The following is a 62828-nucleotide window of genomic DNA, read 5'->3' as shown; positions in this document are numbered from 1 at the left end:
GACTTAAAAAACATTAAATATTATGAATTTTAAAAGTAGCTTTTCATCATCCCAGTGATTTTCTTTTTCAGCATAAATGTTCCATTTCCTATTTTCTGATTGTCCTCCACTCATCACATCTCTATATATATCCCCTTCATGCAATCTCTGTGCTCAAGACTGAAGAACATGCACCTGCATGGGGGTAATACCTTTCTGTATGCCAGGATATGCTGTTTTAAAAGTGTTGAGTCTTGCTTGGCATATCAGAAGAGGTGGAAAGGACTGTGGGGGAGAGGTAGCTGGAAAAGGGGTAGGTGGTCTCCTCTGGTCTTGCCCTTCCCCGAGCTTACCCTCACACAAATGCCGTACAAGAACCTTAGAGATAAGTATATATGTACATACAATATATGTATATGCATATGCATGTGTTTGCACACATATTTATGTATATATGTATGCATTGTGTATACGTGTCATCATCATCATCATCATCATCATCATCATGGCTAGGCTTTGTGAACAAAGATTTGGGAAGGGCACTACCCACGCTTGCTGAAAGCCTGCGGATGGCTAAAAAAGCCAATGTGGTCTGGGCAAGTCCGGTTGCAAAAGGCACAGCGGAAAGTCTCCTTAGGCGATATTGTCAAGGAATGGTTCTTTCTGCGGTGTCTTTTCTCCTCAAGACTGACTCTGCGTGTGTTCTCAAAGGAAGAAGCAAAGTCATGAACGGTGTGTCTCCATGAATCCCGACCGGAGGCCAGAGTGGACCATTGATGGCAGTCAATATGGCCAAGGCCAAGGTGCTGTTTCAGGGAGTCTTTGTATTTCCCCTTTGGGGCTCCTCTCTTGTGGCAGCCAGTGGCTCAGGATATAGGGTTGGTTAGAGTATCCTTCTCTTAGATGGATAGCTTTACAGGGCTAACTGAGCTCCATCTGCCCGGGTTTTGGACTTAGAGTTGTCCTTCTCCTAGGGTGGTTGCCAGAGGGCTAGCAAGCCCATCCTGCCCATGAACACACTTTGTCTGACCCTTCAGTTGAGAACTGTCTGGCATGGGAGACTCTACTGGAGGCATAGACCACTGCCAGCATAGCACACAACCTCATGAGGGCACACAAGCTTCTCCCCCAGGACAAGGGGGTGTCCAAAGAGAAATATATGTATACATATACTTTGTATATACATGTACACGCGTATGTATATCCTGGTATAGCTATGGGCATGAAATCCTCGGTTACCCCTCGAGAGGAGTTTCCAGCCCGGAAACCCGGTCTCTGCCCGGTTGGAGTGAAGTGCCCTCCCCCACTCCCGCCACGAAGGCACTGTCGGGGCTGAGGCAAAACGCAAGAGTATCCTCCGACCTGCCAGCTACTGCAGGAGGAGCGAGAAGGACCCCAACCCGATCACTGCTCCCTCTGAGCATATTCTTAACTGGTCTTCACACAGGCACACAGACACAGGTGGGTCCGGCACACTCCCACGCACAGCCATCGGATGACAAGGGTCCCTCCTCGGAGAGCGGGGAGGGAAGAGGAAGGAAAGCAAGCCTTTTGTCTGCTTTTCGAAGAACTTCAAGCGTAAAGTCTTAAGAGCCCTCTGAGGTGCTTCAGAGCAAAGGTAAATTCACCTCATGGTAGAGCAAAGAAGTAAAACAGATGACAGCCTCTGGGGTTTGCCGCGACACGAGCAAAGGGTCAGTGGCCCGTTAGTCCCTGTGTTCAGGCCGATAAATAACCCCGTGGAATTATCTCCATCAGAGAGGGGGCTGCCTTTGTCTCTACCCTTCCCAGTGGCAGCGGGCTCCTGCCGAAGGGGCGCAGGAGAGGGCGGCGAACAAAGGAAAGCAAGCCCTGTCACGGTCCCGCTGCTGGTATTGAAAGCGTCCGGCACCCCTGTCCGGCCGGAGCAGGCTCCCCTGAAGGGGACGCTAAGTAATTTATCAGAATCGATTGTCTGCATGCGTTGGGAAGGGAAAGCGGACGCATGTCTTGCGTGCAGCCTGCTCCTTCCCCCATTTGCGCTGTAATCCTATTCCACCATGTGCAGATAGAAGAGGGGACGTAACTCAGCCTTCAGGCCTGGGCGGGGTTCTCGCCGTTTAATCTCTTCCTTTCTCTTCCCTTCGCTGCTTTCCTCCCTCCCCCACTTTCCGTCTCCCAGGCCCAGTGAGGTCAGCTCATGAATATTGCTTCATTTTCCTGAGAGGCTCTGGCAGCGGCGCGTACCTCGTGTGCGGTGCCCAGCTCCCCGTGTATGCATTTCGCCAGCCGGGCAGCAGACAAAGTGGTGGTGAGTAATGCGGCTGCTTTATATCCAAGCCTTTCCCCCCACCCTTGTTTTTTTTTTCCTTCTTCCCCAAAAGCAATGTTACTCGGGATCCAAATGCAACAAACCCGTCAGGTATGAAGGGGACCTTCGGAAACTCCCCCGCGCTTTTAAACCAGGACAAAAGGTAGAAGCACTCCCAAAGCTTAAGCCGCGTTTGAGAATCCTTGGGGGGGGGGGGGGGAGAGGGGGGGAACGACACACGACAGAGCCGGGCCTCCGGCGGAGAAAAGGGGCCAGGGCCGAGGGGGATGTCCTGCCCGAAGCCCCGTGCAGGGGAGAGCTCCGCGCCGGCGCGTAGAGCCACCGGACTGCTCCCTTTTGTTGCTCCCATTTATTTACCCGTTTTTCCGCCTGGACAGAAAAACCTGCGGAGACGCCGCGCCCCGGCGCCACGTGGGTTTGCCTCTGGAGAGAAGGTTGTGCCGCGGAGTTTTTTGAGGACGGAGATTTCGGACTTGAGCTCAAACAGGGCTTTCGTTGTGCCAGTTTAAAAAAAAAAGTATATATGTGTCTAAAAGCAGCCAACTTAACCGTAGGCGGTAGCCGATCCTGGAATTCGGGGTGTGCAGGGTGCTGGTTGTGTTCTGGCAGGTCGCGGGTGAGCCTGATGGCTTAGTTGCAGTGAAAGTTCCCAAAAAGATTCAGATATAGCATAGGGTTCCCGATTTTTAATTTGAATTTCATTTTATACATATCATACTTATATAGGTCCAAATAACTGTAATGTGGAAATTCTGCTTGTAGTGGTTAATAGAAATGCAAACCAAATCTTTTATAAAGTGTTGTGATACAAGTTTTGATAGGTCTACACTCCCATGCTCTCTTTTTACTAATTAATGCCTGGCAAGTTGATGCCTAATTGTGTCATTTTGAGAATTAATTTCCAGAATATTGGTTTAAATCAGGTTGATAATGACAGTGCATTTGAGAGGAAATGCTGTGGTCCTGCTAATGAGAGCAAAGAATACACAGCCTCATTGTCTAGTATGTTCCAGAGAGTAAACCAGTTGTCAGTGTACGGTATACATTGACTATGCCCAGTCGTGCTTCTTTCTTTATTCTCTGTTCTAGCAGGGATCGTTTTAAATCATGTGCTGGGAGGGAACTGGTAGGCCGTGTTAGGAATGCTGTCATTCCTGCTGTTGTCACATTGTCCCTTTAAGGACAGTTGAATAAAGGCTGTGTGTGTGAAAGCAGTTTGTGGATTACAGTAATTTTTTCAGAATATATTGAGGGACATTAGCAGCTTTTAACAGTCCTTTTTCATAATGTGTTACGGCCACGAAAACTGTGGTTGTGTCACTCTAAGGCACATTGCCAAATGAGCACCCTTCAGAGAATACCACATAACATTTTGTTCTGGTTGAAGGTGTATTCCTTGCTTTCTCTGTGTTGAAAATCCGCTGGAGTGATTATGTCTTAGTCCTATACAAGCTACTGATCTGCATAACCAGTAACCTATATGAATCGGTCTTAAAACCTGACAACGCCTCGGGATAACAAACTGGGACAAATCTGTGTTTAGAAGCTGATTGAAGAAACCGTTTCCTTTATGACCCTCAACTGTCGAGTCACCTTGCCCTGAAAGAGTCCCTGTCAAAGCTGAAGGGAAATCTGTAGTTGCTTCCACGTGTGCAGCCCTTTGTAGAGCAGCCTTTCCCCACTCGGCTGTAACAGACACCTGGAGGAGACTTTGTAGCAGGTAGACAGGTCCATTAGCTCGTGAGGACCAGGGAGAGGAAAGTTTGCATGTGGAGGGAAATTTATCCCTGATGTGGCGGCCCGTCGGGGGAAGGTTCGGCATCGTGGGTGGGGAAACGCCCCGAGGTGTGGACGGAGTGGGAACAGAGCCGCTCCGGTTGGCGCTGGGCTGCAGCCTGGGCCGGCTCGGCCGGCGGGTGGGAGCGGGGCAGGGCTGGGGGAGGCACGGAGAGGGCGCGCCGGCCGCCGCCGTTGCTGCAGAGCCAGTCTCCCTGTCGTCCCGTTCCGAGCCCGACCGTCTTCTCCGGTTCTCTTCCCCCAGCTCGCGGGGCGGCGGCGGAGGAGGAGGACACCAGCGATGATGGACGCGTCCCCGAGATAGCCGCCGCCATGAGCCAGCCGCCTGCAGGGGGCGCCGCCGCCGAGCCGCGCCTGCATCCCGAGGGCAGCAGTGGCAGGAAGCAGCCGCGAGCATCCTCGCCGGCTCGGGCCCGGGACACCGCCCCGCGCCCGCCGCCCGCCGCCGCGGCCCGCGCCCCGCCCGCCGCCGTCGCTGCCAAAGCCGCCTCGGCGCGGCCGCCACCGGGCCAGGCTCCCCGAGCCGCCCGCGGCCGCGGCGCCGAGAAGCCTGCGCGGGGAGCTGTCCAGCCCGGCGCCGGTGCTGAAGCCCCGCCTGGCCCCGCCGCCGCCGGGAGAGGCGCCGCCGAGGAGCCGCCGCTCCCGCCGGGCACCGCCGAGGAGGCGCCCCCTGCAGGGGCCGGCGGGGGCGAGCGGGAGGGGGCGGCCGTGCCGCCGCCCAAGCAGTGGCGGGGGAAAGCGGGGCGGTCCCCGCTGAAGGGCGCGGGGGAGGCGGCCCCGGCGCCTCCATCTTCCTCGGTCGCGGGGAAGGGCCGCGGTGCGTCGGCGGGCGGCGGCGGGTACTGGAAGGAGGGATGCCTGCAAAGTGAGCTTATACAGTTCCACCTCAGGAAAGGGCTGGCGGCGGCCGCCCAGATGCAAACCAAGGGCAGCAACCACAGCAGCAGCAGCGGCAGCGCTTCCTCCGCCACCTCCGCGGCCGCCGCCCCGACCGAGCCTCCCCCGGCCGCCTCCGCCTCTTCGCCCGCTGCCATGGCGGCGGCAGGGGCGGAGGGGCTGCGACAGAGCGAGGCGGGAGGCGACGGCAGGAGCGGCGGTCCCGAAGGTGCCCTGAGCCCACACCTGCAGGAGGAGATGCAGGAAGAGATGGAGAAGCTGCGGGAGGAGAACGAGAGCCTCAAGGTGAGAAGCTGGGGCGCTGGCGAGGGTGGGAGAGAACCGGGGCCGTGCGGGGGCCGGGCCGCCTCCCACGCCCGCGCCGGGAGGGACCTTCCCGGCCGCCCGCTCTCCCGGTAGGAACGCTAGAGGCAGCGCTAAGATGGCTCTGTCATGGGGCGTGCGGGCAGTGCTGCTTCCCTGCTCCGTTGCGGTGCTTTATAATGAGCTGTGTTGTATTTACCTGCTGTCCCTGCGGGGCGGAGCTCCATTTTGGCAGCCTTCCCCTTTACGTGCTGACATTTGTGGTTTTGACCCACCTGTTGCATCCCTGTCCCCTTCTTGCCCCAATGCCAGAACGAGATAGATGAGCTGAGGACAGAGATGGACGAGATGAGGGACAGTTTCTTTGAGGAGGATGCTTGTCAGCTTCAAGAAATGCGCCATGAACTGGAGCGAGCCAACAAGAACTGCCGGATCCTTCAGTACCGGCTGCGCAAGGCTGAGCGCAAGAGGCTCCGCTATGCCCAGACCGGCGAGATCGATGGCGAGCTCATACGCAGCATGGAGCAGGACCTCAAGGTACAGACGTGAGCAGGTGTCAAGGGGAGGGAGCTCCTCAGGCAGAGACACAACTGTGCTCTTGGTCCTCATGACTCAGGCATTTCTATCCATTCCACTGTGCACCCAGTGCACCTCGTAGAATAGCAATGGCTAAGCCATTCTTTGTAATAGAAGCCCTTACAGTATGTAGATAGACTGTTTTCAGCTTCAGTGTAACCATTTTTTTTGTAAAGATAATGTGCAAGAAATGACTGAAACCCAATTTAGGAATTAAAGGTTTTGGACCTCTTATGATGAACACAAAACATACTCTTCCACTGCAAAATTAAACCAACCTTGTCAAATAGCACCATGGACTTTGATGTGATTATGTTACTCTTTTGTATCAGATTTCAGGGACCAGCAGATTAAACACTTGCAGAGTCGCAACACAAAACCCTGACTCTGTGACTGTCAGTAAAAAACTGCTGTTATGTTCAGTGAATCCTGGATTTTCCACATCCACCTGAAACCTTAGACAAAATCTGTCACATTTCAACTGCATTTCATCCATAAAGCCTGAATGAACCACAACCCATGGCTGAGCAAAAGTTTCAGTCCTTGTTTGAAGATTGTCATTGGTAAAACATCCATCATCGCCAGTCTAGATTGGTCCAATTACATGAAAAAAGCTTTCTTGAGGTAGTTGCAAGTTTAATTTCTGCTTCCATCTACTAGATTTTGAAAGGCTGAACCACGACTTCTAAATTTTATTCAGCTGACTGGTCTTCCACCTTTTCTCATGGAAGTGTAGACCTCTGTATAGCAAATGTAAGCTCATTGGCCACACTTCTGCCTAGGACTTATAGTTACCTGTGGTGCACTGGATTCTGTGGACTGCAGTTGAAAATGCAAATTTAGTACATGATTAGGAATAAAGTAATTTTTAAACTTCTTTCTGGTAAGTGTAATGAATTGAGAGTATGTCATTCCCAGGCCTGGTTTGGATCATCTTTTCTGAAAGTTTTCCAGCTTGTCATCAATCTTATTAAAATTTCTATTTGATATTCCTTTTCTGTGCTTATTCAAAACCCACATTTTCTGTTGTGGTTATGACAGTTCTATAAATACAACTGCCCATGTGACTCCTAACAAAATACAGTTCCTAGCCTGAAGCAAACCCATACCTTTGTCACAGGGATCAAGCTCAAATCAGGAGATGTTTTGCACACTCAGAGTGATGCTCAGGTGATTAGTTGAGATATACACCTTTGCAGGCAGAATTTGAATGTGAGCCTTCATGTCCTAAGTGAATATTGTGATTCCAGCTTGTAGAGTTGATTTCTTTGTATTAGCAAGGCATACATGTGCAGGCAGGGGAGGGAAGTGGTGAGGGCACCTCTGCTGAGGTTCTTGCCTGCCAATATAGGAAATAGCAGCTCAGGCCTTAGGTTGAGCTGGACAAACAGCTCACTTTAATTAGCATTTCTCCCATGTGTTTATATAAATATATGCCTGACTCTTTGGAAAGGAACAGGTTTTTGCAGTGTTCCCACAGATCATGAGTGTGTTCTGCTTTGGAGTAGGGATGAATGTCTAATGCCAAATTTCTGGCTAATAGCATTCCAGGTGCTGGCTAACCATAATTATAATTCATGTGCCGTTTTCTATAGTGTTCCTAAGTCCTCTGAAGAAGAACTATCCAAAGTAACATTCTTCATTTTGCATGGGCAATATATTAGAGGACTTGGTCCTTCATAGATACAGTCTTGCATATAGCTGTATTGAAACATATCTTGCATAAGTGAGTCCCGTTTCCCATATGATCTAGAACACTCTGTAGGATTTCCCTGCATTTATAGCTACTCCACCAAATTTTACATTAAAAAATGTTGCTACCAGCAATAATATTTTTATTTGGTTTTATTTACTGCTCTAGGTTCTGTCTATGGACTGAAGACAGATTTTGATAGGATGTTTGAAATATCTCCCATGCTTTTCCACTTACTTTGATGGGACAATCAGAGGAGCAGTTTAACACTACATGTAGGAAAAGACATCATCTAAAGCCCTGTGGTGTGATTCTCAGCTCATTCTGCAGTCTCTTTGGAGTATGGTTATAATTGAAATTCCCCTCCACTCGCTCTTTCTGTTGGGCATTATGTGCCTTGGGTGCATGTGCAGTGGGGGAGGTTAGTGTTGTATCTGTAATTCACACACACTGAGTTTCTTGTCAGGGGAGGCTGAGTCACTGGCTGCTGCTGTTTTCTGATAGATTGGATTCTTCTAGACTGCATGCTTACAATTATTTTTCTTTAATGTTTTAGTGTGTCAAAGAACTCTCTGACATACTAACATGCTAAGATCATTCAAGTGAAAGCCATGAAGGATAGTGTTCTGAGCTCCCCTAGCTAATGCTAAGTAGGATTAATTATACTTTCCAATGTTCTAAAAAAAGCAGGAAATTAGGCTTTTCAAATCATATGCCTGTGTGTCTAAATCACCATCATAACAGTGATTAGTGTATATTTAAATATTTTGGTGTGTGATTATAGTTTCTGGTGATTTCACAAAATACAGTGCAAATGGCTCGAAGGGCAAGATTCTCATTACTTTATATGAAGAAGAGGAATTAGATCTTGTCATATGCTTTTTAACTCTATTCCTGTGAAAATGCATTAAAAAACCCCCAAACAACCAAAGAAACTTAAATGATCATTTCCACTGAAAATATTGGACATCATTTGGGTGAGCATAAGGTCAGTAAAAATGGGGTTGTTCATATTTTAGTCTTAAAATAAACCAGTTGTAGTAAATATTTAGATTAATTGTCCATGAAGGAGAGAAAAACTAGCAAGGTTGTTCATTTGTGATCCTATGCAAGGTACAGGTAAGGAAGGCCTGGGGAAGATGGGCTCTGCTCTTAGATGCTGTTGCATGTCAAGTATTTGAAGGACATATGTTCAGTGCATTAAAAAGCATAAGCTAGCTGTGGTTAAGATAAATGATCATTGTCTTCAGGAATATTGATGGTCCTATTTAACTGTTGAGGTAACAGAACCTCAGAAGGGAGTTGCATTTTAGTGTGTAATGTGGTTCCCACTGAAGTCCACAGGAACAATACACTATTTTTTGGAAGGAATTAGCTTGAATTTGGAATAATTTAGAATTCTGTCTATGGATGTCCTTGTCTACATTTTCCCTTGCATACCACTTCCATCAAAACAACCAGAATTGACCTCTAAATGGTTGTTTAGGCATTAAACACCGCAGCAGTAATTGTTTTTTTGGTTTGTTTTTTTTTTAACCTTTCTTTTGATACACAATTTCATTTAGGTTGCAAAAGATGTATCGGTGAGACTTCATCATGAGTTAGAAAATGTGGAAGAAAAACGTACTATAACAGAAGATGAAAATGAAAAATTAAGACAGCAGCTTATAGAAGTTGAAATTGCCAAACAAGCATTACAGAATGAACTGGAAAAAATGAAAGAGGTTAGTGTTGTTATTTACTTCTACACCAATAATTTGAAGATCTCAAATTCTTATTGCTGAACTGTTTTTCTTCTATAATTTGTTTTAGAGTTAAAAAATACGGCAGACAAAAATTGAAAGTTGCAAAGAGTGTTTAAATACAACTTGATGGTTGAGAAGCTAAACCCAAAATATTTGGTGTTTTCTAGGCAAAACAGAAACCAAATTGTGGCTCTGTTTTAGCTCTGCAAGGGGGGAAATGTGAATGATAGTAACAAGAGTTCAGAGGCTTTGATACATTGTACCTACATATAGATTCATGCTGGAAGAGTGCTGAAGTGTGTCAAAGGCATGTAACTTTACAGATGAAGTTCCCCACATGTTTTTACAAAGACCAGTAGTTTTTCCCTTGCTAACCACTAATAAGGACTAGCAGGCACATCGAGACTGAGGATTTATCCACTTCTCCATCTTGTTCAGTTATGCTCTTTGGAGTTATTTGGAAGCAATAGACTCTACCTGGCCTTTCAATCTAAGCATAATTTTACATTGTATCTAATTAATGTTCAAAATTACGCAATGTGCTATTATATAGATGCAAGATACTATGCCATTAAGTAAGCAGAAAATTGCATTACAGCAGTAATAGCTAGGCCAACAGAGATAACAAAGCAGGCAGTAAAAGGAGAAACTGTTGATTAAGAATGAATTCCCAGAACAGATTTTAGAAACAGCTCTCCAGTTCAATGTTTAAAATTCAATGGATGCCACTGATTTTCACTTTAAGGAATATACCCCAGTAGGGACTCCAGAGTCTTCTTTGATCTTGTATGAAGAAGAAGAGATGTATTGCAGTTGCTAAAAAGACAGGAAATTTTCAGTTCTATCATAAGTTAGGGTATTTTTAGGAACTGCAATTGCTTCCTTTAAGCGACGTAGTATTAAAAATATTCATGTGTTTTCTTTACAGAAATTGAATTTCAAGCATGTTAGTACAGAATAAACAGGTGGTTTGTTCCACCTTCTGCTGCTTTCCCAGATAATTGCAGATTTTAAAAGGGCATGAATTCTGAGTCTTACTCAGTGTTATCTCCCTGAGACTTTCTTCTTCTGTCTTCACTGTAGTTTCTGCCATCAAATACAACTTGGTTTCCTGGAGTATCTTCCTTATGAGAACATGATCTTTCTGCAATTATCCTTGCAACTTGTGCTTAAGATTGAGTTTACTCCAAATTTTTAATTATTCTCATCCACTCAGATTCTACTTTCTATTCTCACCTTTGGATCCTCCTGCCCTCTAATAGGTTGTACTGCTGTAAATTTCCTTTGCTTTGTTTCTTCTTGTGCATCTTCAGATAACAATGAAGTTTAGTGGCAACTTAATAGCTTATGTTCTTTGATATTAACCAATAAATAGACCTCTTCATCCCTGGCATCACTAGTCATTTTCTCCTCATCTTGATTCTTCCCTCTGGCCTACTATGTGGAACTATGGTGCTGTTACTCTTATACTGTTCTCCACTTCTTTCTTTGGCTTAGGTGTTTAGCCCTTTCTGTTATTGCTGTTGGTATCAATGAAAGGATACTGGATATAACAGAACAGAGAGTGTCATGTGTAAACTAGGGACTCTGCTACACAATAGTGTTTTTTATGAAGTGAAATGGATGGATGATTCCTGGTGGCACAGAATGGGGGCACTGAGCCAGAAGGAAAAAAAGAAGACTTGACACCATAGTAAGATGGAGTGGACAAAGAGACAGAAATACATCCTTATAGTGAACTGGGGAGAACTGTCATGCAGAGTCACTTTGTCATTATAATTGGGCAAGAGTTTTCACTTATGTATTTCAATCAAACTGCTGAGTCCCTTTCAGTAGGAGAAGGCTGCTTTTCAGGCTAGGACTTTCAGTACAACATGGGGGATGGGATGTTGGAGGATAGTTGAGAAGGTACAACTCCGAGAAAAGCAAGTTTGAAGCAAACCTAAATTATTATGCACTTTGCAAATGTGTCATGACAAGGGACCATGGAAGCATGCTGGTGAAAAATACTAGTTCTTACAGGACTCAAATTTAGAATCTGTGAAGAAGCTATGAAAATGTTAACATGGAACAACCATAAAAACAACCCAAAGCAGTCTGAAGTGCAGTAGAATTCTGTGACAAATAAGTTTTCTTCTTCTGTTGCAGTCAAAGATTTCATGCATCTTAAATGTCATTGTCAGATTATCATAATGTTAACTTTCAGTTTGGTTGTGAGTTATTTCCTCTAATTTCACAAGTTACAACCCTTTCTCCTTTCAATACAGCCATTACAACCAGTGGAACCGCCTACCTAAGGAAGTTCTCAGCATAGACAGAAATGCATAGGAGACCTTCTGTTTGGATTGTGATCTTCACTTTTTTGAGCTTACAATTAATGGGAAAATTAATCTCTAAAGACCATGAACCAGGTTTTTTTTTACAGCACAGTAACAGTTCTCAGAATATGTAATGACTGATTTCTGCACTTTTATGTCATCAAACGTACTGCAGAAGCACAAACATTTCCATTCTTCTTAAAATCTATTGGCATATAACTGCCATGGGAAATTTGTTCTCCTTTTATAATGAACAGTATTAGATAGCAGAGAATGGTTAAAATAAGTCTTAATAGAAAATGTAAGAAGCAGAAGTATAATTTTTTTTAAGAGTCTCTAGGGCAGGACCAAAGCCAAATTCTCTCTGTGTGGATTCTTTCTTATTTTAAAAAGCATGGAGACTTGACTGGAAACTTGTATAAAAGATAAATGGTAGCAAATGTGTTTGTGTAGAGTCAAATAAGACAGACATGTGAATGTATTTGTCCATTAATATAGAGAAGTAATTGCTGTTGGCTTTCTTGATTTGGAGTTTTATTTTTATTTATGGCAAATTCCATGACAAATTTGAAATTGTTGTTGATGGCAGCAGAAGCTTGCAAGCATCCAGGATTTGGAAAGTGTTCCAGCAATACATGCATTTTGTATCAGTAATTTTACTTTCAGTCCCCCAACTTTCAGCTATTTGATTTAATGTTATTCCTGCATATGTCCACAGAGATGCACAAGAGTATTAATCTGTGATGGTTTTCTTTGTAGCAGCAGCTTCTGATTTCCTCTTTATTATTGGTTACTGTTAATTGTAATACTTTTTGGGAAGCTGAAAACAAAGTGGAAAAATTGTCACCTACAAGAAAGAGAAACGAATAGTAGCCAGGTATACCTTTGCAGATGTATAAAAAATGTTAACGTGTTGTTAATGAATTAATGTTCATTAATTTGTTGTTAACTGTTTGGTAAAGCCTGTCTAACTCTTACAGAGCTTTTTGTTTTCACAGTGCAAGCTAAACATGCATTTGCTGTAGCTGTGTAGGAGGCACCCAGTTAGCTGTGCTTTAGGTGGCTTGTGAGACAAATGAAGTAGCGGGAAAGTATGACAGATTTACTGGACCCTGGTCTTTACAAATCCTCATTGCAATGCAGACGTAATTGCAAGAAGCACAGTGTTTTTCAGGAACTTACACTTTTCTGGATAGAAATAGATTGCTCTGGTAGTGCTCCAGGCTGGGCAGATGCAAGGCAGCACAGTTCTTACAGTCACTTGAGGGTAATGTTGTCAAGCCACCATTTTCTTCATAGAGTATTAGATCAGATACAGAGCTTGTGAAAACCACAGCTGCATGGCCCGTGAACCAGAGATATCTTTTGTCCCTTCAGTTCAGACTGCAGGCAGAGGAGTTTATGGCTCCCTACATGGGTCTGCATTTTGCTGGAGTGGTGCCTGTTTTGTCAGTCAGTCTGGTTTGTACAGTGCATGAAAATGGAAGAAGGCAACAGGGTCTGGTGAACTGGGCAGTGGAGCTGGGAGGAAGAGCCTGAATTCTCCACATAATTTTGATACTAACCTGCTATGGGACTACAGGAAAGCAATTACACTTTTCTGCTTACTCTTGCAACATTTGTCTGCCCTGTTTAAGCACAGATTAGCTCTCTATACATCTCTGAGTGTTCAGGCTGGACAAGAATCAAGAGGATAGCTATAGCTGGAAGTTTCACCACAAAAGCTGCTGTTATAAAAACACCAAACAAACACAAATTCTGCTCTGCACCCCCTCGCCCTCTCCAAACAAACAAACAAAAAAAAACCCCAAAGAATCAAACCACCAAACCCACAAACCTCCAAAAACTAGAAAGCTGTGAAAAAACTGGTAAGGGATGATCCCATCCCAGTCCCCTGGATCACCAACAGCAGCTTGCCCAGCTTGACTCTGATAAAAATTCAGTATCTCTTCTTTTTCACAGCCCTTTCTCTAAGCACCTTCTCCTGCTGTTTAACCACAAGCACTTATTTCCAGTCTTTCTTCTACAACTCACAAAATCTCAGATTCTCGAGGTTCTCTCACACGGTCTTGATCTTGTGTCTTGTTTTTTGGGTTTTTTTATATGTCTGGTAGTGGCTGTTTTGCTGTCTTCTGGTTCTTAAGTCCCACTGTTGTCCTCCCCCACCATTCCCTCCTTGCCTGCGTCCTTCCAACTCCTCATGAGTGCCCAGTCTTTCTGGATTTCAAGTATTTTCCAGTTAATTTTTCTCTTATTCTACTCCAGATAATTCCCATTTCTTAGTTACAGCTTCTCTTTGCTGCAAAATTTCTCCTTTCCCCCTGATTCTTCCACCCCCTCATAGAAATCTGTCAGCTTTCTTAGTTTGTTCTGTTCCTTTCCTTGTTTCCAAGCCAAGCCTCATTTTTGCATCTGGACTGAGAGCAGTGGAGGATCACTCACTGTGCTAGGAGACAGCAACTATATCACTGTGAGCACTGGAGGAACGGTTTCTAATTCTAATGCCAAGCCTCAGCTTTGTCTAGACCATTATGGAATGACAGTCACAGGATTAGTTAGACCTTGCCTTCTGGCCTGGAGTTGGAACATAATCTGTTGGCTGGAGAAAATGCGCAGATTGATACCTGGGGTGTGAGAGTGTGTGATGGTTCAGAAATACATATCTTTTAGCAATTTAAACTGGTAAGCTCCAACTAGTAATTGCCTAGTAATGTATAGGAATGGAAGATTTCCAAAAGGTTATGTCATGATTTTGATAGATTAGAAAAGTATGAGGTATACATTGTGTATAAACACAGAAATGTTCTGAAACACACAGACCTACTGAAACTTCTCAAAAGAACAATTGCTAGAATAATTTATATTAAACAAACAAGGATATTCTCATCTTAAAAAAAGCTGAATATTTTAGCTGAAATTTTCCAAAATATTAACAATGTTGGTAACATCCCAGAACAGATGCTTGGTGTGGAAAATCTGCAACATCTAAAATGTAATGAGGTTGCAAAAAACTGGGAACAAGTCTCATAAGGAGTGGTGGTTTGCAGCATTTCCAGTAGGCAAGGCAACCATATTCAACAGCAGCATTACATTTTTGGATCCTTTCAGAACTTTCTCGTCTGGTACTTGTCCCTTCTCTGAGGACCTTAAACTTCACCACCTTACAGTCAGGGCAGCCAATGCTGCCTTTGGCCATCAAACCCTTGACAAATGCTTCCTTATTTATAACAGGTAATTCTCACAGCTGACTTATTAATCACCTGTGGTAAAAATTGCCTTCAATCCATTGCAAAAAATCACATGACTTCTAGCTGACTGAAAAATGGTTCATCTATTTTCTCTTATGCATCAGATGTTCAGTAGAAGCTACCCCAAATGATGCCACTCATGCTTCTCTGTCCTCTAATTCTTGCCCATAGCTCTCAGCTGGGCCATCATCCATTACAAGACAGCCCCAAATGCAATTGAACTGCTCTTTTCTGTAGAGCACAACCCTTTTTCCTCAGCTTTAGAGGTTTCGTCAATCCATTGCTGCATTCCAGGCACGTGACCTATCCTAACAGGTTTCTGTGATTCCAGTGTGGTCATAACTGTACAGATGTTCATGACTTTTAGCTACTGTTTGTTGCACATGCTGCGTGCATACGAGTCACTGGAGATGGATACTTGGTTGTGCTGCTTTGAAAGGGAAAGTTTGAATCTCCTCCATCATAGTCTCCCAACCACATTGTAATTGCACCTCACCTTTTCATTTTTCCTCAGAGTTAGAGCTTCATTTTTAACAGCTGGTAATGGAGGGAGCAAGGTCAAGGCAGAGAGAGATGAGATGCTAGTACACCTGCTCATGTAGGTGCTTAGCCTCCCAGGTTCAGTGCAGTAAGCAGTACTCTTTGGACAGTTACAGTAATTTACTTGCTCCTGGCACCAGAGGGCAGCAAGGGAGGATTTAATAGAGCTTTCACAAGACTGGTTCCTTCCTGCGTCTTTTGGAGTATCCAAATACTAAGTGTATTTTTACTAACAGTACCTTTAAGCAGAGGGTTTCTGTGATCTGGAATTTCAGTTCGTTGCCTCATGAAAACTCAGTCTGCTTTGGTGAAGAGAACAACTGGATAATGAGGAGATTTTTAAAAAAGAGATTAGAAACAAATGTCTGCCTGAGTTTGTATAGGAAAAAGAAAAAAATAGTTCTCTATCTCCAAGCACAGCTCAGTGATTTCTGAGCAACACATCCCAGCAGATGCATAACTAACCCCTGGTTACTTTTCAGACTTGCTTGTGTGATATTCTGTTACTCTTGGTATCTTGCCCAAATATTTTGTTCCTTTAAAAGCAGTGCTCTGCAGGGATGTTACTCATAATCTGTGAGGGTGTGATTCTGACATACTTGCTCAGAGCACACTGCATTTTCACAAGGAGTGAGACAAGCACAGTTTGCTTAGTTTAGTTCTTTGAATATGAGAAAAGAATCATAATGGAGAAAGAAATTAACCTCTGTTATAAAATCTGTTGTAGTAATCCTGTGAAAATGTCATACCATAAATAGGGAAAAAATACACTTACACTTCATAAAATTATATTTTAATTATGTATCAGCTGTCACAATTCACATGAGCCATTTGCTACAAGAGAGTTGCTCAAAACTGATAAAAACCAGCCTGATGGTCAATAATAATATACTCCAAGACATATGTAATAAATAGTGAATGATTTCAAAAGAACAAAGCTCCATAAATATCTTACTGTGAAGAGATTTTGTGAGTAAAGATGCCTAGAGGTGATATTTTTCAGAGTCATTGAAGCTGGTGTGCTGCTTTGTGAATTCCTATTGAATTGTCTGAAAATTTGCAAGGATGTGAAAAGGGAGTGGCAGAATTGATGGCTAATTGGGAAGTAATAATGAAAGACTGCCAGCGGCACTGAAAAAGAGTTTCTCTGGAATAGATTTAAATCAGAAACTAACTTAACCTTCACAAAATAAAGTATGATCTATTATTTTGAATCTGTAAACATAATGCTGCTACTCTGGTTTCATGGGGACATGGAAGTTCCTTCCTTGTGTCACAGTCTTACATTGTTTTCCTTTGTTTCTGTGATAGTTATCAGCAGCCTTAGATTTGCAAATTATCTTGTCAAAGGTGTTACTGATATTACATACAGGCCAGGTAAAATCAGAGTCTCTCTGCAGTAAGGTGTATTTTAATAAAGGGAAAAAAAAGTAATGACCATCTTGAAAAAAAAAGTTATGAGAATGGAAACATATAATAAGAGCTGAGCTTCCAAACACATTGAAACTGTGCTTTAGAGGAAGGACAGGAGTCCCAACATCCTGATCTTGAGTATCTGAGACCTCCTTTTTTTCCTTGGATCATTCTTCTCAAAGTTGTTCTTTGCTACAGAATCAGCTACCACTGTTTCAGTGCTTGGGCATGATTTGGGGTCTATCCTGGGTCACAGCTTATTACATATTGGCAGTTTGGATGTGGTCCTGTTTGTTTGAAAGGAAGCTGTAGAGAATTTAGCTGTATTGTCATCATAGCTGAAAGGAGACTGAATTACGAAATGCCAGTTGGCATCAGATCATGAGAACTGTCCCTGACCATTTAATTTACAAGTGTAAGAACTAGTCAAAGGTTCTCTGACTTGGTGTGGAGCCAGATGAGATGGCAAATGACATGAAGAACAGTAAGTCCAGTTGTTGCTGCCATGTGAGTTCCTACTGCTGAGAATTCCTTGGCAACGGTCAATCACCAGCAGTGACAAAGCATGCCCAGTTGTCTGTGGGAGTAATGGGTAACTGTGTGGTAGCTGTAGTATAGGTGGTAGATGGTAACTGGTTAACAGAGAAAATGATTTGTGATCATGAACTCAACCTTGGGGCAGGCTGTAAAAGAGTATTTCTCTTGCTATAGACTTTAGGGTATTACTTCCTTGAGATCTAAAGGAGAAAGAAAGCCTTTTATGTCTCTTAGCAGAAGTAGGTGATCTTGCTACTGACTTCACCAAGGCTGTCAAAATGCTCTACCACATTAAAAAATGGAGGAAATTTTGGGAAATCCGGTACTGCAGGGCTTTGTAATGGTTTTTGGCCACAGAGGACAAGTGTTTGTTTTTGTGCTTCCCACTTTCAGTATTTCTTTACTCAAATGATATTCAAGTGTCCATATATGTAATTTAGACATAGAGGTACCAACTTGATTGCTCAAAAGAAAGAAAAAGTTGCCAGGTAACTTAGAAGTGTAAAAATTATCTCCCTGAGTTAACTGGCTTTTCAATAGCTATCACATTACCTTTAACAGCTGTATCCATAGACAGTACATAATTCACACTTGTTCTTTTGTTGTTGTTTTGCTTGCATTTATTTTTAATAATTTATTATGCTTTTCAAATTCCAACTACCATTTTATTTTTGCCCATTTTGTCATTTTTGTAAGGTCTTTGGAAATTTTTTGTAAGATACTGTGTATGATTTCCTCAGTTACTTAAAGAAAGAGATTGCATGATAGGGAGGACAAATTCAACTTCTTTGTACTGCTAGAAAAGCATGAGAAAGTAGGGGTAGGGGTAGGCCAGGATTCTCTGGGTTTAGAGGAAGTCCATAATGACTTGCAAAATTGCTTTCTATCACTTGGAACACTTTATGAAGGAAGAACAAAGACATCTTCAAAGTGCTGAACAAGAGGTCTAGATACCTATTTTTGCATGGAATCATATACCAAATGTCATCATCTTACTGGAAGCGTCACCAAGGCTTTGATGAATAATAGCTATATGTGCTTTTTGTCCATTATACCACTGTATTTAGTCCTGTTTAAGTGCACCTGTCCCTTCAAAGAAACACCTGAAATAACAGAGCATTTGCAATATGCTGATAACAGGTCAAAGCTGAGCATGTTTCAAATTGAAACATTACATTCTCTGTTGCTGCTAGTGAATCTACAGTTAGAAAAAAGCAAAAGAGGACCCTCTGTAGCCTGGTAGATTTTTCAGTTGTTCTGCACATGGAATTTCACAATACATCTTTCAGGTACCTGTGTTCCTGATAGAAGTTTGGCAGAGCCTTACAAGCCTAGGTAGTTTGTTCTGGCTTTAGGAGAGTAAGCAGGAAGTAGCACCATGGAGTTAAGTGCTGCCCTGCATTTTGGCTGAATTCAGCTGTTCAGTGTGAGAAAGGAAAACCTTGTCATGTCATAGTACGGATGGCTGTTCTGGAACATGTTATAGGCCCTCGGGGAGTAACCTCAGTGCAGTTTCCAGCGTAAAAACAGGTAAAACAGACTGGCAAGATGTCAAATGGAACATAGGAAACAGAGACATACACAACAGAACTATCACAGAAATTTCTGTATTTACTATTCAAGATAGTACTAATTACTTTTTTCAGAATGAGCCTTGTGAGAACTGAGGTGGCGTACATAAAGTGCCCAGTACTTAGACAATAAGAAAAGCCAAGGGAAGCATGTATAGCTTCTTTATGTGCTGCTGTACATGATTAATAAGTAGGTCCTGAAGGAGAGATGATATGGTTTGTTAACTAGTATCCTAATGGCACACAAGATGCAAAAAACCAGTGTGATACTCTGGGCTTTTGATTGGGCTTGTTCCTTCTCTTTCAAATTCATCTTCTCCCCCCATCCTCCTTCTGAAAAACAAACATAAAGCCAACCAACACCCCCCAAAAAAAAAAACAAACAACAAAAAAAAGGCAACGGAACCTAATGTTTTGTTGCAACTGCTTTATAATATCACTTGTGTTTGTATCCAGTGCACTTAAGAATAAAAGGTAATGCAGTGTGGTGAGGCTATTGCTTGCAACTTTGTGAATTTTTGAATGGTCCATCCCAGTGTGCAGCAAATCAGGTGAAGGTGATTCTAAAAGAATATAGAGACACTGTCAGAACATATGGGGATGGGGTTAGAGAAGCCAAAAGCCACTGGATTGGAATCTGGTAAGGGATGTCAAAGGGCAACAAGAAGGGCTTCTACAGGTATATCAGCAGGAATGTGAAGATGAGGGAAAATGTATGCACCCTAATGGCATAGGGAACCTCTTCCACAGCATTCTCACAGACAAGCTAATAAGAGTATGGGCTAAACAACTGACAGTGAGGTTGACTGAAAACTGTGTGATGAACTACCAGGTTCAAACAATTGTGATCACAGTGTGAATTCCATCTGCAGTCTGGTGCCTGGTGGTGTACCTGTCAGGTAACAGCAAGTGCCAGCTGCTCTAAGGATTGGGAACCAGGAGCCAAACACAATAACACAGACTATAGGGCAGGAGCTTCACAGCCAGGGCCCAGCTCAGCAGTATCTGGGCAAGTGACCAGAACCAGCCCAGGGGTGGTAGTTGGGATCAATCAAGAATCAAGATCACTGAGGACCGGAAGGCCTGAGATTAAGTTTAGAAATCGATCCACAGGTCTAGGAATCAAGGAAAAAGTACAAGGTCAAGCCAAGAAGTCAGGCCACACATGAGTGTTAAGATCAAGAGGGTCTGTGGCCATGTACAGCTACGACAGAGCTGGATACAGCTACAACATAGTTCAGGCAGGGGTGCAAGACCCAAATCTGAGATCAGGTGGAGGTCTTGGGTCCATGGGCAGGACTGTGGATGTAAGACCCTGGTTAAGCTCATATGGGTAGTGAAGGCCTACTAAGCACACTCAGATGTTTGGCAGAACCCCAGGGGTCAACATGTGGCCAGTTATGTTTTAACATCTTCATTGAGAAATGAGGTCTGTAGGTCAAGGTGGTTGATCCCTCCCCTCTACTCAGGAATGGTGATGCCACTGCTGGAGTACTGGGTTTCTCATCACAAGAGGCATGGACATACTAGAGAAAGGGCTGTGAAGATGATAAGGAATTGGAGTATGTGTCAAATGGTGGGGGTGCTGAAAGAGCTGGAACTGCTCAGCCTGGAGATGTTGGGGAGCAGCCAGGGCTGGCTGCCTCCTGTGAGTGGAGGAGTTCTGGGCAATAACACAGCAGGGCAGGGGTTTTGTCAGCCAATGCTGAGTTCCATGGTACCCCATCAGGGTGAGGAGGGCAGATCCAGAGATCCTGGCCTTGTTCAGACGGGAGTCCAGATTATAAATCAGGTTCAAGGTGTTGAGTCAAGTCTGAGGTACAGCCAGAAAGCCAATTCACAGGTACGTCAACAGGGTCTGTGGCTGGCAACAGAAACAACTGCGGCAAGCAAAAGATACAGACTCACATTCACTGTATGTCACATAGATCAGGCAGGACTTGAAGCCTTCTGGGCTGGCAGGGCCCATGGGAAGGGTGTCTGAGGAGGTCCCAGATCTATGATTCTATGAAATACCTGATAGGAGGGTGTAAAGGAGTCAGACTCTTTCAGTGGCGTTCACTGATAGGACAAGAATAAATGTTTTTGTGAAGGTGATCAAACACTGCCTATAGAGGAGGAGACTGCAGCCTTGGAGAAATTCAAGACTGCACAGGACATGTGCCTGAGAAACCTGCTTTAGTTGTCTGCACTGAGCAGGGGGACTGGATTGAATCTTTCAGCTTCAGCTGCTCTGTGATTTGTCTCAACTCTGTGATGTGTGCTTGTTAACAACAAGCAGAATCTAATTTCCCATTTTGCAGCAGAACATACAGGGGTTAGAAAATGTCACTTCTGGAAGAGAAGAAGTGTTTCCAGGCTACTTCTATTAAACAGGAGAATGCAGGGTTTTTCCAAGCTGACTTTCTTCTCAGCACATTAACAGGAGGTCAGAGGCAGGTACATGCTGTCAAGCAGGGCATTTTCCTTGTGGCACTGGTAGGTGGTGCATCTACTTGTGTTCGGTAGCTGTACATGTCTGTGTCTGTGGGCAAAGTGCTAAACCTTGCATCAGGCAGATACCTCACATGCAGTAAGGGGAGTGATGTATGAAGAACAAAGTGCAACAAAGAATATATTATACACAGTACAGTGGTGAGGAATACTGCCCAACAAATGGCTCCTGTGGTGGGCTGGACAGGAATAGAGACTGTGTGTGATTGTTCAAGGCAGCCAGCTGATCCTACATCAACTACCAATATGCCAGCTGTGCTTTACCTCTGAACTGCCCTAGAAGTAACTGACACTTTGGAGAACAGAATGGCATATTTTGACCCCCTTCTTTTAGACTCCTTCATCTTTTAGACCCTCTCATTTGCACACATTTATAGCCATATTCTATAGTGTATGTCACTTGACAGGGAGAAGACCCAGCTATAGGGTGTGCCGGATTCTGGGATCAGCCAAGTGGCTCCTCTGAATCACAAGGAATCAATACTAGCCAGGAACAAGAACACCAGGGTTTTGATGTTTTGGGGCTTTCTCACTTATTGCCATGTTCATAATATCAAGGAATGCAATGATCTGGCATTTAAGCAGATCCAGATTTTGGTAATGCTCCATAGCGAAGAGTTCCAAGCACTGTATTTCTTATTTTGAAGTAAAGGGCAATAGATTAACCTATCAGATGTTCAGGTGTGCTTTTCTGAAGTGTTTGTTTCTGCTGAGATGTTTTGATATTTGTGATATGTGGTGTGCTTTTAGGAGTATTGTTGCTGAGTTCTCAAATTTTGGTTGGATTTCATGCATTCAGAAATTAAAAGGCCAGAAGTGTATTATATCATCAACTAGTCAAGTCTTCTGAATAACGTGTAATCAAATACCCCAACTAAATTTGTTCAGATTGATGCCTACTTTTCAGAAAAGTGTGCTGATCTCTGTTAAAAAATGACAGCTGAGCAGTCTACCACAGTTCTTCCTAAACTGTCACAGGAACAGGTAAAAATTTGCACCTCCCTTCTCATCTGACGTTGCCAGCCAGGAAACATGCTTTCTTAGTACCACACTAAATTCAAGAGTTCAGCATCAGTGCTTTAGGTCTTTTGTTTTTGGTTTTTTTTTAATCTTCATGCTAAGGGTTGACATCATTCAGCCATCTACAAGTTAAGTATTTAACCTAAGTAGGGAATTTGACCTCTCTCAAAGAAGAAGGATGGGCACTACTTCAGAGTGAATCATTCCACTTTTCCAAAGGCTGGTTTGACTCTGTGGAGAGGCACATCCCTTTCTAGTTACTGCACAGTGAACTTTAGTTTTGACATCTACATCCTACATTACACTTTTTGGTCACAATATTACACCTTGATATTATTTCAGCTGATTAGACTCTCTTTTTCAGAGATGTGGCTTTTCGAGAGATCTCTCTTCTCTCAGTTGTTCTCCTATTGTCTTAGCATAGTTGTTACTCCTTGTTCTTACATGTATATCTTCATATCTAGTCATATTAAACCAGATATTATTTGATTGCTCCAAGGTTTGTATCAGTGACTGTCCTTTTCAATATTTAATGTTTCTCCAGCCTTTACCCTATCTGCAGTATTTATCCAATATTATTTTATAAGTATTTTTTTAAGGTAGTGGCAAAAATTGTTCATTAGTGTAGGACAAAAATTGATTCTTGCATAACCCCCATTAGGGGTGCTGTGGCTTTAATTTGCAGGTGGTTTGCTGGTTCAGTGAGATTTATGATAAATTCTGAAGAGTCATATATTTGTTCATGAAACCTAGTTAAAATGCATCCCAGTGATCATATATTTATAATAAGCTGAATACTGTCAAGCTTCTTTTCAGAATGAGATTTTTCACATTTCTAGCAAAGAAAACCTTTAAATAATAGTCTTTAGTCAACCTCTAAGTTAAGGTTTTAAGTCAGCCTAAGAGCTGCGGCCCCTTTCCTTGCTAGGAAATGAGCTGTTCCCTTAAGAATGTGAGAAAGAACCTGAGCAAGTTTCAGTTAGCAGGAAGTGTTATCATTTATGAGGATGAGACATGGGTCATAAGTCACAGGTCTTCTGAACCTCATGAAGTCAGTGAAGCTGCTGGACACTCTGCTCCAGCAAGGGCTGCAATTTTATTCTTCACATCATCTCCATCCATTGTTGAAATACCAGGCAAAGTATTGGATGCAGGCTTATGGGTGGTCAGAGTGGTACCAGAGTGAGAAAAGTAGGTGTGGAGATGTCCAAACTGCTAAAACACCTTCCTTCCATTTTTGCTTCTATCCTCCTTGGTTTATATTTTTAGAGGATCTCATGTATTTAATTCATAATTGCCATATCCATGTCTGTGCCTGTGATTATTGCCCTTGTTATTTGGTGGGGTTTTGAACTATGTTGACATGCTGTCTGTCATGCTGGCAGTTTCAGATAAAGGCTGGGGCAGTACACTGGACTGCGCATTATGTAAACCCTGACAAATAGACTGACTCTCTTCTCTCAAAAAAGACAAATAGCTGAGTTGACAAATAAACACCAACTTAGGAAGCCCTTGGAAAAGGTCTAACTGGCATCACTATGCAATAAAATACCTTATTCGTGCACTTTCACTCAATATTCATGGTACGCTAAGATTTTCTTTTGCATTTCAGGATTTGGGAGCCAAGTGTAAGATGATTGTGATTTCTCCATTCATAATGAGGACTAGTTGGACAGAGCTGGGGAAGTAGGCATGTCTAGCTCTTCTGTCTTTTGAAAGGTTCAAATGGCAGAAAAACGTCTTCCTTCTCAGAGAAATTGCTTTCACTATTTCATGATAGTCTGGTGGATGAAGGAATGTGTAATCACAAGAAGCAAAATATCAGTGTTTGGCCAGCTGTTTGACCAGACCATAGTGAGAGCTTTGAAAAGGCAGCTTTCATCTTCTGTTGCTAGGGATATTTTTCAAATAAGGAAAAGAAAGAAGCAAATGTAATCAAAGCATAAATGTGCTGCTTCATTTATGCACTGCAAAGAATGCTTTTACCTAGTTATACCACAGAGTTACCATGGTATGCACTAGCAATGTGGTTTTAGTTCAGATTGCAAAAGGTTTCTCTAATGTTCTCTAATGTTGTGATTCTTTTTCCCTTCTTTTATTTTTGTCTTATTTAATTGACAAATAAGACAAAAATGAAAGCAATGGATCTGAAAATGATAACTAAGATAAATAAATGCAAATGAAATAATATAGATATTGCAGGGCAGCTCCTCTTTTCTCTTCTGCAATATGTAGTCATTGAAAAGACTGCATGAGAACTATTTTTCTGTCTGTGGTGAAGTAGTAAAAATTGCTTTTATTTTCTATGGTTCCTCAGAAGTGTTTTCAAATACACCAGTTTTAATATGAGGAGAGCATTGCTAGAGCTAATGGGGATATGCTTAGTATTTGCTTTGTGGACAGGGAGACTGTGCTTCTTTACATTTCAGTTATCTTATGCTTTTTCAATCCTGTCTTAATTTTGCAAGCAAATAGAATACAGAAATACTCAAGATTCATTCTTCTCTTGAAGGGTGGTGGGAGGAGCAAAGCGTTGTATCATTCCATGTACTTGTGCCAGTGACAGACATAGCCAATGTCTTGAGTTGATTGCTGCCAAATTGCACTGGTAAGAATTTTAGTATAAGGGAGACATTTTAAAAACTTTTTTTTTAGGAGAATATGCATAAAACTAAAAAATCTTCCTTGTGTCTGATTTGATCCAGTTCCAGGAGTTACCCAGACATAATGATTGAAGGTAAAATGCAGGGAGAGGCTTAGGGCAAATTTTCATTTCCCTGGTCATACTCAGTCTGTGTCAGACAGAGGCAAGTTTGTGCAGCCCAAAAGTTGTTCGATATTCATTGACTTTTCAAGACTTTAAAGGTGTTTTTAGGTTTACTCCTGATATTTGAAAGCTCTGTGGATGTGTCACAGCAGTCGGGAGGCAACTAACCATAGTCGAGTACAGTACAGTTTTGTGCCGATGAGAAAGTTTGGTGAGAGCTGTGGAGGTTCAAGTAGCTGCACATCCTTTGCATTAGTCTGCTCTGTGAAGAGGGTAAGGGCTCTTATGGGGCCTCTGTGCATGCATAAATCCCTTTATGTGCCAGGAATTCCTCCTTTGATTGCCTACAGTGATTTTTAGACAATATACCTCCAGATCAGACTTGGAATAATCAAATCTGCTAATCCTGAAAAATCTTAGTCTGTTTTGCTTAAGGCTACTTTATTAATTGCTGAGATATTTACTGTAGCTTAGTAGGAAGAATTTGAGTTCATTTTATATCTTTCCTACACAGTGGAGCGTGTTGCAATTATTTCTGCATTGTGTTAGTCTCAGAGTGGATTTCAGGTCTTTTTACACCTGAGAAGTGCTGAGCATGACAGGTGATGTTAGGACTGCACATTTGGTTTGCAATTTAGGGCTGGCAAGGAAAGGATTATGCCATCTGGTCTTGGGAAGTGCTTAGCATCTCCAGCAAGACATTGGATAAACTCCAGTGAAGGTCACTGGAGAATAGATGCTGCTGAACATTGCAACTGAATTGCCCATTGTGTGTGATCTGGTGTGCATCTAATACAAACATTATCTGCAGTGTAGGCTGTGGATATTTCTCAGCATTATCAAAACACACATGCAGCCCCACGTGTGCTGGCTACAGTGAATGCTAGAATAGTCAAGTGAAGTCCAGTTTTACCTTGCAGTCCTTCAGAGGTAAGCAGAGATTATACAATATAAGGATGCATGCCATAGTTCCTGGTTTTATAATCCCCAGTGCTGTTCAACTGTTTCATTAATACTTGAGCAGTTTAGCAAACTCCCCATTGTAGAGACAGGATTATATGCATTTTTTGCTTATTCTTTTCTCCTGCAGCTGGGTAGCTTGTTTCAAGGTTAGTAACACCATAGCACTGTCTGGTAAGTGTTACTGATCAGATAATGCAAAAGGAATCTTACAGTTCTTACTGTACTATTATCTTTTTTTTTAAACTCATAAACATTAGAGTGAACTTACTTTTTAAATTATATGAAAGAAAAATTATCTAGGCCTCCAAACTGTCCATCACAACAAACTCTCAAAACCAGTTCTAGAATATGAGGGACAGATTTTTTGCTACAGCTGAGAAAACAGTAGAGGTGGCGTTTAGTGGCACTACAGTAGACTTTGTGGTACACTGTGACATGGGGAAAAGATCAGCAGGTGGTGAATTATATTAAAAAGTGTTCTAATAGGAATTGCTTTTGAATAAAGGAATTTTATATATCAAGGTGACTCACCCAGACTAATATTTTTGTGTCAAGACAAGCAGCATACAGACAATTTTAGTAGTGTCCAGTCTCAGACGTAATATAAAAATTTGCTTGCAGGAATCTGAGTTGCTATTTTTTGGGTTTGCCATATGTTCATTTGAACGTTTTTTCCTTTTTCCATTTTGCTGAGATTAATTTCTTTTCATTAGCAGCAATAAATTTTTTCCGTGTTGAAAATTAGATTGGAAGAGTGAGTGCAGTAGTACAAGGCTTGAGAGAAATGATAGAAGGAGTACCTACTGGAAGTTGTGAAATGTACCTCTGGAAAAAAATCTCAAAAGTTAGTATTTATAGCAGGATATACTCCTTGATATCTGGCATTCTTTGTTTGGTATAAGTATTGCCTCAGTGCCCTGACATGGTGTTGTGGGACAGTGATTTTGCAGATATCATCTGTCAGCTGAAATTTTTAAGTGATATCTTAACCTTTAGTGATCAGAAATTGTCTCATGGTGGAGATCATACTAATTCCAGCTGGCCTAATCCACTTACCCAAATCATTCAGCCAGTTGAATTGTGAATGTTCTTCATTGCTTTCTGCTATAAAATTTTGTTGCTAGGCACTGCTGTTTCGTTGGTGAATAATACAAGGTCTGTTGGTGATTTGTTGTAATTCAAGTAGAGCAGAATAGAAAGTAGTACCTAGTCATTACATAGCCACAACTACTGTTGTAATTAAAATGTTGCAATCTTGACTACTAAAAGGAACTCAAAAAATATAGAGAGAAAGGAGAAAAACAAGTTGGTTTTTTTTTCATGTCACACCTAGAAAAGTACTTTTTCTTGTTTCTCTTACCTTCTGAAAAGTTGTAATGTGCACAGGAAGTTTCAGCTCAGCATTTCAGAACCTCATTATTTCCGGAGAGATGGTGAGCTTAGCAGGGTGAATAGAAGGCATTTAGGTAACCAAGCAGAAATTTAGTTTAACTATTCCTTATTTGTTTTATCAGTGGGTGGTATTAGCAGAAATCTGGAGCAAGAAGTTTGCAGTGCTAACTGATTTTAAAGGGTTTTTTCAAAGTGGTAAAATATAGTGGTATAATTAATCATAACACAGAGGGGGAACCTCCTCCTTTGAAAGTTTAAGGCTTTATAAATTTGCCAACTCAGAAAGAAAAACAACAAAAACCCTCTTCCACAGGCATATACCATTTCAACAATAGGATAACTGATGGGTGACCCCCAAGTATTTTGTTTCTAGACTGTATCCTAAGTTGTTGGCTTTATATTTAGAGGGAAGAATGAGTTAATTTAACTATTTTCATGTCTTTTCTATATTCCTTTAGAAGTGTATGTTTCACAGCCATCCAGCTATTTAGCTATTATCTTTGATTGGTTTTATTATTTGGTCTACTGAGAGCATTCAATGTTCCTGCAAGAGACATAAAAATTTCACTTCTAATTCTTGGTGGACACATCATTGAATTTTAGTTCTGATTCTGAATCTGAGGTAATATTAATTAATTGCTTAATTCTCTAGTAAATTTGAGCACAAAACCTCATGAAAAATCATCTCTTATGGTTGCTCAGATTAAGTGTGAGTCATTTCTGTGGCGTTAACTTTTCCTTTGGAGAGAGCAGTCCATGAACATAGGATTTTTTTTACTGGGGTTGATCTGTAAAAGAAAGAGAACGATTGGTACAGGCAGGCAAATAGTGCACAGGATTGTTTTGTGCAGGATACCTGCCCACTGTACTCTGTTTCTTGAGGATTAGGAACATATTTTAATTGCCACTCTATGGAACTGAATGGCTTTTAGATAGGGCTGGATTCTTCCCTGGCTGGTGAATGGAAATGTATTTCTCAAGGGCATGAAGGGTCCGGTCCTTTTATCAGAGAATAATCGCAGAGGGAGATGGTGTTGGTTTTATCACTGTTCTGCCACAGGGCCTACAGTTTACCAGGGGAACATAAAACTGGAAACAACTGCAAGTGGGGCATTATGTATTAACATATTCTCTCATTTGCCTTCCTCTGTCCTGCTGTTTTCTTGACCATCTGTATTGAGTGTTGCCAGTGGGATGATGGCAGTTGTTTTCCACTGCTGCTGCTTTCCCACTAACAAACTTTCCACTGTTAGAAATTACAAGATTTTTGCTGAATACGCTAGGAGGCTTCGATTCCAGTGCATCCTGCTCTGAAAGCAGAAGTTTCTTTTCTACTAACTTTAGCTACATAACGGATGAGAGGACACCAAAGATTCTCGTTCCTATGGTGGTGCATACGTGTGTTTGTGTGGTGCTGTTCTTGAGGTAACATGCTTAGTTTCTCACTAGGACTTTGTAGTCCAGGTAGTTTTAAATTGTATCTCCTTGAGTATGTTCTGAAAATGGAACAAACTTAGCGATCAGATCTGTGTGTGAGTTTGCAGTGTACACTTACAGAAGTGTGACTGCAGTAGGACACAGAGAAAGGTGTGCCTGTAGGTGTAATCTGAAGTCAGCTGCCAGGCTTACCTACCACAAAGTCTAAGGCTAAAGCATTTTTAAGTGTCTTGGCCCTACTAAGCTTAATATCAAATGGGCAAGCTGGGTTTCACTGCTTGTCTCAGCTTTCCCATCTGTAAATTACTACTTGGGATACCTGCTTTCTTACCACTCTTATCATGTGTTAAGCATTCATAACAGATTAGTCTTAAAATGTGTTGGAAAAAAACGGTTACCAGACTGATTAAACCAAAGCTTTACTTGTATGCCATTGCTGTGTCACTTTTGGGCAACTGTGTCTCTCTTCTGTATTTGGTATATCAAAAGTCACAAGAAATTAATTTCTTTATAGTTGCATTTGACTTGCTGTATTTTAAAATGAACCATTTATGGATTATACACTTCTTTAGTGAAATATTCATTACATCCCCTTTTGTTGTAATTGCAGCAATCACTGAAAAGGAGAGGGAGCAAAGACCTACCAAAATCAGAAAAAAAGTCACAACAGACACCAACAGAGGTATGTTGCAATAACTCAGCCTGGATTCTTATGTGGAGGCTTCAGGGACACTGTGAAAATGGGGTACATGATTTACAGATTTGCACTTGGCTTGCTTCTTACTTTGCCCTTTTTTTTCGTATATGCTGTGAAATGGAGAGTTCTTACCCCAGATCTGCAGACACCACTAATCTCAAGGATCACCTAAACACACTGTTCGTGCTGCAACAGAACCTACCAGCTTTCATCTACACAATATTTTAGGCAAAGTAAATGGTAGCACCAGTTAGACAAGATTATAGCTCTTTGTGTGCTGACTTTGGTATTTTTGAACACTATAAAGTCTATGATAGTGTTGCAAGCCTAGAAAATATATGGACTTTTTACAAGGTCCCTCCTGCAATGTATTTTCTGGGGACTGTGCAAACTTTAGTCACAAGTGAAATAGTCTTTTCCTCTCTTTTAGGTATAAGTACTTTCTCCCCTCTTTTTATTTTATTGATCAATGAAAAAAATATTGCAGGAAGATTTCTTAGTATCTAAAGCCATGTACCTGTGATTGTTAATCTTGTAAGTTAAGACTATTCACTGGAGGTCTCGATGTCAAGTTTCTTCAAATACTGTTTTTTTTTCCTAAGGAGGATAATGAAGATCTGAAATGCCAGCTACAGTTTGTCAAAGAAGAAGCAGCATTGATGAGGAAGAAAATGGCTAAAATTGATAAAGAGAAAGACAGATTTGAACATGAGCTGCAAAAATACAGATCATTTTATGGGGATTTGGACAGTCCCTTGCCAAAAGGTGAAGCAGGTGGGCCACCTACCACAAGAGAAGCTGAACTCAAGCTTCGATTGAGACTTGTGGAGGAGGAAGCTAACATTCTTGGGAGGAAAATAGTGGAACTAGAAGTAGAAAATAGAGGACTGAAAGCAGAGCTTGATGATTTAAGAGGAGATGATTTCTCAGGGACCACTAACCCACTCCTGGGAGAGCAGAGTGAATCCCTGTCAGAATTACGACAGCATTTGCAGCTTGTAGAAGATGAAACAGAATTGCTGAGGAGAAATGTAGCTGATTTGGAAGAACAAAACAAGCGCATAACAGCTGAGCTGAACAAATACAAGTACAAGTCTGGGGCCCATGAGAGCTCTAGGCACCATGATAATGCCAAGACAGAAGCATTACAGGAGGAGCTAAAAGCTGCACGAATGCAGATCAATGAGCTGAGTGGCAAAGTCATGCAACTCCAGTATGAGAACAGAGTCTTAATGTCCAATATGCAGCGCTATGACTTGGCCTCTCATCTTGGGATCCGTGGCAGTCCTAGAGACAGTGATGCGGAAAGTGATGCAGGAAAAAAAGAGAGTGATGATGATTCCCGCCCTCCTCACCGCAAAAGGGAAGGCCCCATAGGGGGGGAAAGTGACTCAGAAGAGGTGCGCAATATTCGGTGCCTGACACCCACGAGGTCTTTTTATCCAACGCCATCTGGGTGGCAGAAAAGCTTCACTGACAGGCAGCAGATGAAGGACATTCGCTCTGAAGCTGAGCGGCTGGGCAAGACAATAGATCGCTTAATTTCTGACACAAGCACCATCATAACAGAGGCAAGAATTTATGTAGCTAATGGGGACCTCTTTGGACTGATGGATGAGGAAGACGATGGCAGCAGAATACGTGAGCATGAGCTTCTTTACCGGATCAATGCACAGATGAAGGCCTTCAGGAAAGAGCTCCAGGCTTTCATCGACAGACTTGAAGTTCCAAAGTCTTCGGACGATCGAAGTGCAGATGAACCTTTGTCAGTGAGTCAGGTAGACTTTTACTTATTACGGCCTACAGGTAAAAAGGCTCTGCCATGCAAATTAAGCCTCAAATTCAATTTATGGCATATGAAAATTCTTTACTCTAGGCAATGGACAACAATCATTATTTCTCAAATTACTTAAAATCTTCATTTGGCCATATAAAAACATGTTCTACCAACAGAGTTGTTTGTGAACAGTGAATAAGTCTGGTCTTCTGAAAATCAAAATTATGTGCTAGGAGGTAGATTTTACTTCTCTCTGTCTTTGCAACTGCATTTCACATAGTTGTGCCTTCATTGCCACTGAAGGCAGTACAGACAATATTTTGGCACATAAATGAACGTGATTGTTTTCTTAGTAGTTGGGTTCCTCTTAAATGAACAAAAGGAAAAATTTATTAATTTTAAATAGGAAGAAACATTAAATTTCAAAAATTATAGAGAATATGGCAAACCATAGATTAAAAGAAACCATGTAAATCTACTTTATGGGGTCACAGAGCCACACAGTAGTGTGAATATTGGAATTGCTGTAACTGATTGCATGTTGTTGAAGGTCTATGGGTCACTGCTTCCATGCAGCAGTGACAGGCATCTTTTTTTGTGATTCACTTTTGTGCAGAGCTGTTTCAGAGAGGTTTTGGGGAGCAAATACCTTGCTGACTCAAGATCTTTTGCCATGAAAAATGTAAATTACCTACTCTTATCTTATCATGCAATCCTATAGTTGGCATATCTTGTTATTGCTCATGGAATTACCCAATGTTTTGTAAGTCTCTTGCTGTGTTAATTTACTTTGTGCTGTCTTGCTAGTTTACAGTCGAAGTAGTTGCCAGGTGAAGCTGAAAGCTATTCTTATTCCTATGCTGACTAATTAGTCTTTTGTTTCCTTGTATCAGAAAGTCACAGACGCAGTGAGTTTAAAGCTAATCAATTACTATACATGTATTGCATGAAATCAAACAGAGACGGCATTTAGCATGCTCACTTTCTGATATAGCAATAGCTCTGAGCTTGTAGAGCTCCCATTAGCTTAAAGGCAGAGCACTGCATGGACTTATACAAATTTAAAGCAAACTAATTAGCATTTTTTCTAAACAAATAACAACAATTGAACATTTAACAATTGGATATTTCAGGGCTTGACCATGCAGAACTCCTACTGAAGCAAATGGGAGATGGGCACTTAGTCCCTCCACAAGCATAGCCTGATTCACTATTTATTTTGTTGAAACTTTGGACTTGCTATTCCATTAATTGACTGTTCTCTTTGTCTTTGTATTTACTTTCCCAGATGTTCCAGCCTATCATTTTACTTATTCTCATCCTTGTATTATTTTCATCCCTTTCATACACAACAATATTTAAACTTGTCTTTCTTTTTACACTGTTTTTTGTACTGTAAGCCATTCATCATTTACTGTTCATTGTAGTGTTATTTTCAGTTTGTTTATTTTGTCCACCCTCCAAGATAAGAAGTGCAAGAGACATAGTTTCTGTAATAGCCACTGCTGTAAAAACACTGAAGACTACTTGTTTACCAAAACAAAACCAAAAATATTGCGAAAAACATACCAAAAAGTAACCCAGTTGAATAGGAAACCTGCTCACCACGGTGTTCCAGGTAAGCAAACAGAAAAGAGTATTTCTCATTTTCTCTGGTTTTATCATTTTTGAATAAAAATTTCCTGAGTGACTGGAACCAATTTAAAATTCATTAATTTCCACCAAATTAGAAGCAAAACAGAAATCTGCAGAGTGGATGTGAGGACTCTTTTACTTTCCTCTTCCCATTCCAGAAATGGAATTGGTATTGTAGCCACATATTCATATTGTATGAATAGTAAAATCACATTCCATGTGTATTCTGCAGTTGAATGTCACAGCTTGTATATATATTTTGCATGATTGTGATGATGTTGTTTTCCAGCCCTGTATTATGTTGATTAGACACCATGGAGGGGACAAAATCAGAATGGTTCGTATATAAAACACGATATCTGGAACTGTATCTGAGAGCTGGAGCCCCTGAGACTGAGATGCATGAGGAAAAGGTATCAGAGTAGTTGAGGAATCTTCTGAGAGATACAGGTTGGCTGCATTCTCCTGTGCTCTAGAAGAATGGTCACACTACAGTCTAACTTGAACTGATGAGAGTGATGTAAGTCATCTTGTCTCATGTCAAGTTTATCAAATAACATTTCCCAGCCAGTAGCCACCACAGCTCTACATTCTCCAGGTTTCAGAGTGTTTTAAATGAACATGGTAACTCTTGGCTTGCTTAGTGACCCCCGTCTAACCATGCCATTGGTAGCAGACAACCATAGGTGAGGGAAACTTGTGTCATAGGTGTGCATCAATAGTCACTGGATATTTCCGTCTTGCCTGTCAGAGGCTGAAATAAGATAAACTATTAGGCAAGATATGGCAAGCATATGTCTTTAGACAGGAGGTGGAGATAACCTCTCCATGAGCACTGGCAATTGCAACCCCATTGCTTCCTCACTGTTTTTTTCTTGCATATAGCTGGAGCTTCCCTCAGCCTAATTTCACTGGGCAGCAACAAAGCAAATCAAAACTGAGACCTTTTTGGACATTGAAGGAGCTATTGCATAGGCTACAATCTGAAATAAAAGCATATACCGAAGCATACAAAATTATTTTAAAAGCTCCCCACAGTCCTTAAATCTGTGACAAGCAAGGAGAACGGTGAGGAGCCCCATAAACAGAGAAATCTCAGTGAGATGAAATGTTTTTTTCCTGTCCTTTTTCATTCAGCTTGAAGGCAAGGATTGGAGCCACTTATCTGTTTCATACCAGACATTGCACAATATTAAAAGTTGCTGAGAAAGCTAATAAAATCTGTATGAAGACAACATCTAGCCAAAGAAATAAATGTTCTGTCTTTCTAAACTGAAATAACTTAGTATTACAAAATGCAATAATTATACTTGCCAAGAAGGAAAGCAGATTCTCCCCACTCAGTTACTGGCCTGGTGGGCAAAGACCACTTCACAGGTGAGTGAGTAAATGCATCTGAATACATCAGCATCCTCTAGCAGGAGTGCCTGGGAGTCAGGCTGGGCAGAGGCAGTGCTGATTCACTGATTCTGCCTGCTGCATAACTTGTAATTCTGAAGAGCAATAATAAGAATATAGATTTCAATTGTATGAAGCAAAAACCTGGATATGCTAGATTATCTATCAGTTCAAGTCTCACTTAGCAGATTCTGTGTTCCCATTTTGTAATATTCTGGTGAAATATTAATATTCTGGGGGAAAAAAAGTCATTGAACTTGAACCATGAGATTGCCTTAATTCAACATTTCTCTGAAATACTAAATTACTGCTTCCTGTGTTCCCAAGGAATTCATTCCATGTTCTTTCAAAAAGAAAAAGTTTTTAATCAGATCTAATTCTGACATTTTTACATCTATGTAAATTGGCAGTAATTCCAATGATTTTTTATGTAACTTTAGGAAATAGATGCATTTTCTTCTTTTAATGCATCCATATAAATTCAATTTTATTTGTTTCCTATTTAGAGCCAGCTCTGAATGCCCCAACAAAATCCCTCTACAAATATTTTCTTTACTGCTACTGAAGAATCTCATGATGCTAGAATGATTGTCTTCTCCAGAATCAGAGATACTTCTTTCAACCAAAATTATCCATGCCTGAAGCTCCAGTTTATAGATGGAATAAGTGTCTGCTGACACATGTCACCAGTGCTTCAGAATCAAAACTAGAAGAGAGCAGGTGCTATAGTGCAGAAAAATGCCTGGCAGTCGGAAAATAGAAAATTGCCAAAAACATGGCTGTCTAGATATGTGTTATAAAAAGAGATGAACTGCACATGAACTTTAGGAGCTGTTTATGAAAACAAGCAGAGCTTCAGGGTATTACATGCCCTTTCCCTTAATCATCCCAGAATCTGATAGGTGAGTAGGAGACTTCTAAAGGCAACAGTATCAGGGACATAGTTCCCATTGGCTTACATTTCTGTCTCTGATTTAATGCCAGGGGAAGTGATATTCAAACCCAACTTTTGCCATTACACATGCAGTTGCCTATGGGGAAAATTACAGTGGCTCTATTTAAAGTAAACATCTAAAGTATCTGCCACCGATTTCCAATGTAACCTTGGAGAAGTGACATGACATAACACTTTGTTGGCTCTGTTTCTCCACTGAGTTATTTACTATTGCAGAAGTGCACAACAGTAACAGGAGACAGAATTTTTATTCCCTTTTGCCCATTTCCCATGGTATATATCCACTCCTGAAGTTTAGATACTAGGGTTAGCAAGGTGTACACTATTCAGGAATATAATCCTGTGGCTGGGTTGATTGCAGTGACAGCTGTACTCTTCTTCCTTCTTGTCACTAGTTTATGTGGCCACAGCACAATGGGTGTGCCATAACCAAACTAGTGCAGCAGAATCAAAGATGCTCTGAAATGGTCTTGAACACAGACTAGTAACCAGAATACACACTACCCTGGACATATGATCAGATTATAGTCCATGGTGAAACTCATGCTGTTTTGTCTCCAGTGCTGCATGATGAAGAGAAATATAGCGGCAGGTTTGTTTAAAATACCCTTGCATCTTTTGTTTGTTGAGGTGCTGACTTTTGACACAAGTAGAGCTGATATAGACAAAATACGCTTTCCTGTGGAAGCAACGTGTTGGATGTAATAAACTTTTCTGCTTATTTTACCTGTGCCCAGAGGCCAGAAAGCCACATTTGTTGCTTTGTCTGCTGCTGCTGGAGGAGGGGCTGTAGGGACAGTTTCTGTTAAATAACTTCTTTTCCTCAAAAGCAGAAGTCACTACTGCTACACTTCGGGGTATATAGCATAATCATCCCAGGTTTTCAGAACTCACTGTTCTCATGTTTTCTTCGTCTCAACTTTTCTCTGGCTTTCCCATATTAGGATGAGTTTAACGTGGCCATTTGACCTATGAGATGGGTCCCGTGCTTGTCTCCTTATGAGCCTCTCCATCTCACACATTTGTAGTTCCTCACACTGACAAAAATATAGGCCTTTGCCTGAGTGAAAACTCAAGCCTGGTATTTAGTCCATTGTTTTCTTTAATTTTGCTCTTATTACTTGAAAGAGTTCACATAGCAAGACAAGAGGCATTGAATTAGCAGTATTAAAGATAAAAGAATAGTAGCCTCTGCTCATGGATAAGAGTAAAGAAGTCTGTCTTAGGAGTCTGTCTTCATGTGCAGTGGTGCAGCTGTGCTGCCTTCAGGGAGGAGGCTGCACTGTGGCACCTGGCCTCCAGCTGTGGGCTCAGTTCTGCTCCCAGGCACTCTGGCTTCAGCCCCAGCCATGTCAGCTGGTGTTTGGGTCCTAACCTCACAAAAGAAAGTCACAAGTTGCTTTATTTTTAAATCCTGAGTTTAGAGTCAGGGATTTTCTTCAGGAACATTCAGTTGTGTACTTGGGCATCTTTGTTCAATTTTTAGATCATCTTTAAAATTTTCACAAATAGTCCAAGTCCCATTATTTATTTTACATGGGAGCAGAATAAGCACCCTAGTAATGTATTCACTGAGACTTTCAGCTAGACCATATAAGGAGAAAAAATGTGTTTTCCCTGAAACCTGATTTGGTATTTACTATAAAATGCACCCAGAGCTAAAATATACTGTGCATGGATTTTATCACAGATAAAAACTTTCTGTTCTGAGAGTGCTGACTAAGCAAAGGATGTGTGAATCCTCATGTCATGCCCTTTGTCTCATTGATCCTCTTATCATCAGCTGCTCTGCCCACAAAAATATATGTCAGTTCTGCTTAGTGCATTGGAAGACACCAGTCTGATAGCAGGATTTATCCAGTTTTATGCTGCCTCAGTCAAGTTTTTGGGGCCCTTCTCTAGGTACATGTGGGGAAAAATGTTTCCTGAAATGTGAATTTACTGACTGTGTCTCAGTCACTGTTCACAACACTTCCAAGCACCAAGTACCTAGCAGGGCAGTGGTATGTGTGCGAAACTTCCTACCAGGGGTCTCTCTCAGTTGCCAAATGAAAACAATTTAACACACAATGCAAGAGGAGAGTTGCAAGCAGACACACAAGGAGCACTCTGCGCTCCTCATGCCTGCCGTTCAGCAGGGGCAGCAGCTAAATTTCACTGTGCTGGCTTCAGGGTCTCCCCTGCACTTTGAATTGCTGAATCGTTTTTGTCACATACGCTCTCTTCCCTCACCCATACCAACACTTGTAATGGACACTCCCAGTGATTTATATCCAGGCCAAGGTGTTTTTGGACCTTCCTTACCAGACTTATGTCAGAGATGAGTTTCCCTGGGAAAGGGAGATTCTCCATCCAATTTCAAGTGCTTTGCTTTGCTGAGACATCAAGTGTCTTAGCAGACTGGAGGATCTGATCCAGAAATCATATAAAGTATCAGGAATATTTGAGTATATAAAGAATTGTAATTCCCAGAATGCAAGACAGTAGGATTACACAGTGCCCAATAATTCTGTACTTCATAAGTAACAGCATATTTAGAACACAGAAAAAGACTTTGGGGAGGAGTGGTTTGCTTTTAGCTCTCTAAAATATCTGTTAACCAACAAAACCACTGCTTTAAACAAAACTTCCTTTAAAAAGCAGTTTATAAGGATCAAGTTGCAAAGCTCAAAATAATCATACTAAAAAGTATAATCTTGAAAACTGGGTCTGGAAAACAGCCATAAATCTTCCTTTACAGCATAGGCAACAATAAAAGAAACCTAAAATTGCCTATTGTCATAGCTTTAATATTAACACTATCTCCTTTGACAAGCTTTAAAGACTAGACTGCACTATAAAACCTAAAAATGTCCTGGACTTGGAGTTGTTTACACAAAATATGAGGAGATATAAAGTTACAGAGCCGGGGGTTGGAAGAGGTGGCTTTAAAACCATCCTCCATGCACTGACGTCACATGGAAGCCAGCTGCAGGGATGATGCTGAACGGAACTGTTTTTCAGTGTGCAAAAGTTGAGGCGTTATTCAAAGAGAGTTGCAAATGCTGCCCCAGTTGAAAAGCTGTGTATTGCTTAGCTTTCTTGTTTCTTTTAAAGATCAAGATTCACAGAACTGGATCCCTGCTACCTATGTGTTTCATTGCTTTCACTGCTGCTTAGAAATGGACTGAGAAACTTCTAAAGGATTTCTTATTCCGTGAGAGGTATGGTTGAGGTTTATTTTAAGTCAGTGGGGTTGAACACTTAAGATTAAAAAGAAAGCATATTACTGATGTGGCAAACAGTTATTTAAACATATTTCTAATGCTATTTATATGTAATGCAGTGTATGTTATATGTGCTCTTTATTCTTAAGACTCTTCATTACATTAGTTCAGTAAGTTTCTTCAGTGCAGACAGAGATATATTAACAGAACAGAGATGACAGGTAGCATTGTGAGCACTTTCATTTCTTTCTTTCTTTTCTTTCTTTTCTTCCTTTTCTTTTTTCCTTTTCTTCCTTTCTTCTTCCTTTCCCCCTTTCCTTTCTTCCTTTCTTTTTTACTTTCTTCCTTTCTCTTACTTCCTTTTATCTTTCTTGCTTTTTTCCCCTCCCTGTTTTCTTTTTCATTTCACTATTTCTGTCTCTCATATCTCCCACTTTCTCTTTGCTTTCTCTCAGTCTCTCACTCAACTGTACTTTCTTTTAATGCATAAAGCGTACAGTGTCATGACACATGGCACACAATTATATTTGAACAAATACATATGTTTATAATTTTCTTAGTCATCCAAAATACAGCACTTTGTTGGAAATATAATTTATTTGCATTTTTTTCAGTAAGAACAAGGGAAGATTTGTCTATCTGAGTGGTTGTGCACAGCCAGTCTAATGTTGAAAACATCTTGGCTGATGTCAAGCAGACTATTTTCAGAAGTTGATAGAGGTTGTTTGCAAACAACTTTGCACTGTTAATATGTGGATAGAAAGGGAATAAGTATGAAATATTTGCTTGAAACATTTTTTCCTTGAGAGGAGGGAGAGCAAAAGCAAAAGTTAAGGGAAAATGCAGCTGATATAGGCAAAATTGATTATTTGCTTGAATTTGATTGCTGTAATGAGCTTTTGACCTTGTCTAGGACATGCAAGAATTGCCAATATTGCAAGAGCACAGATACTGTTCTGATCCTCAGAACAAATTACAATGTGGCATTTTACATGCCTGTTTGGGTTGTTTAAGCCACATGAAATATCTATGGGGACATCTCAGTGCACTATCAGAGGGAATACTACAAGGACTGTACATTGGATTTTATTGCTGGTAGGGAAAAAAACAAGCAACACCCCCACCCCCTAAACAAACAAAACCAAACACCAGGTCAAAAAAGATGCAGAAATAGAAGTTAAAACTCTCTGAGGAACTGACCAACTATACAATGGCAGCAGAACTATAGTCATTCAACTGCTGACATTGATAAACATGAGTACTTCTGAGAATTTATGTCAAAAGGAAATTGGAGAAGTGTAAGAAACAATACAAGCTTTTAGTGGATCTTAAAGCTACAAGTAACTATCCATAACTTTTGTACCTACCCTCTTTCATTTAATGCTTGATTTCCTTCTCATGGTCTCATCTCTTTTTATAATCAGAGTTCCATATGAAAAACTTGAAAATGGTTAGAATGAATGCAAACATGACAATAGTAGATTCCAGCACTAAAAAAACACCTGGGCCCTTTTCAACACTATATTCATGCTTTAAAGGAGTACATATTATATCTATTCTTATATGTGTAAAAAATATGCTATATAATATTTACCTTTGTAGTAATATGCTGCTGATTAAAGTATGGTCATTATTACTATTAGTGTACTAGCAAAATCACCATTTGTGCAAGTTGCTGACAGATTATGTCTGCCTGTCTTGTTCATAACTTTACAGCATTTACATACAGGGTTTTAATTTTTTTTTTCTGATGTGTATTTATATAAGGTTTATAGTGAAGGAGAGAGTCGACTTTTGTTTATTTCTCAGAGAAGTCTTGAAAGGTTATAAACACATAAATGTAGTTCCCTCTGCCAAAAAACCCCCAAAACACCAACCCTGATAACTGTACTGAAAATTGCAACCTTTGAATTACCAAAGTGAGAAAGTATTGAAATGTTTTTAAAGTTCATTAACAATAGATGTTTAGATTGCAACAGATCTCAAATGAAGCAGAATTCTTTTGCAAGTTATTTTTCATCAACATTTAACTGAAGTCTGGCACAAAGCTAAAACACTGGCCTGGAGAGGTGCAGTCTCTATAGCCTGGCTGCAGTCCTTATGAGGCCATGATCAAACCAGTGCTTGACTTCCTTTTGATGAGAATGCTGTGCTGTCTTTCAGTAGGTCTTAGTTTCAAGGAGTTTTATGTTTTTATAAACCTGCCCTGTATGCTTTTAGGCAGGGGAGAGGGAAAGACAGCTGAAATCTGTAGACAGCTGAGGGACAGATTGCTATTTCAGAGCTCCAAGACTGATGCTTGGGGTAAACTGTTTGCAAGCCCTGAGTTAGGACTGAACCTATGATGCCTTGAGAGATCATATGGGAGGACTTGCTATTAACCAAAGACCTGAGTAAACTGTTGGGTTTTGTCTGAGCTCTTCTGCTTGTTCATGAAAGAAGCTGACTCCAAGTCTGGAATTATCTTCCCAGTCAGCTGAAATAGCGCTGACACTGGTAAGTGGTGATTACATGGTAGCCACAGCTGAATCAACAACACTTGTCCAGTAACATACAGGATGGGGAAGAACTTTGAGTGAAGCTTAGAAATAAATTTTCACTATATCAGAGAAAATGTGGGTGATGAAATGGGCAGTTCCTGTGAGTTTACAATCAGTCAGGGAAATGAACAATTTGCAAGGACATAAACTGGACTTACCACTCATTAAGTCTGATAATTCATTTGCCTGGCCATTTGGTTTCTGGCAAGAGACCAAAGCAATGCAGAGGTGTTTTGTAACTGGAACTAGTTTCCACATCCAGCTAAGTAACACAACAGCTGGCTTTGAGAACTAAAATTATCAAACTCAAGTATCAACGTATGTATACCAGCCATTACCATTATACCACCGGAGTCATCATAACTGAATGAATAAGTGTTATTTTGGTCTTGCTGGCTTAGTAAATGAGGTGATGGTAGTGGAATTTCTTTCGTAAATAATCTGTAACTGCTTTAATCCAAAGCCAGATAAGCAGACCCAAAATATTTCCCTTAAAATATTCCAATTTAGTGGTTCAAATAATAATTTTTTCATTCACAGACACAAAGATGCTAGACTTCTGAAGAGGAAGAAGAAACTGAAGTGCAAATTAGTTTAATATTCTGAGAAAAGTTTTTAGAGCTAGGGAGAATATTTTCTAGTTTTTTCTATGCTGGTCCTGAAACTAACATTTAGAGATTTAGATTTGTAAATCCAAAATACTTGAACTCTTTTTAGTGACTGATAGTCCTTTATATAGCAGAATGGTGCTTTTTACTGTATCTGTTCATACCTGTTAGCTTTCTTGTCATGTTTTCTTTCATGTGTATCAAGGCATTCATACAGTCATGAGAATTTTCTGCATATACCAAGTTTACAGTCTCCAACTGCCAAAAGAATGTTACAGTCTTTGTCATGCGCCATGCGTGTATGAAAGGAGTGCACGAGCAAACATGATATCTTTACATTTGCAGCTGTCTTTTGAACAAACATAAAAATAGCTTTTGCCATCAAGGACAGATGTTGCAGGATCCCATGATTCTGAAATGCCATTCAGTATCATACAGACTCAAATTCATTGAAAATACATTTATAGTGAAGAGTAATGGCAAAGATGGCATGGTACAGACTGCATTGTGACAGATGTTACTGAATTCTGTGATGCTGAATGCATGTCCCACCTCCCCTTTCCAGACTGGGCCTCTCTGCCCTTGGGTTTATGTCCTGTAACACTTAGTTCATCCATATTTCAGTCACACTCCACATAACTATCAAGCAACCGTGTGATAATGTTTTCTGCAGGGACATTTTAGTTATGAATTTTGGAAAATTACTTGTTTGGTTTTGTCCCCTGAAAGCTAGAATCAAACAAAAGTAAGACGTATTCTGATAAACTTGCAGGAAACATTCAGGGAAGAAAAAAAAGAAGCAGAGCTCTCTTTGCTGTTGCACAGACTGTAACCATGGACCTGCATAAACAACTGGAGAATACTGAGAGGAACTGGAATAAAGAGAAGATGGAATTGCTGGAGAGATTTGACAATGAAAGGAAAGAATGGGAATGTCAATGGAAGGTCATGCAGAAGAAAATAGAAGAGGTACAAAATTGAGGACTACCATTTTCTCTTGGGGTGAAGTGACATGGAGTCACTTCAATTTTTATTATTTTTTCTGAATTTTATCCTATTTCTTATATGTCACTGGAAGTTTCTAACAGCTAATGGTAGAATGAAAAGTCTGTAATTAAGCAGTGTTTGCAATCACTCATTTAATAGTCATGAATACAAAGCAGCAAGTGAAATGTCACTTTGTGTGCTGTGAGATTGTTGGCTGTACATACTGCTGCCAGTTCTACTGGGTATGATCCACACTGCCCATATATTACTTTTTTTTTAAAGTACATACTGAATAGTATTAGGTTTAGGAAAATACATAGTTAATAACAAAAAAATCTAGGTATCATAATTGTCTGGCAAAAAGAAATTAGATGGCACAGGTCTGCTGGGTTAAATGCTAATGTTAAAAGGAATACATATATTAAATGATGCTTGATACAGAATCATTCTGGCTAGAACCTGCTTTTAGGAGACAAAATAGGTACAGCAAATAGCATGAAAGTCCTGATGCCACATGTATTTACACATACTAACAAACACTCATTCCCTACCATTTGCAATGCATCTTCTTCCAGAAATAGTTATGGCAATTATTTATTATATTTTCATCCCCAAATTGTCCCTCTGGCACTCTGTAATGCATTAACTGAATCTGCTTGGCAACCTATAGAGGCAAGTTTTTTTCATGAGTGAGCTTTCCACGTTTTTCATCTAATATACACGTGGAGTAGTTTTGCTTGCTCTCTAGCAACACTGTCCTGTGGCTGAGCAACAGAGGAATGTATGGCAGAGATTGCTCCCACGAAAGTATGAGAAAGAAAATGGTCAGAGCCAAGGGAATTGCAGCCATACACTGCCCATTAAACCATCCTGCAACATAACTCCATAACGTTAGCTCTCTTATATCTAGTTCTTGCAGACCTTGGTTTGATGGTCTCTGCCACATTTTGCCTTTTGTATTAGGAATTTCCTAATTTCACTGCCAGGGTGAGAATACTTCAAGAATTAGTAATGTGATCTGTGTATGTAGTTGAATTTCATTTTCTTAGGTATATGAAGTGTTTTGGAATGATGGTAATGAAAAGGTATTCTGGCTATTATCAGTTCTGGCAATGTCAGCAAAGACTGTTTTCATCATGTTCTGTATTAGCATATGGATTAGGAAAGCATGACAGAGACAGAAAAAGATGAAGAATGTAATGAGGCTGAGGGAAGAGAAGCAAATTGCTGGCTTCTTTAAGACTAGATAAAACTGCAGATGATACCCCAAGGTTACTGGTAACCTAAGGTCTCCTCTTAGACTGTTTCACAGCTGCCCCTTAAGATCTCCAAAAGCCACATGGCTGGAGAAAATGGAAGATGGATACTTTTTAAATGCCATCATCTGTAGAAGGATTTCCTCAATAAAACTTGTGCTGCCTTATCAGCTTTTACTTTTATTTGGTAGTTAGCCCATCAAAAGCTAACTTAATTCCTGGATTCCTCCAGGAAAACTTGTGTAGTTTAGGAGATGATATTATAGTTGTGGGATGGTATCCTTCCTTCTTAAAACTATGCTGAGTTCATGTGAAGCTCTCATTTCTTGTAAATGGCAAAGTTCAGCCCTCAGTTTCCATGAGCAGCTGGGCTTTGGAAGTGAAATCTGAAAGCCCAGGATGAGGTCAAGTGTTAAGTCTCTGAATGTGAGAATACTTCTAATCCACAGCCCTAGCCATGAAATAGCCATATGTTCTTCATGTTGTTATTCTTTTTCACTGTCCCTCCAAAAGCTGTTGTGATGGCCTTATGCACTGTGAGAGGGCAGGCAGATGGCTGTTCAGAGATGCCTGCACTGTGCTTTCTTTGTAAGAGCAAGTTAAGAATTAATATTTACAAAGAGCCATGGGATTCTTGGCACTGGAAATTATACTGTAAGCAGAAGAGATTTTTATTATGTTGCTATTTTTTCTAATTTATAATTTATCACAGTTCCTTGTTTGAATGTGCTGGGTGACAGGAATTAACACCTTTTCATTTATAATTGAAGCCACTGGATCTCAGCACAAAGCATTAAAAAAGAGGGTGACAGCACATTGCCAAATAATACCATTCTGCAGTACTGATTTATCACTCCAGTCATAGGGAAGAATTCCACTTGTCTGAGAACCAGGAAAGTCTGCTCTAGTGCAGATGGCATATTTGATGAGAATTCACTTCCCCTCATTCATCTAATGTACTTTAATAGGCTGTAACATAGCCAGAACCCTCTCCTTCCCTCACATTCCCTATCCATCAGATCAGGGCTGCGTCCACCACATAGCGCCCTGATATTACTCAGGAGACAACCATAGAGCTTTCATCTCAAGGCAGGGCCACTGATCTTCTGAGATCTCTTCCAATTCCAACCTATGGGTGAAAAAGCCATACATTAAAACCACGGCTAAGCATTTGTGAAAGGTAACAGCCCTTTCCTTATCATGTGACAGTAATGGTGTGTGAGTTATCACACTAGGTGACTCGGCACTCTTCTATTAACATATGAATAAGATCTTTCTAATCAGTGCTCCGAGAGAAGCATTGTTCAAAACAGGAGATAAATATGTATTTTACCATAAACCTCATTAGAAAGCCATGATTTAACAGAAGATTCTATTGTTTTTTCAGCTTTATCAGGAGGTAAGACTTAGAAGAGAGAACAACATGAACGTTCATGATAACAAGGCCATTCAGAGCAAGATGCTGCAGCTGTCCATGTATTCCCCTGCTTTGCAAGAGAATGACACAGTGGAGCTGAACTTTCAAGACAACATGGCAAATGACGGAATGGAAAAAGAGAGTTTGCTCAGTAAAACAGGACATGAATGGAAAGATCCCAGAGCCAAGAGCAGAAACAATACTCTGTTAATGGACAATCTGGCCTTTGAGAACCATGAGGAACCTGAAGACAGCCTCAGCATCAAAACTTCCAAGAAAAATACTAAGAATTATATTGGTGATCTCAATGTAGTAAGTAAAATATAAACATGTTTCAGTTACAAGGGTGAGGAAAATACTGAGGACTTTGGCCTGCCAGGCTAACCTGGCCTCCCTGATTTAAGCTTTCCAGCAAGTCACTGTCTCTACTTTCTACTGGGTTTGCTATCAATTAGTGTCTCCTCACTGTTTAAATGTGTTAACAGCATGCTCTTTACCTCTATTTGTAACTTTCCTCTGCTGTGAGTCTTAAATGCAAGTGACCACAAGTTTCAAAATAATTCTGGAGATAACATTTTAAACAAAACTTACATTAAAGGATTGTTTTTATATTTATAAAGGCTCTTAAAGAACTTGCCAGAGTCAGTGAAGAATTATGCAGCTATCAAGAGGAAATTCGAAAAAAGTCCAACCACAGAAGGTAAAAACATACTTGGAATTTTTATATTAGAGGAAGAAAATTAATATTGAGACTGTGCTTCTTATGTTGTTCACTTTGAAAGCAAGTTTGCTGTTGGATTCATTAGGAGTTGGGCAGTTCCTATCCTCCTAGTGTTTCAGTGCTCAGCATAAAACATTCAAATGAAATGTACTGAAATATGATACAAGGGTATGTTTTACTAGGAAAATGGAGTCTTCCTACAGAACCTATGGACTGAAATTAGTACTTCTATGAGATGAAACTATACTTGTTTGTAATAGCTATATAGAGGATTGTCAAAGTGAATAGATACTTCTGGTTGCCCTGGCTCCATTTCTATGCAGTTCCATGCAACACTGTATGTGTTTGCCAGGCTGGGAAGTTTCTTAAAGCCCAGATCTAGCTGTAAGCATGGGAGATATAGCAGGAACTGACAATCCAAGAGTGTAAAGAAGGCAAGAGAAAGAAGAACTACCATATATTTGTACTAATAGAAAGATGGCAAGTCAGACCCTGAACAGTATGGCTAATGAACATTCCATCATCTGTTAAAAATTCAGTGTTCATGATCTTCTTTAGTAAGCTAAGCACCAGTCTTCCCCTTGAGCTGTGCAAAAATTCTCAGCTAAGACTGACAGATGGTGTGATGGGGTGCTCATGAAAGAGATTGAAAAAAGTGTCTCAGCTATGCTGAGACCCCATGGAAGTATGCATCATGGCAAGCTCTTCTCAGATGCTCCCAAAGAGCAGAGGGACTTAGACTCTCCCATGCCATCAGTTGGCTGTCTGCCACAAATTTATTATTGTAGCTGGGCTAGTGTTTTGTATCTTTAAAGCAAATAGATTCATAGCTGATGCATAGTTTCTAAAGGTGATTTTTTAACAGATTTCAAAAGACACATTTTTACTGTCATATGTAAGGCTACAAAACCTACACAAGGGATGCACCGTGTCCTAAAGCTTTCTTCAGTCAGTTTATAGTCAGGTAGACTTGCTGGAGTTGCTAGAACTCTCGAGATCCTACTGTAGGATAAGTAAGAAAACAAACAATCATCTAAGATACTCAGGAGGAGAATTTTAGTGGCAGAAGAATAAAATACAAATTCCTTTTGCTGTTCTTTCTTCAAATTCTTCATGTATGCTACAGTTATGCTGGGTGTATCAGCTGCAGCAAAACTACTCTCAAATCTTTTTAAGCAGCCAGTGTTCAAAAACCTGCTCATGAGGAGAATGAATCCATGCTTATGTTCCCTGGAGGGATCCTTATGGCTCATCCCTAAAACACCTCTCCTGTTAATTCCAGAAAGAAGTCACTTCCTTTCCTGGGGGAATTTGAGGAAACCCAAAATGCAGTTATTCTGCCTGAGATGAACCATGTGTCCAGCAATGAATCACAGGCTTCAGTTGCCTTTGACACAGAGGAACATAATAACAGGAAGAATCTGATGAGCTCCACCAAGGCTTTGAAGGACCTGTCTTATGGTGGTCTTACTGGTGATATAGGAATGGACTTCAGACCTTGGCAAAAGAAAGAAGCTCCACCAGTTCCTCCACGGAGCACTTCTCGTCACCTAACAAACTCACTTTCTGCAGTTGTACAGCTTTCTGAAGCCCCAATAAGAGACTCAGGCATCAAAAGCAATTGCAAGGCTCAGGACTGTTGGAGTGGAGGAAAACTGAGGAATACTTCACCTGTAAACAGGAAGGAATCTGTAGCAGCCTGTGCAAATGAAGGGGAGGCTGTGAACATTCCTGTGATGGTAACTGCTGCAATACCTGTAACCAAAAATGAATGCAATGTTCCAACAAGTTTCTGCCACAACACGTGGGCGTATGATGTGGGCAAACTTGGGAAAGACAATAAAAGTGAATCTTCCCCACTGTCAGCCCAAAAGAGTTGTTCAGATGGAAATATGGCCCAAAGCAGCAAGATGCGCCAGAAACAAAACCCCAAGTCTCACAGCAGCCCTTTTTACAGTAATGACTTCTATGCCCCTGCTACCCTGCACAATGATCTTTTGGAAGACACCAGATATGCGTTGGGAAAGACTCGAAGAAATGAAATGTTAGCAGCAAAGATTGATGAGTTTAATCGGACTGTATTTCACACAGATAAATGTAACAATTCTCTGCAACAAAACCAGGTGCCTCAAACATCATCAGAAGATCACAAACCCTGTGGCCCACTATGTGACTCTGCTACTCGCAGGGCAGAAACTGCAAATACATCTTGTGTTTCAAATCCCAAACTTTCTGCAGCCAAGGAGAAAGAAGCTAGCAACTCTAGCAAAGCTGTCACGACAGCAGGGCAACAAAAACAAATGAATGGACTTCCAAATACTAGTGGTTACAGGCACATGCTTCAGGAGCATGACTGGAGACCAAGCAATTTATCCGGTCGCCCGCGTTCAGCTGACTCAAGGTCGAACTATGGTGTTGTTGAAAAGCTTTTGAAAACCTATGAAAAATCAACAGTGACTTCTCCATGTAGTGCAAAATGCTGCAAAGATAAGTGGACCCAGGCAAATTCTGAATTCAGTGATGGAGGTTGCGAGAAACTGAGTCAGTATTCAGAAATGCTCCAAATTGAGCAAGGAAAGCAAGAATTTCCAAGGAATTCAGCCAAGCATATTGGGCAGCAACTCAAGCAAGGAAAAGAGAGACAGAAGTTACCAGAGGTAAGGTTCATAAGAATGGCAAGACTAGAAAAATTCAATTTCATGCCCAGCCTCAGACTCTAAAATGAGGCAGATTAACAGTATATTGAAAATAATTATGTAAAAATAGACATTTTAAGCCAGGAGCTGGATTAATCAGGAGCATTTCCTCTGCAGGTTATAGAGTTGTAGGAGGGTAGAATCATGTAAGGAAGAATGAGAGTGCAGACGCATGCCAGATTCTGATCCCTGCTGCTGTTCTGTAAAGCTAGATTTTAACTGCAGTGCAGTTACGCAAGGATTGAACTAGTGAGAACTGCAAGCAGGTTTTAACTCCCTCTCTCCTTGCTTTAGCTGATGTGTTATTTCATAAACCTTCTCAAAGGGCTTAAGCACACTTGGCCATGTCCAAAACCCTAAAGGTCTTAGATAGCATACTTCAGCATTCAGGATTCTACTTGGTTTAGGATTTCCTTGGAACTGCCCATGACAAGGGGTGGTATTGTAACTCCATAAATTTTCCAGTAATAAAGTGACCTCCTCTTACTCATGTCTCAGTTTCAATTTCTCCTATATATTCAAACATAGGCTCACAGAAGCAGAAGAGCAAGTCATGACTCATTAATTTATATTTGGCTGAATTATATTTGCAGAAGTTTAGAAATACTTCCTTTGCCAACATTCTGTCTTAATGAAGAAAGAAACAGATGGTTTGGAAAATACACTATCCGTTGCAGGTTCTCTAAAAGTCCACAAAGAAAGAAAGGTATTTTTTCTTGAAGTGCTTCTTGACCAACAAACCCAAAGCAATATGCCCCTTAGAATCCAAAAAAAGAGAAGGCAGGTGTGTTTTGAGCTGAGAAACTTAAATGGTTCAGACTGTCAGCTGGTATGCTTTAAACTCTCACAAATTAACAGACTTCAGTAAAGCTATGTGGATTTAAGCAGCTGAGAATCTGACCATGAAGATTTTCTTCTGCATGTCTTTCTGACAGCCTTGCAGAAAGCAAGGTCTTGCTTAGCAGACGCATATTTACTACAGCACAGAAAGAAAAACCCACAAAGCTTCTGATTTCGTTTTCATCCAGTAAACTTGTGACAAGAAAATAAATCTTCATCAATGAAGGAAAGAAATAATGACTAAATAATGACTGAGTTTATATTGATGTATGCCCAGAATAACTTTATTAAGTCAATTGGATTTTATTTCTTCATAGGTTCACACTTGATATCGTCATTTTATCTGTACAAACTAAGTGTAGAATACTGCCTGATTAGGAGTTACCATTTTAGGTCCAGCAGCATTCACATCACAGAGATGTAAAGAACTATACATGGCATTAGGCATTTGGTTTATTTTCATTATTTCCAGTTTACATCTCTGTATCTGTTGAGTTTCCTGTGTCTCTTAAGGATCTGCAGGTAGACATGACACATTGTATTAATGCATAACCATTCTGAATTTGTTGTCAAGTGTAAACAGCTTCACACTGCCCTAATGGAAACAGAGTTCTTAACAGTATGTGACTGCTGAAATAGCATCTGTCAAAAATACCTGAAAAATATGTAGATCATAATCCAGTAAGATAAGATGGTATTCTGAGTTCCATACTTAAATTAGTTTGCAGTGTTCATTGACAAAAAAGCTTCCAAAAATTAAAAGAAATGAGGCAAATGTCAGTTTTGTCTTGCAGTAACATTTTATACCTTTTCTTGTGTCTGACACTTGTCTCCATATATTTGAAACCACAACTGATGTTAGAATCCCTATACATAGAAAAAGCTGTTCTTTTGCATTCTGTACATTACTGCACTCCTTTTAATAGCTTCTGACCACCTGTTCTGAGGTCACTGCAAATATCTTCCTGCATTCCTGATGCATTCCACATAAGCCATAACTTGTTAAAGCAAGGAATTGCCTTTGTGTTCTAGATATGTGTGCCAGCTAAATGTTCAAGTGAGAAGGGTTTCTCCCGTCCTGCTCGGCCAGCAAATCGACGCTTACCTTCCAGATGGGCATCCAGATCCCCATCAGCACCACCTGCTGTGAGAAGAACAGTGTACAACTGCTCTGTCTCCTTTCGGTCAGAGACCTCAGTAGTCTGAACCCAGACATGGTTTGGATGATGGTGTGAAAGCTCTACACCTCATTATAACTGTGTTTGGTATGTGTCATAGCAAACAGTTCTTCACTGTTGTATTTTGTCCAAGAGTGACCCCCACCACATGCCGGACAGAGCATTCTGAATCTTAGGTCATCATCATCATGGTCTTCAGTGTTTTTATTGAGATGAAATAACTATGCCCTTGGTTTTCTCTGTTTTTTTTTTGTTTGTTTATTTTAATAGTTCACAAGGAATTTCTTTTGAAGGGCATCTTCCTTAATTTGTTGATCAATTTTGAGTTGAAACAATGTATAGTGCTGTATATTCTGACTCTTCTGCAAACAGCAGAACGTAAAGCTGTGTGCATGATCATGTATTTGTAGGTGCATGTGTTGGACTAGAAGGTATACAGGCCTGTATTTAGAAAAGACAAACTGTGCTAGTATTGACATTGAAATTACAACCTATATGCCTACATATATATATATATATATATATATATACTTTGTGTTTATTTTAAAAAAGTTGAAATATACAGTCCTGATGACATTTATATTTTGTATATCTTTTACATAGTTTCGCAGGTGTAGTATTTAATGTAAAAAAACCTAAATATTCATTTTTTGTGACTAATTGCAGCGATAATGCCTTGCACAATATGTATCTGAAGCAGACAAGCTCGACTGATTTGTCAGTCATGCTTCATGGCATCCTCATTTGGTTTCCTAACCCTTATGCTGGGTCAAAATACCCAAACATATTTTTTCTGAATTAAAATATTATATGATTTGTAATACATCAGCCTTTTTCAGCACCAGAGACATTTCTGAAATGTTCCAATCCCTTTAAAAAGCTTAAATGTGCCATTATATATTTAGCATACTGTAAACACTTCGGTAATGTCAACTACTGTAACATACAATTTATGAAAGGAAGAAGAGGGTTGTACATGCTTAATTCTGTAAAATTTATTTTTCCTTCTAGCATTATACTTTGAGGTTTGACAAAATCAGATAACAATGGACTTGTTTACTTTCACTCAAGGCAGGAGAACAAGCGCCGCTGTTCCCAGTGCTGCCGCCACACTCCTTTTTTACTCTTCTCCTAGACTAGAGTGCCTGAGCCACTTGCTCCCCAACTGACTCATGGCAGTCAGTTATGAAGTTTACTTGCACTCTGACAACAAACTGCATCTAAAACGGAAATATTGCATCAAGCTGTGATCAGTGGTCCCCAAATTCCTAGACACATGGCGTTGCAAGTATGTTTTTGCCATCACTTGTCTTTGTGTTATGGGCCATCTGAATGACATGCACAGAGCCTGGCTTGTTCCTTCCGCAGCGTGAAAGAAACTTGGATGACACCCAGACTCTGAACTTTCAGAAAGACAATGTCCTTCATCCTGGAATTTTTGCACCCTTTGTTAGACTGTTGCTGGATGCACAGTGCAGTAATGATGATAAATGTTAACTTTTAAGTAGCATGTCTAGGTTAAAAAGAGTAAAGAGGCTCTTCTTCAACATCAGCCTGATACTGTCTTGCAACTTTTCTTCTCCTGGAGACACACAGTATGTTCAAAGGAATTTTAAAAACCATCCCAAGATTCCATTAATATGTGCATCTTCTGTGAATGTAAAAAGGATTTCAGAGAGAGTGTAGGCTTTTGTCCTAGTGAATTGTATATGTGACAATATAGGGAAAATTAATTGTGCTTAATTTGGTAGTGATCTGTTGTCGTACTCCAGTCATATTGAGAATTCACACCTTTTTCCTTCCTTTTAGGACCTTATTCTTCTTTCCCCTACACAACTTTGATTTTGAAGAGAGAGAAAACAGGAGGCCATGTGTTCTGAGCAATATAGCCTATATGGTGGTACTGGTAACTGTTTAGGCTTGCCGATATTGGAACAAGCAGGCATTAGAGCTGTAAATCCCAGCTTATCACGCTATTGTGGCTGTCTGCTTGGCAAAAACATGCCCAGAGTAATTTGCCCTATCTAGGCTTCTGGTCCTTTCTAGATCTATCACACAATATATGAAGAGTTCAAGCCAATCAACAGTTCATCAAAATTTATTCAGACACTGCAAAGTTACTGCTGGAAAAGATACAAGGACAAAAAATCTTGAGAAAAATTCATACAAGTTTTGATAGAGACAAAAATCTGTATGTTTAAGTGAAAAATCCAGAGTTCTATAAATTTGCCAGTTTGTCCTAATTTGGAGATTGCACTCCATTAAATTCCTTAGAACTAGAAAAATTAGAGATGATTCACAGTAAATTTGGAGCATGGCCTAATATTCTAGCTAACTGTGGAAATTAGCAAACCAAAATACTTTGCAGATTGACCTTTTAAATGCCTAAGTAGCTGACCAGCTTGAAATACCTAAGTCTGAGGAAAGGGTAATATGAGAGAATTGTAAAAAAATATGGTTCTTTATTTCAGTCAGTGTTGACTCCAGTAACACTTTTTAAAATTACCTTTATGGTAAAGTTAAGCAATTTTGTTCTGAAAAATAGTGGTGCACTTTTTTTTAAAGTATTTAACTACGAAAGCATTTCCCTGGAGTAGTCAATGAAGGTATTTCTTGAGTTCCCTTCAGTTTCTTTGACTGCCTTTGACATAGATCACATTGTTGAATAACAGAGAAAGGATCAAGTATCAACAACATTCCCTGATGTATGTAAGTTTAATGAACAGAAGGTTTTTGAAATAAACTAATAGGTCAAAGACAGCTTCATTTTGTCAAGATTTTCTGTGTTCACCTAATTACAGACCTTGATTCTGATGCCCAAAAGTATCAAAACTGCTGATTTTGGTCTGCAGGTGGGTAGTTGGACATACTAATTTTAGAAAATTGCCACTGTCACTGTTTAAATATTCTCTTCGACTGCACCCATAACAGAGCCATTGGACTGTGGTGATTTTTCTAGTTCCCATAACTGTAATTACTGAACCATAGTAGTGGCTTTATTCACTTATTTGCTAGAGAGGGAAGAGCTCCACTGGGCTTTCATGTTTTCCTGTGTTATTTCTGACAACAAAATGTGCACATACAGAGCAGGCCACATGGAGGCTATCAAACTGGCCTGACTCAGCCTCTGCTAGAGGCAGAAGGAGTAGACAAAAAAAAAATTTCCTTTACAATCTCTTGGTATCATTCCTCAAACTCAGAGTACATTTCCACTAAGTGTTTTCTGTTTACAGTGTTCTGTATGTATCTTTAAAATGTTGCTGAAGGGATGAACTTTGCTTGTTCTCCAGCAACAACACAACTATCTTTCCCTTTTACACACACACTGTAAAGGAGTTGGCTGTTATGTATAGGAAAGAATTGGCAATCAGTGTATTATAACTTTCCAGTGCATTCAGAACACCAATTTATTTCTCCAGTTGTCCATTTTAAAAACTGTTTTTCTAAATAGGGATTTTGTATTCAAATGGCTTCAACAGCATTTTATCAAAGACCTACAGCAATCCAGAAGGCAGGCCATCTCCCTTACAGTTTTGTTATTTTTGGACCCATCCTAAATTTCCTAGCATGCAAGAACTTATGCAATTCTCACAGTGCTGCTATACAATGAATTTCTTCATCTTTGAGATCTGTAATATACAACTCTAGCCATTATACTGCTGATATTCTTGATTGGACTCATCTGTAATTGTGTCTTCTGTTGTGTACATGCTCTTTAAACTGGAAGGTAGAATGCATTTACTCTAAATGCACTGATCAAAGCCCCTTGCTGCCTTTGGCCTTTCCAGCCCTCCTCAATTTCCTGTGAGTGTATTTCTGTGTGGTTTATTGCCATTGGTCTGTATGTATACCATAGGACTTTCTGCCTGTACTACAGCCAAAATAGTTTTGGACAGCCTGTTCTGAAAAGTTCTGATATTACTACTGTTGTTCACAAATATATCAGATCCTGATCTGTTGTTTTGCATCTCTGAAAATGCACTCTCTTCATCAACTGTCATTGACAGATATTATACAAAACTGTTTTTTTGAAATGATAATTAATCTGCTTTTGAGGTCTGGTTCTACCCCTCTCTCTTGCACCTTTTCTGTTTGCAAAGTACTTGCATCAGCAGAGACATCTTTCGGATGTGTACAATTGATCCAGTTGCTCTGTGGCTGTGGGAACTCATGCCTGAGGGTGCCTTGCTAACTATGTTGCTCCAAGAAGAATTGTAACTGAATTTCCATGGGGTAAGAGAGATTGAACCTGAAGGTTTTCAGCATGATCAAAATGAATACATGATTTATGTGTTTTCTCTAGTACCTGCAATGTGCAAAACTTCTGTTTAAGGGTCTGGAGTTTGATTCCTCCTCATGCTGCAGGTTTGTGTGTGTATGGCCAAGATTAGCTGAAAAATGATGCTGTAGGGTAGTCCGTACATCTAACACTTTTAAATCAGATTATCTAAGGTGTGAGCCCAAAATATACTGATCTATTTCATGAGATAATGTTTTCCTTTACTACAAAGAAGATGTGATCCCAATATAAATTTAGGGAAGACAGCAGGCACTGCAGATAGGCTGAGGTATGCAATACAAGTAAGCAAGCTGAGCTGGCTGATGTTAAGCAGGGAGCTAAAATCCCTTGACTAGTCACCTCATTGAAGCCAGAGGTTCTTTAATATTAGGTCTCAGAGGATGCATAGACTTCTACTAATATGCTAATGTGTCACAGGAATTGTAATGCTGAGAAGCCTGATTTTGATTGCTCCTCCACCTGGAGTGATGATATTGCCTGTGGCAGATGTGCTTACACAGTCTTTTGCCAATGCCCCTCAAATTTCCCTAAAGCAGCTAGAAGAATTTCTAAATCATATTCACAGTAGAAAAGGGCTTTCATTAAAGAAAATTGCACTCATATGTAAACTCTGCAAATGTGACAGTGTCAGCTGGCATAGTCATGCAGAAAATCATTCTGAGTTTTACCTCTGTACCACGAGATACGTTAGCAGGTCAGCTGTTTTGGTACCATATATGATGTAGGGCTGCTTAAGACATTGTTGGAAGTGCACCACAGGCAGGTATGTGTGTACATATGGTGTGCTTGTTTCTTTGCAGAATCTTTCTCGTTTCCACAAAGATATTCTGATTGTTTGGGGATTTTTTTTTCCAAATTCACCTGAAAGCAATTGAGCTACCCAGCCTATTGCTGATAGGAAGTCTTATAGGAGTTCTTCTGAAAGCAAAATATCTGCTCAGAGAAGTAACTGGCTACCAAAGGAGGTAAGATGGTAAGACTTTAAGTTGAACAAGCCAGTTCACAAACTGGCTCATATTCTATTACATGTCTGTACTCACACACACACACATATCCCATATATTAGGAACTTAAGCTCCAGGAAGTTCCACAGTGTCCAGTTCAGCTCTTTTTGCTGTAAGACAATGTGTACTACATATAGGAATACCATAGCCAGACACCTACTATATACAGAAAAATGATATCTAATATTGTATGTAAACAGGCGCCACCCAAAGAATGGTACTGAAATACTTTACATTAAAAACAGCATGTGACTTAATGAGATCCAGCAGTTTCTGAGATCCCACTTTCATAAAAGTAAATGCAATCAAATCTTTTAATGAAAAAAATGTCCTTATGCATATCACTTTTTCCTTCTAAATATTATAAGCCTACCTTACAGCTCTGATCCTAATTTTTTCTCTTGTAATGCAGGGAGAGTTAAAAAAAGAAAGAAAGGAAGGAAGTGGAAAATAGAGATAGTCAGAAAAATGCTCTTTGTGCCTCTCACTTTAGGCACTGCCAGATAACTAGTACTGGTCTCTCTGTACATGGATGAGACTTTGGCAGCTTAAGATTAAACAATATTGCCCATGAAAAGAAGATGATCTTCCATTTCTCCTCTCTGTAGTTTACTCCTTCCTTCCCCCTCCTTCCATCAAGAGGTGACCATTCAGCCACCTAAGGAAAAGTAGGCCAGGTAAAAAAAAGCTGTGTGAAAGCTTCTTTTCACTTTCCAGCTGCTCTTCTGCAGGACTCCAGACATGCAAAACGTTTGATGTTTCTACAGACCACATATGAGAAGCCCGAGAAAGATGCCTTTTGTGGTCTTTCTGCAACAATAAAATGCATCAGGCAGTTTGAGGCTGAACAGTGTTATGCAGTTCTTTCCCTACTGTAGTGTGGAAAAAGCTTTGTCCTCTTCTGTGCAGGAGTCTGTCTCTCAAAACCCTTTAGGATGGGTTTCTGTGATTTGAAGTCATTTTACAGAAGATTTCACAGCAGTTTGGGCACAAAGAATTTGTCATTCTCTACTGCAAGTTGGCCAAAGTCTGAACTAAATATACAAAGGGCTAAGACAAATGTAAAACTGAAAATTAGCCAAAGTGGTCTGCCGTCAACCCACCAAAGTTTTTAGAAGTCAACTGTCCCTTTAAGCTTGAGTTTTGGAAATAAACCAACTTGTTTCTGCTGTAGTGAGTGGAAAGTGGATGATGAAAGTGATTTGCAGTATTCAGAAATGAAGATAACAGTGCTCTGGTGATTCAAGAAGCATTAAGCTGTTTGCACAGCCTCCTATGAGTAGTTATGTGTTAGATACTCTGTTGTTCCTGGGATGCCATTTAGTGCCAGCCTGCATGTGTTTTGGTCTAGACTGCTGTCTCGCAGGAGGTATACATTTATATATATCTGGAAGAACCAGGCTGATGTAATGCTGGAGCCACTATCTCTGTGATTATTAGAGAAACATTTGAGAAAATCAGAGCTCAGTAATTCAAAATGCCTGCTTTCCTTTTATGTCTATACATACAAAGATATGTACACATCATGTGGATATATACACTGATCAATTTTTTTATGCTTCCTTTTTTGGTTTTGCACTGTATGGAAACAAGAGTGAGGCCTGTACACAGTTACAATTACTCTTAGCTAAAATGGAACAAACAGGGGCGTTACACAGGACATGGGATCTCAACCAAAATCTCTGTGAAAGGAAGTGTTGAGACATTTTAGGGTAGAGAGTGGAATGGAGTCATCATTCATTTCAGCTAAAGCAGTCCTAATCCTTTCTCATGCTATTTTGTTCAAACATTATAGGTTTGACTGTCTTTACAGGACCAGTGTAAGTATATTCCTATTTTTCCCTACCTACATTGTCCTGCAATTTGGAGAAAAAGAGGCTATAATGAAAGGACCTTGATTAACAGTGAAGATTTCTGCAATTCAGGAAGATTGGATTCACTTCATTCACTTGGCACTCAGGAGTCAAACATAAACTGTCTGACAGAAATACATTGAAAGTTGGAGAGGAACATCAAATTCAGACTTAGAGTTTAGTCTAATCACTGTTTGAACCTCCCTAAAATCCCAAACCAAATTGCATATTAATCTGGCAGTTCTGATACCTCCCAGAGAGTTTGAATTTGGAATGACTGCAGAGAGAAACTTCAAATTTGATATGCATGTGTAAGTATTATCAGTGTGCAGAGACTGTAAGGAATCTCAGAGCACTTCATGCGGCTCAAAATTTCCTGCTAGTATTTCACACTGGTAATCACCATTCTAGTCTGTAAGACCAACTGTATAAAAGCCATGAATCCATAGGAGAAACAACAACAAAAGCATGAAAAAGCCCACAGAAAGTCCAGCCACACCTGGGACATCTCTACTATAAACAAGGAACCAGGTACCAGCTTTGCCACACAGGCTTCAACACTGATGACTTATTGCTGTAGATGGATGTGGAAAAGGAATGGTGTCTTTGTACAGAGGAGCATTAAATGAAATTCTCTGTGTTCATAGCTGGATTCCCAGCATTGCACCAGCTTTTCTGAAAGGGTATCAACTGGCAAAGCTGAATTGAAATCAGCTCTTGTGCCATAAATGGATACTGATGTCACTAGTTATCATTTTTGCTACAGAACCCCTTGCTGTTACTATTGATCAAGAAAGGTAGGAGAAAAGAACCGTCTTCTTGATGCCCACAGCAAGTTAAGGGTTGTTGAAGGGTGACATTTACAGTGTTCCTTTTCCTACATACAATAAAAAACCTCAACAGCCATACTTCTTTTTCTGAAACACTGTGTGTACACACCTAGTCACTGTGGACTAACGCTATTTTCATGACAGTAATTACTCACCACTAACTTTATGCATTGCGGAAAAGGCCAGCTGTGGCTGGTCATGTGTAAGGAAATGCCACTGGACCTTATTTCTTTGGCAGAGAAACAGAGAATTTGGTTTTCATCACACACACAGCTTTTATCTTTAAGTTGGATCAAAAGGAGAGGGTATTTCCAAAATCTCCATCATTTCGGATAGGCCTTGATCTGCAAAATTCTTTAATGCTATCGTTCAAGAAGAACTTCTGATCACTACACTTTGTTTGGAGGCAGGATAAATAATTGTGATCCAACTAAGTAATAAATTTGGGGACTGGGAAGACTCCGCGAGCAGCTTAGTGTGAGACCATGAGATTTTAAAGCACTGCACTGGTACATGTTTGTCTTCTAGCTGTGTTTTCTGCAGTCCTATGGAGCAAGCATTAACAATCCCATTTTTGAAGTGTAGGAAAATGAAGCAAAAAAAAGAAACAGCAGGGAACTCTAGGCTTCCCGGGGGTAAGTGGGAGGAAGGAAGTGAAGCAGGAGACACAGCTGTAGCAATGTAAGAGGTGCCATGCTCTTTTCCACTGCCCCTTGAAAAGAGTGAAACTTACACCCTCTTACAAGCCAAACACTCAGACTGATGTTAACTTCCCTAATGCTGGGGAAGGGAAAACCCAGCTGATTTTCCATTGAACTGAGCAAGGGACTTCTGTGATTCATTCTAACAGATCTTCCTGGGAAAGTGGGTGCCTCCCACAGAGGCAAAGGAGGCAGCTGGTGAGGTGGGACACCTGCTACTGTGCCAGAATCATTGGGCTTGCTGTGCAGCTCACAACAGTGCTCCAGTCCAAAGATGTTACTGTGCCATTAACATGCCCTTGTGGTGCAAAAGACTTTCTGTCACCACTGCCCAAGCAGAGTTGGTCAAATCTAATAATCTGGTCTGAAACAGTGTATAACATGTTCCTGTATACACACTGCAACAGATCTGGCAACAGGTTGTTTTGTTATCGCGAAAGGCAGAACAGGCAAGTGAGGTCAGAAACCAGTCCCTAGAGATCTGCACCAAACTACCCAAGCATCAGTGGCAGATCTGTGTCTGCAGTGCTGAGATGACCAGGAGGCAGACCTCTACCCTGAGCTTTGCATCCTGCTTCTCCATGTGGGATCTCAGACTCCTATACCTCTTTCTCTCCCTTCCCAACATGAAATATCAATTTATTAAGTTCTTCAGGGCTATATTGTATTAACAGCAGATCTCACTGAAGACTGAGAAGGTACCATTTTTTCTGCCTAGACTGAGTTCACAGTGAGTAACTTACTGGTTGGGTACAGTCTGTAGCAAGTTTCATAGACTAGCAAGGAAATAATTTTTCAGATATTTGGTCATCATCTCGAGTAATTTGATAATTCTGTCAAGTTTATTCTACCTAGTAAACTATGTAGCAATTGGGCAAGTAGTTCTGTAAATCTGTATTCACAATCTTAAGAGTTTATTTCGTAATGGATGTATGATCTCCAGAGGCACATCCTTGTCCATACATGTCTGCTCTAACAACTGCATGCTTACTGTTAGTTTTCTGGCTTAATCCAAAGAACATAAACAGTATCAAGATGGATCATGGGACTGTGACTTTGGGGACCTGTGATCAGTTTTTTTGAGCTACTAGGACCTGCCTTAGCTGATCTTGCTCAAACCGCTAGGTGAGATTCTCAAATAGGGACCTAGTGCTTGCTTATTTCTACAGCAGTGAGTGAGGGGCCCTTGTAGAGTTCTGTGGGCCTCAGATCATGTTCCTCTTGTGCAAAACAATGGTTATAATAATACTTTTTCTGACTGGAATGTTTAGATTATGTTAGTCACTCTTCAGACCTAGCAGAGAGACAGCAGGAACTCCTTTTTTTTTCAGTGCAGAAGGAATAGTAACAAATTCAAAATCCATCAAGGTCATTAGAAGCCATTTCTCTCTTGGATCATGCCCTGTGTCTTTAAGATCAGTTTTAGACAGCATTTCCTGATATTGAATTTGTGAGAGATGAGCATGAAAGAAGGACCTGAACAGATGCTAAGGGTAGTCTTCTGTTCTAGTAACAAATATCTCCTAGTTTCACTTTGGCAAAATTTACTGAATGCTAATCCTAGTTTTGAGAAAAGGTGAGTGTCAGCTCTGACAGTCTTGCACCGTCATCAAAAGAACTTACTGTCAAGGTAGTGGATAAAGCTATTAAAATATTGCTGAATTTAATAACCAAGTCATATTGGATTCCAACCCAGCCTGGTCTGTGACTGTCAGTATGATTTAACAGACTCTTTGCGGCAGGTTCCAAATCTACAATACTTTATTCTCCTGCCCCTGATTAAGGTCTTGGATCCATACAACTCTCACATTTAATTGCACAGTTCTTAGTCAAAAACACATCTTTAATCAAGTGCTGGGCAGGCCCAGTCAGTATAATCAGATGTTCTAATGAAAGAAAGGAATTGTAGGTGTTGCCAGCAAAGCTCACACAAAGCACGCTAAAAAGGCAGGCAAGCTAAGGGCTGGAAAAGTTTGTGTCTCTTCTCTTTAATCACCCCTCCCCTCTCCTGCCGGCATTTTCTGACTCTGCAGAAGCTGCCAAATCACAGATGGTTGTGGGGCCTGCGTGAATCAGAATAAAACAAGGAAGCTAGTATTTGCAAGAGAGATTGGAACAGCAAGAAATGACTGACCTGATTATTCAAGCATAGTTGGACATAATGCATCTTCTGGTATTTGCTGTGTGATTTATATGTCAGTATATACTGCAGGATGCAGTTAAAAAGTGTTGCATCCCCTTTTTGCCTCCTCTGGTCCGAATCAAGTAGCTTTTTGGTGCTCTGAATGTCCTGTATTCTGAATTTTGCTGTAACAAAATACCTCAAACACAGTTTAAAGGAGGCAGCAATACCAAATCAGATAATGTTTGCTCAAACAGTCATTAAGTATAGATATTTTGTTACCAAGATTTTTAACCCATATGTAACCAATACTCCATTTTAATAAAGATGTGCCATTGCACACTGGGACTTGTAGTTTCAGCACTGTGTCACTGTATGGAAGAAAACGATGAACACACTGTTGAAAACATTTGATTCTTAGACTCACTCTGAGGTTACTTTTGTTGTCCTGTCTGATGCTTTGTTATTGAAGGTCCATGTTGGAGAAAAAGCAGGGGTTCAGTCACTGAAGTTTAAAGAACACAGGCAGAAGAGAGGAATGCTGATCTGCAGGCAAGAGTCATCAGGCATTGCTTCTGCCCTCTTGACACTGGCATCTGACTAACGTCCTCAAGGAGTAGGACTGCAGCTGCAGGATGAGCCCAGCTAGACCATGGCAGCAGTCAGCAGCGTCATGTACTTTGGGGGAGTGAGAGAAAAAAACCAAACCAAACCAAACCAAACCAAAAAAACAATACAACAATAAATAACCCATAGAAGTAGAAACATGAGTTAATTTGTTCTGAAGATAATGTTTCTATGGTTCTTGGTCACAGGAACATGTATCTGTACACATTGAAGGATTGTGATTGTCTCTTCCATGTGTTTTGGTTGGAGAGCAATGCCATTGTTCCCACTTTGTAGACAGAGAGCAGAGGCACAGAGAGACCAAAGTTTTGAAGGCATTGAACTGTGTAATTCCAGAGAATTCTCATGGGATTCCAGTCTCCAAACCAAGTTTCGGCATCTGCCCAGCTATTGTCTTTCATCCTTCTCTGGCCAAACTGAGATTACAGGGTAGAGATGGAAATTGAACCCACACCTTTCACATCTACCATTATAGCTACT

The 62828-nt window shown here is 40.6% G+C and overlaps 2 protein-coding genes across 10 annotated transcripts; both read left to right on the top strand.

The window, feature by feature from the left end:
- Positions 1-2109: 2109 nt before the first annotated feature.
- MTCL3 (MTCL family member 3) lies at positions 2110-38634 on the top strand. Of its 9 annotated transcripts, none has more exons than XM_071549028.1 (10): positions 2185-2269; positions 4332-5269; positions 5600-5824; positions 9122-9280; positions 29611-29682; positions 30300-31475; positions 32763-33092; positions 33399-33522; positions 34247-34486; positions 38559-38633. In XM_071549028.1, exons 2-7 carry the CDS (start codon positions 4400-4402, stop codon positions 32871-32873), a joined length of 2613 nt encoding a protein of 870 aa, XP_071405129.1. In that variant the 5' UTR covers positions 2185-2269; positions 4332-4399; the 3' UTR covers positions 32874-33092; positions 33399-33522; positions 34247-34486; positions 38559-38633. The 9 variants fall into 9 exon arrangements, with proteins under 9 accessions (XP_071405137.1, XP_071405136.1, XP_071405129.1 ...); XM_071549029.1 differs by lacking the exon at positions 38559-38633 and adding an exon at positions 35014-35235; XM_071549030.1 differs by lacking the exon at positions 33399-33522.
- Positions 36160-54878, top strand: KIAA0408 (KIAA0408 ortholog). Its single transcript, XM_071549037.1, has 6 exons — positions 36160-38665; positions 42589-42785; positions 45447-45788; positions 46097-46176; positions 47480-48854; positions 50766-54878. Exons 2-6 carry the CDS (start codon positions 42651-42653, stop codon positions 50937-50939), a joined length of 2106 nt encoding a protein of 701 aa, XP_071405138.1. The 5' UTR covers positions 36160-38665; positions 42589-42650; the 3' UTR covers positions 50940-54878.
- The last annotated feature ends 7950 nt before the right edge of the window (positions 54879-62828 follow it).

Source organism: Pithys albifrons, chromosome 2 (assembly GCF_047495875.1).
Source record: "Pithys albifrons albifrons isolate INPA30051 chromosome 2, PitAlb_v1, whole genome shotgun sequence".
NCBI lineage: Eukaryota > Metazoa > Chordata > Aves > Passeriformes > Thamnophilidae > Pithys > Pithys albifrons.
Note: the sequence above shows the minus strand (reverse complement) of the source record. Positions and strands in the feature narration are given on the sequence as shown.

Excerpts from the sequence above, each read along its gene's own strand:
- KIAA0408 (XM_071549037.1), top strand. The coding sequence starts at position 42,651 with ATGGACCTGCATAAACAACTGGAGAATACTGAGAGGAACTGGAATAAA. Across the intron at positions 42,786-45,446 it reads TGCAGAAGAAAATAGAAGAG|CTTTATCAGGAGGTAAGACT; the intron begins GTACAAAATTGA and ends TTGTTTTTTCAG. Across the intron at positions 46,177-47,479 it reads AAAAAGTCCAACCACAGAAG|AAAGAAGTCACTTCCTTTCC; the intron begins GTAAAAACATAC and ends TGTTAATTCCAG.
- MTCL3 (XM_071549036.1), top strand. The coding sequence starts at position 4,400 with ATGAGCCAGCCGCCTGCAGGGGGCGCCGCCGCCGAGCCGCGCCTGCAT. Across the intron at positions 5,270-5,599 it reads AGGAGAACGAGAGCCTCAAG|AACGAGATAGATGAGCTGAG; the intron begins GTGAGAAGCTGG and ends CCCCAATGCCAG. Across the intron at positions 29,683-30,299 it reads CACAACAGACACCAACAGAG|GAGGATAATGAAGATCTGAA; the intron begins GTATGTTGCAAT and ends TTTTTTCCTAAG.